The sequence below is a fragment of the Panthera tigris genome, chromosome A2, assembly GCF_018350195.1.
Source record: "Panthera tigris isolate Pti1 chromosome A2, P.tigris_Pti1_mat1.1, whole genome shotgun sequence".
In the NCBI taxonomy this organism is placed as follows: Eukaryota; Metazoa; Chordata; class Mammalia; order Carnivora; family Felidae; genus Panthera; species Panthera tigris.
In genome coordinates, this window is record NC_056661.1 from 16,156,185 (window position 1) to 16,224,771 (window position 68,587).

General features: G+C 52.6%; 3 protein-coding genes across 6 annotated transcripts in view; 2 read left to right on the forward strand and 1 right to left on the reverse strand.

Annotated features, from left to right (window-relative positions):
• The first annotated feature begins 271 nt into the window (after positions 1 to 271).
• Positions 272 to 4,392, forward strand: TDGF1 (teratocarcinoma-derived growth factor 1). Its single transcript, XM_007088681.2, has 7 exons — positions 272 to 324; positions 885 to 984; positions 1,750 to 1,808; positions 1,890 to 2,027; positions 2,659 to 2,773; positions 2,873 to 2,982; positions 4,132 to 4,392. The coding sequence occupies exons 2-7, from the start codon at positions 950 to 952 to the stop codon at positions 4,245 to 4,247; spliced, it is 573 nt and encodes a 190-aa protein (XP_007088743.1). The 5' UTR covers positions 272 to 324; positions 885 to 949; the 3' UTR covers positions 4,248 to 4,392.
• A 27,798-nt stretch (positions 4,393 to 32,190) lies between these two features.
• On the forward strand, positions 32,191 to 36,801 carry FAM240A (family with sequence similarity 240 member A). Its single transcript, XM_015540468.2, has 2 exons — positions 32,191 to 32,333; positions 36,552 to 36,801. Exons 1-2 carry the CDS (start codon positions 32,191 to 32,193, stop codon positions 36,682 to 36,684), a joined length of 276 nt encoding a protein of 91 aa, XP_015395954.1. The 3' UTR covers positions 36,685 to 36,801.
• Positions 36,802 to 50,221: 13,420 nt separating this feature from the next.
• Positions 50,222 to 68,587, reverse strand: part of ALS2CL (ALS2 C-terminal like) — a 26,877-nt gene continuing 8,511 nt past the window's right edge. Inside the window, exons 9-27 of one of the 4 annotated variants that reach the window (XR_006214764.1) lie at positions 68,468 to 68,534; positions 67,843 to 68,039; positions 66,734 to 66,799; positions 66,201 to 66,299; positions 65,938 to 66,099; positions 65,087 to 65,198; positions 63,912 to 63,989; positions 62,927 to 63,057; positions 61,530 to 61,703; positions 61,261 to 61,357; positions 60,916 to 61,073; positions 60,328 to 60,396; positions 59,302 to 59,475; positions 58,055 to 58,097; positions 57,555 to 57,616; positions 57,297 to 57,446; positions 56,892 to 56,988; positions 53,465 to 56,493; positions 50,223 to 51,843 (exon numbers count right to left, since the gene is read on the reverse strand). Coding sequence is in view for 2 of the 4 variants with exons in the window: in XM_042978771.1 (XP_042834705.1) it covers positions 56,413 to 56,493; positions 56,892 to 56,988; positions 57,297 to 57,446; positions 57,555 to 57,616; positions 58,055 to 58,097; positions 59,302 to 59,475; positions 60,328 to 60,396; positions 60,916 to 61,073; positions 61,261 to 61,357; positions 61,530 to 61,703; positions 62,927 to 63,057; positions 63,912 to 63,989; positions 65,087 to 65,198; positions 65,938 to 66,099; positions 66,201 to 66,299; positions 66,734 to 66,799; positions 67,843 to 68,039; positions 68,468 to 68,534 (2,017 nt within the window). In the remaining 2 variants the exon portion in view is untranslated. Of the gene's footprint in view, positions 56,494 to 56,891; positions 56,989 to 57,296; positions 57,447 to 57,554; positions 57,617 to 58,046; positions 58,098 to 59,301; positions 59,476 to 60,327; positions 60,397 to 60,915; positions 61,074 to 61,260; positions 61,358 to 61,529; positions 61,704 to 62,926; positions 63,058 to 63,911; positions 63,990 to 65,086; positions 65,199 to 65,937; positions 66,100 to 66,200; positions 66,300 to 66,733; positions 66,800 to 67,842; positions 68,040 to 68,457; positions 68,535 to 68,587 lie in introns of all 4 variants that reach the window. The other 3 variants (XM_042978771.1, XM_042978770.1, XR_006214765.1) reach the window with 3 other exon arrangements.

Genomic DNA, 68,587 nt, shown 5'->3' on the forward strand with positions numbered 1-68,587 from the left:
CGCCTCTCCGGCCGCAGGGTCTGGGGCTCTGAGGAGCCACCAAATTACGGCTGGGGGGGTAGGGGGTTAATTGCAGTGTCATGGGGAACCCGGAGGAGACTCCACCCCCGACTTGAACCGCCTGGAATTTACGCTTCCCCGCAGGAGGTTGGGAGCCCCCAGGGACCCCTGGCGACCCTGAACTTCCCCTTTTGAGAGTTTCCCCGCCTTTCTCCTCCCGCTGGCGGAGACACGCCCAACCGGGCCGCCTAAGTACACCCAAGGCCAAGCACTGGGCTCAACGCACCTTTTCGGGGGGAAAACAAAGATGAAAGCAAGTTTCAGGTAAAACCTAACAAATGTCAAGCTCCTTGAGGGACCCATCCGAGGTGTTGAGGGTTGCCTGATTAAAGCAGTCCCTTTCCACCGCTCCTCCAATCTGGAATCCCCAACTGGACAGAATCATTGATTTGTTTTTTGTTTTTTTTTTTAAGAGTAAATCTGTTGTTTTTAAATGGCAACTAATTATAGAGACCTAAGGGCTAGTTAACCAGCTTTATAAGACCCCAACTTTTCTCTCTTTGTCCCAGGGCTTCACCGCCTCCTACCTCAGCCCCCGGGAGGTTTCCATGGTAATGGGCTTGGGTCTCCGCCTCCGAACCCACCTGAGGGCCCTCCCTGGCGCCCTGCGTGGTTGTTGAGGAAGGAGAGCCCCCAGCAAGGCTGATCCCCGGCTTAGGTCAAAGCATTCCTCAGGACCGAGCTCGGCGATGAGCCCCCAGTCTCCCCGGACATCCTGGTTCCTGCTTCTCCCAAGAACTTCTGGGCAAAGTGTAATTCTCATCTGGGATACCCTTCTTTCTAGATTCCCATTTTCGCTTCAGGAAATCCATGTTTTCCTTTAGGTGTTCTAGCAACGGCTGTGAGTTAAAGCCATGCTGACATCGTCCCCCCTAGCGTGTTAGGAGCTATGGACCGCAGAAGCATGGAGCGCCTCTCTTGCAGGTATGAACCCATCTTGAATGTGAACTTTTGACCACTAGAGCTTACCAGCTTCAGGGATAATGGTCTGCGCCTCTCTGTCATTTGACTTCATCCCGCGCGAACCTTAAAAGGGCTGCCAGCGGCGATGCTGTTTTTCCCGAGAGACCTGGAACTTCGCACTTAAGAGTTCCATCCAGCGTTGCCTGTTGGCTTTGAACTTTTTCAATGGGGGTAATGGCGCCATCTATGAAATGACTAGGGCTTTCCTCTCTTGTGTAAGAAAAGCTCGGCGTCACAACCAAATGAAAAATCTGCTTCTAAAAAGTTGAAAGGCACAGACAGATTCGATACTTGCAAAACCCTGAAGAACGATGGGGGTGGGGAAGGGATTGTCCGAACCTTAAAGTCTTCTAAGTGACTGGTTTAAATGAAATAGTTTGTGAGATGTGATTCATCAATTGGGCAGAATGTTATGGCGTCATTTGTGAAATCGAAGCCAAGAGATTTTCGCCTACTTGAAATTATGTGGACATGAGGACAGAGCCTATGAAGTCATAATACATATTGGAAAGAACTGGCTTTTAGGCGGCTTTTATTCTCATCATTCTTTCTGCTGTTTGATGAATTAGCCATTTAAAAAGAAAGGAGAGAAAAACAAAGGTGGAGTTCTACATTTTCTCCCTAGTGGTCTGTGGTCTTGTCCTCGTGTTGAGAAAGCCCAGGTGTTAACTCGAAGAGCTTGATTTGCTTTGTTTTGCTAACGGATGTTTGATTTCCTCCTCCCAGTGTGATTTTGATCGTGGCCATTTCCAAAGCGTTTGAACCGGAATTAGCCGCCGCAGCCGGTGAGGGACTTTTATTTTGATCGGTAGCAATTCTCACGTGGCCTGAAATACTGACCCCACCAAGCTAATTTTGTCCTTCAGGGTTGGGCCACCCCCGTGAACTTGCACGTCCCCCTCAGGGAGACCCCGCCTGGAGAGATAACGGCCTTCGGTCCCTGGAGGAGACTGCAATTCGCCATCGATCTTTGCAGTTGGTGCCGTCCCTAGGAATCCAGGACAGTAAGACCTACCTGCCTTAGATCTGCAGCGCGCTCTCCCCGTCCTGGTCCCCCGGGCTTCCTGTCTTTCTGATGCTCTTTCTCCTGAGTGGCCACCTGATGCTGGAGCCAGGTGGATGGTTGGACTGAACTTGGCTCTGGAGGCCAGACCAACAGTGTGCATTTCACCTCCCTGGGACGCGGTTTCCCCCTTGCTTCTCTGGGAACCACCCCTGGCCTGAGCATGAAAAAAAGCAGAGGCGCGATAGCAAAGCAACATCAAAAAAGCAGAGTCCTGGGGCGCCCGGGTGGCTCAGTCGGTTAAGCCTCTGACTTCAGCTCAGGTCATGATCTCACGGTTTGTGGGTTCGAGCCCCGCGTCGGGCTCTGTGCGGACAGCTCAGCGCCTGGAGCCTGCTTCCGGCTCTGTGTCTCCCTCTCTCTCTGCCCCTCCCCCACTTGTGCTCTGTCTCTCTGAAAAATAAATTTAAAAAAAAGAAAACAGCGGAGCCCTATTTTGTAAGCTTCACAATATTTAGACCTCTCCAAGCACTGGGAAGACCAAGCCTTCAGCACTGTATTAACCTTTGCTTTTCCAGGACCTCAGCTTTTCAGTTCCCCCACCCTCCCAGCTGCCTCTTCTTCCATTTCAGGTAAGGAGCTGAACAGAACCTGCTGTCTGAACGGGGGAACCTGCATGCTGGGGTCCTTCTGTGCCTGCCCCCCCTCCTTCTATGGCCGGAACTGTGAGCACGATTCACGCAAAGAGTAAGCAAGCCATTAAGGCAGGGGCTGGGGGGGGTGGATGGAGGGGGAAAGAGGTGAGGGTGAAAACCCATAGGCGTCACCTTATCTGTTCCTTTTCAGGAACTGTGAGTCTGTACCCCATGGCGCCTGGCTGCCCAGGCGATGTTCCATGTGTAAGTGCTGGCACGGCCGGCTTCACTGCTTTCCTCAGACATTTCTACCCGGGTGTGGTAAGCGGATAGCCCCCTCTTTCGTGCTTTCAAGTTAGGTGCCTGTGACCACTGGGTTAACGGGGTCTCTCCTCTTAGCTCATGGCTTGCCAGACCCTGGCAGCCAGATTGTGCTTGTGAAAGCACCGAGGACCCCAGGTGGGGTGGGCACGTGCGCATCCTTTCTATTTATTTTATATTCACTGCCTCAGAAATGTCGCCTTCGAGGTGGAGACAGTTATTTCAAGCCTGTTTGACATTTTATCGTATGTGGACTTCTGCGAAAAGTAAACAAGCAAACGCTTGGCCTCTTAAACACCAAGAGATGCTCTCCATTTGGGCAGGGAGATCCAGGCAAGCCCCAAGCAGACAATTCAGTGCCCACCCAACTCCACCTCACGCCCTTGAATTCCACCAGATGCTTGACCTCCCTCTCGCTCCTTGAGAAGCTCATGGATCCTCCAAGGCCCCCGCGTGGATCCCCGGGTGAATGGTCTCAACCTTGTCACCTTGCTGATTTGTATTGATTTGAGGAAAACAATAACAAGAAGGGCAGGGACCCGGGGAAGAACAAGAGTCGAGAGGGTCTCTCCTCACCCTGACCTGAGCCAGATTTCTAGGCGCACCCAAGTTCAGAGGCCTCCCATATTCTGACCGTGTAGATGTTAGAAACTGCAAATGGTCAAGTCCAGAAATGAAATGAAGGCAAATGCTTCACTTGAGTACAAGATGGGACCCCTGAGCCAGGCGGGGATTGTGGCTTTTCCATTTACATCCTGGCTGTCAGGCCCAGGATAGGTGTTTGGTAAGCATGGATAGGTGGAGACCATATTTTCTTCCTGGAACTCGGGACCCAAAACGTGCTGTCTCCTTAGCATCAGCGCCTAACCAAGTTCGGCTGCATCCCTGCCATTGTCACCGGCTGGGGTGCTTTTCCAGGTGTGAGGGCATGTGTCCAGGGAAAACCAAGTTAACGGGAGACCCATGTCAACCTGTGTTGAAAGATGGTTTTTCAGGGGAGTCTGAATTCCACGTAATCGGTACTGTTTGGTCCCACGAGCACCCTGTACTCACCGAATGTGGGGTCCCAACTGATTTTTGGCGGGTGTAGATGTGCCATGTGCCATGTGGAGGGATTTCCTTTAATGACCAAGTGTCCTTACCTTTCAGATGGCCACGTGATGGATGAGCACTTCCTGGTTTCCAGGACTCCAGAATCAGCACCGTCTTCGGGCATCACTTTCTCTCTAGCTGGCATCTGCCTTGCTATACAAAGTTACCGTTAACAGACACCGGCATATGGGGTATTTCCATGCAAACCCCATAACCTGTAAAGGCCGTCACCTTAATGTCCTAACTGGAAGATGATCATTTGTTAGTTGCCTTGAAACAGCGGATGGATTTTCATCACGGTCTGTAACACTTTCTTAAAGTCCCAACTACTTTCCTCTGCCTTCTCCTCCAAAAAACTTTTGTAAAAAAAAAAAAAAAAAAAGTCAGCCATATCTACACTGTGACCAAGTTCTGTTTCTTGATACATGTTTCTTTACCAAGGGCTTCCTGTTTCCTTTAAACAATTGAATTCTATCTTCAGATTACTAAAAGCTACTCCTAATGTGGAACTGGGGCTAAACTGAGGAGTAGAGTTGACCAAAATCAACCAAGATCTCACCTTTAGGGGCTCCTGGGTGGTTCAGTCAGTTAAGCGTCTGACTTTGGCTCAGGTCATGATCTCACAATTCATGGGCTCAAGCCCCGCATCGGGCTCTGTCCTGACATCTCAGAGCCTGGAGCCTGCTTCCGATTCTGTGTCTCCTTCTCTCTCTGCCCCTCCCCTGCTTGCGCTCTGTCTCTCTCTCAAAAGTAGATAAACATTAGAAGAAGAAGAAGAAATTATGTTTTCTCCATACCTTGCAAGTATTTTAACTGTTGTAAAAAGAAAATGTCCACAATACATGTATTTCGTTGTAAACCAGGTGGTAAAACTTTGTGTTGTAAAATCCATTTTTAAAATAGATTGTGTGTGTGAGTATGCCCAGTAAAAATGGGAAATCTATGGACCAGAAGGTGACGTGTGCTTATTTCTAGGCAGTGCTGACAGGTTCTTTGTGGTGGTGGGTTTTTTCCCCTCTCACCTTTGTGTTTTCCACAGCAAGGGTGTGTGCCGTCTGTTTTCGTGGGGGGGGGGGGGGCCAAGACTAACTACATCACACTCAAGGGCTCAGACCCAGTGTTGTCTCTGGCTTTGGTGTGTGTGCTGTGTTGTGAAGGACAGCATTTGCTTCCACTATTCAGGTACCACTTGGTCCCCAACTCCTTCTCCACCTTAGTGCCCTTGCAGATACAAAATCCTAAAGGGGTGGGATTTTTTTTTTTTTTTGCAGTGTCCAATGGCTAGAAGATGATGTGGGGTCAGCAGGAAGCAGTGAGGGGCACCCCAGAGACCTCAGCATGGGGGTGGGCTGCCCGGTGTGGAAGGGTATTCTAGCCCCGCACTGGCTAAGGGACCCAGTGTCCCAGTCTGTGCACCTGGGCTAGTCCCTACACCAGTGTTAGAATTAAGTAAGCTAAAGCAGAGCACTAGTACAGAAATTCTCAACAAACGTCACAATTCTTCGCTTTGTGCCTGTTTGTTTACTAGAGCGTTTTTGCCCAGAAATGGAAATTAAAAAAAAAAAAAAAAGGCAACTTCAGAATATTGAAAAAGCCTTCCCATTTGCATGCAAATAACCTGTAACCACACGCCCGGTGAGGCTGGGACAGTGTTTTCCAAACTTGGGTATCCCATGCCACCTCGATTTGAGCCACATCATCTGTTTATAATTTTTTTATGATTTTTGATAATTTTTTTATACATATATTTTTTAAATATACATAATATAAAAGTTAGCATCTCAACCGTTATTAACTACAAAGTTCAGTGGTACTTTTCAGTACTTTCACATTGCTAGGCAACCGTTCCCACTGATGGGGTTTGGGGTGATGGTGGGGTCCGGAGCCGATGGCCGAAAAGAATTTTTGAAGACGTCTTTGGTGCAAAAAGGTGGTTTTATTAAAGCACGGGGACAGGACCCGTGGGCAGGAAGAGCTGCATTGGGGTTGTGAGGGAGAAATGATCATATACCCTAAGTTGGGAGGGGGGTTAGGGGTAGAGTCAGTCTCTAAGGTATTTGGGAAGCAAGGTTTCCAGAACCTTGAGGCTAGGTGTTGTTAGGAATATGCCATTTATTACCATTTAGTAAAACCTCAGTCATGAGACCCTTCAGATGTATATCAGGAACCATATGTTTGGGGTATGATTGCCAGCATATGTCTTGGGGGAGTTGAGATAAAGGAAGTTTCCAAAGAAATTTTTATATGTTAAAGTAGACTTACAAGATCTTGGCGGCTGGGGGGGGGGGGGCGGTCAGGATAACGTGAAGCCAAGATTCCCTTTTGCCCCTAGCAAAGTGTCACCATCGAGGCAGGTGAGCTCCTAGAGGGAGGTCACTTTCATTGGGAGGGAATTTCATTTTTCGTTTGCCTTAGTTTCCCACATCACCATGGCAAGCCCTTAAACCCCTTTCCTTTGTTCTTGGGTAGCCAGGAGTGTCCGAGGAAAATCACACACATTCCCCCTGGAGGGAATTGTGAGGTCCTAAATGATTTACACAAGTCTTGAAATTCAAAAGCAGTAATAATGAATCATAACATTCACCTGTACGCCATCTAAAATCATGAACCAGATGTACATTTTTGGGGAATGGTGCCCCAGGGGATACAAATGACTAGATTCTACCTTCAAAAAGCTTATAGGGTTTTCAAAGCAAAGTGCCCACGTGATGAGGGCAGTTCCAGACCAGGCGCCCAGACTCTGGGGGAATCAGTGTCATTCATGGTCCTGAGGAGGGAATCCAGGCTTTTGTGGCCATCAGCCCCTTGTGCTGTTGATTCCACTTCCTCCAGGATTCGGATTGGTCCTGGGAGAACTTTAAGAAAAGGATTAGCGGACCAGACTGCTATCTCCAAGCTCGGGTGCACAGCTGGCTAAGGCAGCCCTCTGCTTCCTCCATGTGCTTGCCCTGGGCCAGCACAGCTGCTGCTTTATGTGGCTCACCTGGTGGAGGGGCTTGGCCCTCGTCCCTGAAGTCTGTGTCCCTGACCTCCATGCCCTTCTCACCTGTGGCTGCAGTATTTGCCACTGACCATCTGGTTGGGCAAGGAAGACCAAGATATGCCCCCGTGAGTCACCTGGGCTTTGGATCCCCCACAGCAACCAATTGTTAGGTGTTCTGTCCTGGGGAGGAAGCATCTCCTTGTTCTAGGTGGTTCCCTTTGAAAACAATTCCCAGCAAGACACAGCTATGAGCCGGCACTCCTTTCTCATTCATCCCCCAGGGAATCCTGCCTCCCCACTCCCCACCGCCTTCTCCAGAAGCACCCACTCAACACTGAGTGGGTCTAGCTGCTTCAGTAACTGTAAATAATTGACGCTTCCCTACTTAATTTTTAAAAGTATTTATTTATTTTTTGAGAGAGAGAGAGACAGACAGAGTGTGAGCAGAGGAAGCGCAGAGACAAAGACACAGAATCTGAAGCAGGCTCCAGCCTCTATGCTGTCAGCACGGAGCCCGACGCGGGGCTCAAACCCACGAACCATGAGATCATGACTTGAGCCGAAGTCGGACGCTTAACCGACGGAGCCACCCAGGTGCCCCAACTCTCCCCTATTTATAACTCCAGTGGTCCATAATTATTTATCTTTCTGACTCATTGTTTTATGGAACCAGGTACATATCATTTCACCTCAGGACTTCGCTGGGGATGTTCAGCAAACAATCATTCAACAATAGATGGTTAATTTCCTTACCCTTTTTCACAGCTTAGACATTCATCGGGGAGCATGAGCTACTCCCAATTATTAGCCAGTATCCTCCTCTAGGGATCCCTCTCTCCCCGCAACAAAGTCCTAAAACAACCAAAAACAAAACAAGAAAAAAGGGGGACAGGAAATTCAGGGAGTCTGATCACTCCACACTTTTCCTGCAAGAAGAACCCCCCATCCTGAATGCCCCCACGGCAAGGGTGCCTGTTCTCCTTCCTCTCCTCACTAAGCTATAAAAGGGACAGCAGGAACACAGCCTCTCGGGGCCAGAGGTGGGGGGAAGGGGGGGGCCTCCAGCTGTCTTCAAACAGTTAGAACGAAAGTACATGAGACCTCATGTGGGCTTGGAGGTGCTTGTTTGTTTGTTTGTTTGTTTATTTTGAGAGACAGAGAGTGTAAGTCGGGGAGGGGCAGAGACAGAATGGGACAGAGGATCCAAAGCAGGCTCTGGTCTCAAACTCAGAAACTGGGAGATCATGACCTGAGCCGGGGTCAGACGCTTAAGGGACTGAGCCACCCAGGTGTTGCTTTTTTTTTTTTTTTTTTTTTAAGGCTTCGCTTAAAAAAATTTCCAAAACTAACAGAATCCTTTGGCCCTACGTTGTTGTCTGCACCCGCACTGGAAGAGTATTCAGCTGTACCGATTTTGTAAACTGGACACATGATTCCTTTGATTTAAAAAAACAAAAAACAAAAAAAGCATGAAAGAACACTAACCCTGTTTATCAAAGAAGCCAACAGGAGAGAAAGGGAAGGCCCTGGGGAGGGCAATGCTAGAGCCAAGGACCCTGCAGAGCAGTTCAAGGACAAGGCTAGGCATGGCCACCAACTCTTTGCTAAGGAAAGGGCCACGGGCAGGGCCAAGGGCAGCCCTGATGAGCATCCAAGACCGGGTGGAGGAAGGAGAAACCCTGAGAAGACTGCAAGGTGGAGGAAGCTTCCAGAAGGGTGCCAGCCATACTAAGCGTGACAGAGAAGTCAGGAGGGAATGGATTTGAACCCCGATTTAATCAGGAGAGGCAGCCCATGGTGCACAATAGGAAAGCGTCCCGGCCCCCCCCCCCCCCCCCCCCCCCCCCCCCCCCGGACATCCCAGGACTGACAGCCTCATGGGCTGGCCAAGGAGCCCAGCAAGAATAAATTCTACATTCTAAAAGCTGGCATGGATTTTGATAAGCCTTCGGAAGTGGTCATGAACTTTAAAAATGTAACGCCATCCCCCCCCGCCCCACCCCGTTCTCTCCCCTTCCCAGCAGAGGGGCTGGCCCTGTGTAATCCCAGCATCTTGCATCTGGGAGGTGAGACACGATCTGGAGCTCCCCAACCCCCTCCCAATTTTCCTCTCTCTCCCACCCCCACCCCCACCCCCACAGGACCGACCACATATGAGCCGAACCCCTGCCACGACAGGCCTCTCAGACATTCCAGAACGCTCCATCACGCTGATTTGTTTTCACATCTACTGCCCACCCCCCCCCCACTGGTCCCTGAGCACCCTCAGCACCTGCGTGCCAACCGCTGGGGAACTAGAGCTGCTGCGGACCGAGTAAGGAAGGACAGAGAAGAAAAGGGAGGGACAGAGGGAGGAAGAGAAGAGGGAATGGAAGGCAGGCAGGGAGGCCTTCCTCATTCTCTTCTTTCTCATTAGCAGGTATTCTGTATAAGACCATTAGCACCTGACACCACCTCCTCCATCCCGCCATGGAGGGAAGATGATAAGAAGGGAAGAACAAGGCAGAGTGCCATTTGGCCAAGGGCGTCCTCAGCATGGCCTGGCACTTCTTCCAGTTCCGGTCGCCTCCCGGAGTCTCTGAGCTTCCTAGCAGACTTGGCCAGCTTCATCCGCCAGGTCAACCCCCATCTGAAAAAAGAAAAAACTACATGGAGAAGTGGACGCAGAAGAGGGAGCTCACATTCTTCTCTTAAGTGATACAGCACCTCTACGCGATGCGGTTTTTCTGCTGAGTGCATGATGTAAATGAACTGTGCACGGATCGCCCTCTGCTCCTCACAGGAACCCTCTCCATAGCGGAGACCAACACTAGCAATTGAAAGTGAGAAATTACCTAATCCCAACATTCAGGTTTCTTGTTTAGTTGGAGAGAAAGAAAGAAAGAAAGAAAGAAAGAAAGAAAGAAAAGAAGGAAAGAAAGAAAGAAGAGAAAGAAGGAAGAAAGAAAGAAAAAGAAAGAAGGAAAGAAAGAAAGAAAGAAGATAAAGAAGGAAGGAAAGAAAGAAACAAAGAAAAGAAAGAAAGAAAGAAAGAAAAGAAAGAAGGGAAGAAAGAAAGAAGAGAAAGAAAAAGAAAGAAGGAAAGAAAGAGAGAAAGAAAATAAAGAAGGAAGGAAAGAAAGAAACAAAGAAACAAAGAAAAAAGAAAGAAAGAAAGAGAAGAAAGAGAGAAAGAAAAGAAAGAAGGAAAGAAAGAAAGGAAAGAAAGAAAGAAAAAAGAAAAGAAAGAAGGAAGGAAAGAAAAAGAAAGAAACAAAGAAAGAAAAGAAAGAAGGAAAGAAAGAAAGAAAGAAAATAAAGAAGGAAAGAAAGAAAGAAAGAAAAGGAAAGAAAGAAAGAAAGAAAGAAAGGAAAGAAAGAAAAAAGAAAAGAAAGAAGGAAGGAAAGAAAAAGAAAGAAACAAAGGAAAGAAAGAAAGAAAGAAAAGGAAAGAAAGAAAGAAAGAAAGAAAGGAAAGAAAGAAAAAAGAAAAGAAAGAAGGAAGGAAAGAAAAAGAAAGAAACAAAGGAAAGAAAGAAAGAAAGAAAAGGAAAGAAAGAAAGAAAGAAAGAAAGGAAAGAAAGAAAGAAGAGAAAGAAGGAAGAAAGAAAGAAAAAGAAAGAAGGAAAGAAAGAAAGAAGATAAGGAAGGAAAGAAAGAAACAAAGAAAAGAAAGAAAGAAAGAAAAGAAAGAAGGGAAGAAAGAAAGAGAAAGAAAAAGAAAGAAGGAAAGAAAGAAAGAAAGAAAGAAAATAAAGAAGGAAGGAAAGAAAGAAACAAAGAAACAAAGAAAAAAGAAAGAAAGAAAGGAAGGAAGGAAGGAAAGAAAGAAAAAAGAAAAGAAAGAAGGAAGGAAAGAAAAAGAAAGAAACAAAGGAAAGAAAGAAAGAAAGAAAGAAAGAAAAGAAGGAAGGAAGGAAAAGAAGGAAAGAAAAAAAGGAGGGAGGAAGGAAGGAAGGGAGGGAGAAAAGGACTACAAACTAGATAAATCGGCATGTCAGTCAGAAAATTTGACAATCATTAATACAGGATTTTTATCTTCAAAAAAGTCAAATTGACTTCTTGGATTTACCAGTCTAGCCCGTCAAAATAAAACTGGTGCCATGAAAAGAAACCCAAATCTCATTTGGTTTCGTGAAACGCAAGACTGGCTTCTCCCTAGTACTTGGAGGTGTTTGGGTAAAAGGTATTTCCCTCTCCGAATGGGGCCCAGGGACCACAGGTTGTACAGAGACATCTACCCCACAGGACACAAGATGGCCTCAGTTAGGTCCCTTCCACAAGAACCTTCCCTTCTCTCCCCAAAGTTGCTGACAGTGAACGCCACCTAGCCCATCTCAGTCTGCCCAGGTGCAATCTCCCCAAGGGCTTCGATCGCCCAAAGTCTAGGACATCTCTCTCTCTGGGCAGGGGAAGGAGGAGGGAGGTCCACAAAGCGGAATAATGACCAATAGATCTGCAACTCCGTGAGCTCCTAAAAGCCCCATCAGGAAGCATCCCACAGATGAGAAGAGCAGCTCTGCTGTGCCCTCCTCCTTCCTGCCTGACCCCCGCCCTTCCCTCCAGCCCAGGAAATGTGGGGAAGCTCATCCTCTTCTGGGCCAAAGTCACCCTGAGCAGCTCTTGGGAGCTAGTTCTGAATCGAACTGTGCGTTACATGGCTTCTTAGGAGGGGAACTATTGCTGCCTCGTGTGCCCTCTGCAGAGCCCAGAACCACACCTACTGGGCAGATTTGGACCTGATTTGACCCTCCTCCCACCGATGGCCTTGTTCCCGGTTGCCAGCCTCCTTCCTAGAAACTGCCTGGTGGGCGGAGTTGATTGATGTTCTTTGAAATGGATGTGGCTCTTCCCCTGGCTTCTGCCCCTCACTGGGGCGGGCACTCTCACCGGGAAGTGAGTTGTCCTAACCACCCACTTAGAAATGGCCCAAAGTAGGGGCGCCTGGGTGGCTCAGTCGGTTAAGCGTCCGACTTCGGCTCAGGTCATGATCTCGCAGTTTGTGAGTTCGGGCCCCGCATCGGGGCTCTGTGCTGACGGCTCAGAGCCTGCAGCCTGCTTCAGATTCTGAGTCTCCCTCTCTCTCTTGTACTCCTCTGCTTGTATTCTCTCTCTCTGAAAAATAAATAAACATTAAAAAAAGAAGAAGAAGAAGAAATGGCCAAAAGAAGTCTCAGAACCGTAAACAGGTCAATATATACACACATGCACACACATACATGCACTCATTCGTACGTGCCCCCGGAAGCCATGCACCAGCTCAGGCAATTTTTTACGGAAAGAGCGAGCCCTCTCCTGGCCCTCGGGGAGAGAACCCTCCTTCTTGGGTTGGGCCTCTGCTGGGAGAAGGAGTAGAAAGAAAGAAGGGTCTTTAAAGAGACAGAGGGGAGCAGGGAACCGCAGACACACCTCCAGCTGCCAAGAGCTGGCCCGCCCGACGTTGGTCCTTTGCCCAGCGCAGTGGGTTTGGACTCTGCCGGCCTAAAAACAATCTCAGCCCCACCTAGTTCTAGCAAGCCTCCGAATGGCCTGCGCTCCTGGCCCGAAGGTGGAATGAGGGCGTGAGCGAGCTGTTCAGCTCAGTCTCCCAGCCGTGCGGGTATAGAAGTGATGCCCAGTAACTGTTTTGAACGGGAGCCCAGGGAAGGTCCAAGCACCGCGTTTCCCAGTAATCCCAGCCTCTTCCCCATAAGCCTCTTCCAGCCACTTTCCCACAGCCTTTCTCCTACGTCTGGGCTAAACGCCCCCCTCCCCACCCCAGGCAAATCACCAGGCGGCATTGAACCCGTGCCCTGGTTCCAAAGCAATGGCTTTAGAAAATAGGCAGATATGGAGAACCTGGGTGGCTCAGTCGGTTAAGCGTCCGACTGCAGCTCAGGTCATGATCTCAGGGTTCACGAGTTCGAGCCCCGCGTCGGGCTCCGGGCTGACAGCTCAGAGCCTGGCGCCCGCTTCGGATTCTGTGTCTCCCTCTCTCTGACGTTCCCCTACTCCTGCTCTGTCTCCCTCTCTCTCAAGAATAAACAAACATTAAAAAAATAATAATAATGAATTTTTTTTAATTATAAAAGCAGGCCCTCTTAGAAGTTTGTGGTGAGAACGTAAGATCTTGAGCCAGGACAAGCGGGCAGGACCTGCCCTTGTTGCCGTGCACCTGTTATGAGGAGAGCATCAATCTGTACGCACAGACGTGGAAAGAACTTGAAGCTGAAGCGTGCACGTGTCACATTTCATTCGTATCTAAAAAACCACGTGTCTTATGCCTACATTTATTCGTACGTATGCCTAGAATGGTCACAAGGATACACACCAGGGGTTTTGTCGGATCCCCTTGGGAAGGGTCATTCCCTACCCACATGCAGCATAAAGGTCAAGAGCTTGGCCTTTAGAGCCCTGATGCCCACCGTGTGGCCTAGGGCAAATCGCTTACCCTCTTTGTGTGCCTGAGAGCTGACGTGAGGCCTGATAGAGAGCAAGAACAGTACTTGGCCTAGAAAGCACGCTCTGCAGGTATCATTGTCACTGGGCCCTTTGCCGCTTTAAGGAAGCTATGGCCTCTATTCGGAAAGAAGTGAACGTAGGAATGTCCATACCAGGGCTTTCCAGACCCCATGAAGCCTGTTCTTAACCCAAGGTTAAGGACACTGAAACCACCGTGTATTCAAGCTGGAGATGACCTTGAAAGCCCCCCATTTCGCCAGAGAACGAAAGGAGTTTCCAAGGCAGTGAGACCAGCCAGACCTTAACTCTGGACTCTCCCACCTGCCCGGTCCTCACCCCCAGACGCCCCCAGCACAGACGTGGATCATCAGGAGAGGGTCAAGCCCCGGGGTACACTGCCAGTAGGCTACTGGCCCGGGGAGGAGCTTCGAGAACACAGGGTCCTGTCCAAACAGCGGTGGCCCTTTAGTCCTACCGCTGGCATCCCCCGCTGCCCGTGTCACCCATAGAACAACAGCTGTCCTCCAGACACAGGGTGTCAGGGCCCCGCGTCCTGCAGCCGTGTTCTCACTCACTCACCTGCGTTCCCGGAGGAGGAGTGGGAAGGAGTCCCCTCACGCTGTCACTTCAGCCCAAACCCTCTTCCACGAGGCCTGCCTTGGGACTGGCCAGAGAGCCGTTCGCTCTGTGGCCCCCACTGCCCTTCCCGGGCTGTATCCTTGAAACAGTGAGGACGTGCTTGGCCAGGCATTACTGGGCTCAGCCGCCTCATTCTTAGCGTCTGTAAAGACCCCAGAAAGTCCTTGCTCAAAATAATCTTCCCCCTGGCGCTGCTGGAGAATCTTCTCTGTTCTCACTTGTCTTCAGAGAATGCCCGGGAAGGCTGGTGAGAATGTGAGGGTAATCCAGGGAAGCTTGCTCTCTGGCACCATCCCCATCAAGCAGGAACAGCTTATCCGAAGGTAATGGGACACAGATCACATTCATAAGGAGTGGGAAAGGTCAGGCCAGAGAGTCACAAGCCCAGGCCCGGACAATTTCGCAACTCTTTATCTTTTGCAAAGCATGGTCTTATATCGTTTTAAGTTTATCTAAAAAGAGGGTGGGGGAGGGAGAGAGAGACTCCTAAGCAGGCTCTGCACAGTGCAGAGCCCCATGCTGGGCTCGAACCCACGAACCGTGAGATCATGACCTGAGCTTAAATCGAGAGTCGGACGCTTAACTGACTGAGCCACCCGGACGCCCCAGCAAAGCACGATTTTAAATGACGTCCTTGAAGATAAGCCCCTAGGGGGACAGACTTCAAATTCCCTACAGAGTAGTGCATCCCAAAGTGGTCCAGCATGCCTGGCCACACGAAGGCCCTCGGAGGGAGGCTTCTGTCAGTTTACAGAGGACATCCCTCAGAGAAGTCTCAATTCCTGGCTCCGGGTCGATGGCGCGTGCGGTGGGCAGGGGTCCTGGCAACCAGAGGCTGTGGGCCAACACCTCTGTCTGTCACATGCTGTCCTGCCTCCGCCCAGGCTGTGCTGACCTCAGGGACCTGCCCATCCGCACACCTACCTCCTCCTTCACTCCTCAGGGACTTCCCATGCTTGCCTTATGTCTCTTATCATTTTTATTGTACTTCTTATCACCTTCCCTTGGTAACTCACTGAAGTAGACAATGGAGTTGAAAGCGCTTTGTAAACTAAAAAGGGTCCCACAAAGTCAGAAATAACTGTTTAGCTTTGTAAGGTCACAGTCGGGACTCAGACTCGTGACACCTCCATCAGCTCAAGAGGAGCCTGGAAGTAAGGGGTCAGGAGACAGAACTGTTGAGAGAAGATGGAGGAGACGAAGGGTACTCCACGGCTTCCCATGTCACCACCATGGGTCCCAGTGAGGGGCCAGAGAGAGCAGAGCAGGGGATGATACAACCCTGTGTATACTCTTCACACAGCTTCCAGACTTCCCTAGATTCAGCCGGGCCATGCAGAGACCTCTTTGCTTATGGTGACCAAGTTTTGCAAATGGAAGGAAGGAAGGAAGAAGAGGGGGGGAGGGAGAGAAGGAAGGAAGGAGGAAGGAAGGGAGGAAAGAAGGAAGGAAGGAAGGAAGGAAGGAAGGAAGGAAGGAAGAAGGAGGAAGGAAGGAAGGAAGAAGGGAGGAAGGAAGGAAGGAGGAAGGAAGGAAGGAGGAAGGAAGGAAGGAGGAAGGAAGGGAGGAAAGAAGGAAGAAAGGAAGGAAGGAAGGAAGGAAGGAGGGAGGAAGGAAGGAAGGAAGGAAGGAAAGAAGGAGGAAGGAGGAAGGAAGGAAGGAAGGAAGGAAGGAAGAAGGGAGGAAGGAAGGAAGGAGGAAGGAAGGAAGGTGGAAAGAAAGAAGGAGGAAAGAAGGAAGGAAGGGAGGAAGGAAAGTCTTTAAGTAGCAGCATCCTTTAGGGGTAACAGGTTGGAATATTTGCCGTCAGGCCTGTCTTCAAACTATCACACGGGAAGGTCATCATACCTCTGTTGTGCACTTTTTAGCCATCTCTGCTTGGTGGTGTGGTCTTTGGGCTATACGCTCATGAGGGTTTCTTGGTTTCCTGTTCAGTCCTGGCCACGTCATAACTGAGATAAAGCACTGTTTTGCGTTGCACAGCTAATGCAGTTGAGCTGTAGGAATCATATGGAATAAACTGGCCTCCAGAACCCACAGTCTTAGATGCCAAGCCCTCACTTTCTATTGATCAAGCCCCAAGAGCACCATGCTATTTGGTCATTTACTTGGTCATCTGTTTTTTGTTTTGTTTTGTTTTCCTTTTTAACATTTATTTTTGAGAGACAGAGACAGAGCATGAGCAGGGGAGGGACAGAGAGAGAGGGAGACACAGAATTCGAAGCAGGCCCCAGGCTCTAAGCTGTCAGCACAGAGCCCGTCGCGGGGCTCGAACCCACGAACCGTGAGATCATGACCTGAGCCAAAGTCGGACACCTAACCGACTGAGCCACCCAGGCGCCCTGGTCATCTGTTTTTTAACTGACCATATTGGCCGTATGTATTTTGTATTTAAGTATCAAAGGTTTACCTTTGAATCCCCTATCTCCTCCCTGTTAAAATGATAACCAGGCATGTTGACATGTCTTGGTCCCATGTGGCTCGAATTACACAATGTTAATCAAGTTTTATGTGGATATCTACAATTTATATCTTATGTGCCCATTATATGGGCCAATCTCGAGCAGATACAGACACACCAGCTTCAAGAGCGTTTGCCCTGCTCTGAGGTCAGAACCACCCAGGTTTGAGCGTCAGCAGTGGGACCGGGGCCTCACCACCCAGTCCCTTAGCCTTGCTTTTCATGTCCGTAAAACAGGATGGCAGCCGCGTGTGAGGCTGTCAGTGGAAGACCAGAACCGAAGGTAAAATGCTCCACAGTGTAGCATGCAGAAGTATCAGTTTCACGTTCCCCTTCCCCTCTAGCCGAAAATCAGGTTTCTCTGCCCACATTGAAGCCTTCTCTCTTTTTACCAATTTGACACGCCTTCTGGCCACGAAGTGTTATCACACTTCTCATAAGTAATGTGCTATGTATAAAGCACTGGGAGCGAGCTCGTGGAGGGAAGGGGGCTCACTCTAGAGAGCCATGAAACAAAACCAAATAGCAAGTGAGGCGTTGTACAAAAAAACCAGGCCTATCGTCAAAAAACGTCAGTGTTGCAAAAGACCAAAACCAGAACCAAACACACAAAAAAGTTGAGGAAATGTTCTAGATGAACCGAGATTCAAGAGACAAGACAAGTGAATGCAGCGTGCGCGATCGGAGACGAGATCCCGTGGGGAGGAAATTGTTATAAATCGCATGGAAAAAATTTGAAAAACATTTGTATCTTAGATAATAATTGTCAAATTTCCTAAATTTCGACCACTAGATGATGGTGACATAAGCATCCTTATTCTTAGGGAAGACTCACCGAAATATGAAGTGTTCAGAAATAGAAGGGCATTATGTTTGCAATGTCCTTTCTTTTTTTTTTTTTTATTTGTTTTTCATGTGTATATATTTGTGTGTCTGAGAGAGAGATACAGAGCACGAGTGGGGGAGGGGTAGAGAGAGAGGGAGACACAGAATCTGAAGCAGCCTCCAGGCTCTGAGCTGTCAGCACAGAGCCCGACGCGGGGCTCGAACCCGCAGACCACGAGATCATGACCTGAGCTGAAGTCAGATGCTTAACTGACTGAGCCATCCAGGTGCCCCTGTTTGCTGTGTACTTTCAAACAGTTCAGAAAGGAGATGATAATAAGTAGAGAGGTGATTATGGGGAATCCTCTGTGCTGTTCTTACAATGTTTCTATTAAGCATGAGATTATTTCAAAACAAAAAAAGTTTTAGAAAGAAAGTAAAACATAACAAGTGAAAAAGAAGATAGTGAGTAAAATACATGCCCGGGGTGGGGGGAATATTAAATGGCACAGCCACTCTGGAAAACCATTTGGCTGTTTCCTGCCAACTTAAACTTAATATGACCCAGCGATCAAACTCTTGGGTGTTTGGGTGTTTAGCCCAGAGAAATGAAAGCTTCTGTTTGCACAAAAAAGCCCGGACACAGGTGCTCAGCGAAGCTTTATTTGTAATAGCCAAAAACTGGAAACAACCAAACATCCTTCAGTAGGTAGTCAGCAGTCCGCTACCCGGGAGGGAGCCCCCACCCAACCACGCGAGCGCCCTGATCTCGGACTTCAGCCCCCTGAACTGTGAGACTTAAATTTCTGTTGTGTATAAGCGCCAACCCCACCCCCCACCCCCGGCCCCCGTTCACGGTACTTTGTTTGAGCAGCCCCCAAGTGACTGGAGACAATTACCCACACAAAACCAAGGTTTGGCCACAGGGAAGAAGTGGACAGGGGCTCTCGGGTCAGTAATCAACAGCTGTGCCGTGATGGCAAGAAGGCCTCCTCTCACCATGCAAAGCACCTTCTCCTTCTCAACAGGCAAGCTAACAGTTTGAGGACTGAGCCACAGTGCAAACCGCACACGGGTTCAGCCAGGGCGGCCGGTCTTTGACAATCACACGGGACATCTGCACGTTTGGGTCAGGACAGGCCAGGCTGTGATGCCACAACGAGGCAGTACCAAAATCTCTGAAACAAACAAGAACAGCCGGTTAATCTCTTGTTCCAAAACCCCACCACAGGTACAGGCAACTTTGCAGGGCCACCCAAGGTCAAACACAACACCCCTGGCTTATGCAATCTTCTGGCATCTCCCTCTCAGCCTGAGGCTTCAGGCTTCGCAGCCTGGGAGGAGCAAGCTTGGAGAATCTCAGCCCAGCCCGCAAGTGCTCTGGCCTGGAAGCGGCCACGTGAGACCTCCTTGTCCGAGCCTTTGGCTCGTGCTGGCTCCGTGGCTCTGCCCAGCTGCAGGCAAGTCCAGAAAAGGGAGGGGAGCCAGAAATACCGATTCGTTCTGGAAAAGTCAACCACGTGCCCTGCCCAGGAAGCCACAAGGGGGTTCCACTCCAGCTGAGTGCAGGCGGCAGAGAAGGAACGGGGAGCCAAGAGGCTGGCCCCTTCTTTCCTTGTAACCCTCACTTCCAGTAGGTTCCCTGTAAGTTAGTAGGAGCCCAGGGTGGGTGGGGGGCGGGGAGGAGACTAACTCTAATTAACCAGAACAATTTGAAATTAAGCCTCAAAGAAACAAATGCAAAACTTTGCAAACACACACACACACACACACACACACACACACACACACACACAGATAGATAGAAGCATGGTAAATTGGGAAAATAGTGGTGCCCTGTTGTCTCCAGGCTCCTTTTATGTTGTGAGCCTTGTTAAATACAACTTCAAATGTTTCTTAGCCTATAATATGAATAATACCGGTATTAGAGCAGAAAGGACCTGGCCGTAAGTATCTCTTTCTCCCACATGACCATAAACCCTAAAACATGAGAAAATATGTCAGTGACAGGTCCAACTGAGTGACCCTGGCTCCAGACGAACACATGGCCAGAATCAGTGCCCCCCTCCCCGCCAAAGATAAGCTTCATCCTATCTCTGAAGTCTTCTTAAACTTCCCAGAGAAAGTCTGTATATGGCCTGGGTCCTGGGCACACCCTCATTCTAAATAAGATGCTGGGTTTCACTAGAATGAAGAATCTGATTGAATAGGAGGAGGTCTGTCCATTAAACAAATTACAAACGACAGAATGAAAATTTGGAAATTCAGAAGGCTGTCCATTCAAAATTCAGTTGGGTCGGGAAAATCACAAATGTCTGTCCTTTGACATAAACAAATTATGGATGCTTTGAAGTTCCATGCTGGGGGAATGAATAGGTTTTCAGATTGTTGTGAGCCCGGGGAGGGGGCACAACACTCAGACGTTTAACTTAGTAAGTTTTTTCTTAAAGGACGTGTGAATGACTTCAATAAAGTTTGAGGAACCCCATGTAACCAGAAAGGCTTTGCCAGCACTCAGCAGTGGAAAAAAAAAAATCCTTCAAGATAATCTTTCACCTATGAAATATTCAGTTTCTGGGAATGCAAGCTCGTGCAGCCACTCTGGAAAACAGTATGGAGGTTCCTCAAAAAACTAAAAATAGAACTACCCTACGACCCAGCAATGGCACGACTAGGCATTTATCCACGGGATACAGGTGTGCTGTTTCAAAGGGACACATGCACCCCCATGTTTACAGCAGCACTAGCAACAATAGCCAAAGTATGGAAAGAGCCCAAATGTCCATCGATGGATGAATGGATAAAGAAGATGTGGTATATATATACAATGGAGTATTACTCGGCAATCAAAAGGAATGAAATCTTGCCATTTGCAACTGCGTGGATGGAACTGGAGGGTTTATGCTGAGTGAAATTAGTCAGAGAAAGACAAAAAATCGTATGACTTCACTCATAGGAGGACTTTAAGAGTCAAAACAGATGAACATAAGCGAAGGGAAACAAAAATAATATAAAAACACGGAGGGAGACGAAACAGACGAGACTCATAAATATGGAGAACAAACTGAGGGTTACAGGAGGGGTTGTGGGAGGGGGGATGGGCTAAATGGGTCAGGGGCACTAAGGAATCTACTCCTGAAATCATTGTTGTACTAGATGCTAACTAATTTGGATGTAAATTTTAAAAAATAAAAAACAACACAAGTTAAAAAATATTCAGTTCCACTGTGGATTTTTTTAAAGAGGAAAGGAGTATTTTTATTTTTATTATTATTTCTTAAATGTTTATTTTTGAGAGAGAGACAGACAGATAGAGCATGAGCTGGGAAAGGGAGACACAGAATCTGAAGCAGGCTCCACACTCTGAGCTGTCAGCACAGAGCCTGACATGGGGCTCGAACTCCCCAACCATGAGATCATGACCAGAGCCAAGTCGGATGATTAACCAACCAAGCCACCCAGCTGCCCAGGGGTACTTTTTATAAGTGCAGTAGAAATGATTTTTTCCCCTTCCCTTCCCCCATGGTCTTCTGTTAAGTTCCCCAATTTCCACATATGAGTGAAAACATATGATATCTGTCTTTCTCTGACTGGCTTATTTCACTCAGCATAATGCCATCCACAGAGAGGGAGGCAAACCATAAGAGACTCTTAAATACAGAGAACAAACCGAGGGGGTGCGGGAGGGCAGGGTAGAGGGGGAAATGGGTGATGGGCATCGAGGAGGGCGCTTGTTGAGATGAGCACTGGGTGTTGTATGGAAGCAATGAATCATGGGAATCTCCCCCCCAAAACCAAGAACACACCATATACACTGCATGTTAGCCAACTTGACCATCAAGTATATATAAAAAATAGCATATTACACTTACCGGCAGGAACGCCGGTAAGAGAGAGAGAGAGAGAGAGAGAGTGGAGGAGGAACAGAGAGAGAGAGAGAAAGAGGGAGAGAGAGAATCCCAGGCAGGCTCTGTGCTGCCAGCGCAGAACCCAACGCGGGGCTCAAACTCACGAAACGGTGAGATCATGACCTGAGCGGAAACCAAGAGTCGGACACTTAACCAGCTGAGCAGGCGGCCTGGAAAATGGGTACTTTTATCTTGAAGTGTGCTTTGGGGATTTCAGTGTTCTCATTGTGAAGAAGGGGTGCTTCGAAGAGTGGCTTCCAGGCCTACCTCCCTCCCTCCCCAGGATAAGCCCCACCTGCTGCTCCATTGGGCATCCACGTGGGTACAGAGAGCCTTCCTGAAACAGCTCCATAGAGTCAACGTCGGTGACGCCACCCGGCTTCTCTTTCTTTCTTTCTTTCTTTCTTTCTTTCTTTCGTGGGGGGAGGAGCGGGGCTTCACTTTCTGAAGATTCACAGCAAAGGATTGAGCTTTGACACTGTGACTCTGGTAAGTAAGTCACACGCACCCATGCATGCTTAATAGTGACCTAGTCGGGTTGAAGGATGAGCTGACACTGTTCTCAGGCGGGGACGATTCCAGATGTTTCACCCAAGGACACAACTCAAAATGGCGTGAAGGTCCCTTTCAGCTGGGCAGCCCTTCCCGGTTTGGTGCCCTTTTCTGGAAGATACTCGCTGGTGGCCAGTTCCTGCTCTCCCAGGTTGCAGGGGGGGGGGGGGGATGGGGAACCAAGCAGACCTTAAAAGGCTGTCACCAAGTGCCACGTGTGGATTAGCAGCTCCAAAGGACAACACGCCTCTCTAAGTCGTCCTGTAAAGTGACCTCGAAGTGTGACTTGTCACGCCGTCCCGGGCTCTCTCACCCTCCGAGGGGTGGAGGGCGGTTTTGCCTGCTGATGCACAGCAGGTTTGAGCTCGTGGATAATCCAGAACATGTTCTGGACAATAACTCCGCTTCCAGCCAAGTCATGGTCCCTGCAGGGCCTGCCAGAGCAGAAGCTTGCTCGCCCTGGGGTGGGTAGGGGGAGCAGGCGATCGGGGCTATTTTTCGCCAGGAAGGAGGCCACCGTGTCCCTGGAATGAGACCTCGGTGATTCTGCTACTGATTGGGTGCACACAACCTTGAAAGGTTGAGGCCTTTCTGTAACTCCTCCTCTCGGCATATAAAGGGTAGGGACCCTGAGGCTTCGGGACCGGGCTGCGACCTCTGTAACCCTCAGAGCTGCAATATTTGCGCTCCTTTCCACCGGATCAAGACAGGCGCAGATTCATCTCAAAGGTAAACGATGTTGAACTTGATTGTGCCGGAGGCTGGATGTTCATCTTGCACCTCTCTGGGGCAAGCGAAACGGATATACCCCTTGTGAAAACCTCTTTTTCAGCCCCTGCGATGTATCTTTCCCTCCCATCCTCCTACCTTACCTCTGCTGGGGAATGACTTAGACATCCTAATGGGGCTTTTCCATATCTAAGATATAGATTTAAATGATGCATTCAAAATGAGCTCAACCCAGGGCTCCTGGGTGGCTCAGTCGGTTAAGCGTCTGACTTCGGCTCAGGTCATGATCTCACACTCTGTGAGTTCGGGCCCCGCGTCGGGCTCTGTGCTGACAGCTCGGAGCCTGGAGCCTGCTCCAGATTCTGTGTCTCCCCCTCTCTCTGCCCCTCCCCTGCTCATGCTCTGTCTCTCTCTGTCTCAAAAATAAATAAAAACATTAAAAAAAATGAGCTAAACTCTATGAGAAAGCCAGAAATCAGTACCAGTGTTGTGTTCACTTAACATGGCTCTGACAAGACACAATACTAGAAAGAAAACAGTGCCTGTTGAGGAAGAGATGTGGAAACCTCCAGAACCAATATCTTCGAGGAATATTTAAACAGAGATGCTCAGCCACAGTGGGATTCTCAGAAGGCTGATGCTTAAGAGCATGGACTAAATCTGGGGCTTTGTAATTCTGAGGCAGAGCTTCCGAAACTTGAACATGCACGTGAATCATCTGGGGATTAGGTTAAAATGCAGTTTTTGATTCAAACCTTGGCCTTGATGAATTCTGCATTTGCAGCAACTTCTAGGTGATGCCCGTGCTGCTGACTCATGGGACAATTGAGTTATCAGGGTTCGGTGGTGTTTCAGGGACAGTAAATAATCTTAAACAATCAATGGCTGAATCTTATCAAATCAGCAAAAAGTCGGGATACATTAAAAAAATTTTTTTTTACTGTTTATTTTTGAGAGAGAGAGAGAGAGCATGAGCAGGGGAGGGGCAGAGAGAGAGGGAGACCCAGAATCCAAAGCAGGCTCCAGGTTCCGAGCTGTCATCACAGAGCCCGATGCGGGACTTGAACTCGTGGAACCATGAGATCATGACCTGAGCCGATATGGAAGAGTCGGCTGACTGAGCCCACCAGGGGGGCTGGATGTTTGCCAGTTTTTACCCGTTCGCTCACTGAAGGACTGTTAAGTTGTTTCCACTTTGTGGCAGTTATGAAGGGAACTGTGCACAGGCGTATAGGCTGTTGCTAGAACATAAGCTTGCATTTCTCTAGGCTCAATACCCGGGAGTGGTGTTGCTGTCTTCGTTTTGCTTTGTAAGAAATAATTCTTGTAAGAATGATTCTTGTACCACGTGGCAGGCCCTCAGCAGCGGTGTCTGAGCCTTCCAATCGCTTCACACCCATCCTGTCTTGCACTCCATGTTGTCAATGAATCTTATTTGGGCCAGTTTTGGGGGGCGGGGGGCAGTGGTATCTCTGCCTGGTTTGAACTGGCATTTCCCCAGTGGCTAATGATGTTCAACGTCTTCCACTGGACTTACTTGATATGTTTGCATCCTCTTTGATGAAGCATCTGTTAAAGTGCACTGCCCATCTGTTAACGGGTCGTTTGCTTTCACCGTGTTGAATTTTGAGAGTTCTTTATATATTCTGGATACAAACCCTTTGTCGTCTCTGTGATTTGTGCATATATATATATATTTTTTTCAATTTGTACCTTGTGCTTCATTCCCTTAACTGTCTTTTGCTGGACAAAATTTTTAAATTTTGATGAACCCCAGTGTGGCGATTTTTCCTTTCTGGATTAGGCTCCTTTTGGTGTCACACTTAAAAACTCTGCCTCACCCCCGGGGCTCCTGGGTGGCTCAGTCAGTTAAGCCTCTGACTTTGGCTCGGGTCATGATCTCTTGGTATACGGGTTCCAGCCCCGTATCGGGCTCTGTGCTGACATCTCAGAGCCTGGAGCCTGTTTAGGATTCTGTGTCTCCCTCTCTCTCTGCCCCTCCCCCTTCACGCTCTGTCTCTCTCTCCTTCAAAAATAAATAAACATCAAAAAAAATTATTTTAAACTCTGCCTAACCCCAAGCCCCAAAAACTTCTCTTATGTTTTCTGCTAAAAGTTTTAGAGTTTTATATTTTATATCAGACCTATGATCCATTAAAAAAAATTTTTTAAATGTTTATTTAGTTTTGAGACACACACACACACACACACACACACAGAATGCAAGCAGGGGAGAGGCGGGGCAGGGGTGGGGGGGGACACAGAATCCAAAGAAGGCTCTGAGCTGTCAACATTTCGTTCATCAGCACTTTGCAGTTGTTAGCAAACGTACTTTGTACGTGTTTTGTTAGATGTGCCCCTAAGTATTTCATTTCGGGCAGTTACTGTGAATGGTGTTGTGTCTTGAGTTCCCGTGTCCAGCAGTCCGTTGCTGACGTGTATTAATTTTTGTGCCGCCATCTCCTGTCTTGCACCCTTGCTAGGAATTAGTTCTAGGAATTTGTTTTTTTCCATGGTTTGTTTCATGTGCACCAGAAAAGAATCTGTGTTCTGCCACCCTTGGGTGGAGAGATCTATAAATTACACTTAGACCTAGCTGGCTGGTGATGCTGTTCGATTTTTCCAGATCTGTGCATGAATTTCTCTCCGCTCGTTCCCTGTTTCGGTCAGATTCCTGCGCGGGCAGCCCAGAGGCCAGCTTAGGCGTCTGTAAGTAACTTTGAAGTAACTTGTGAGTCCACCGACTTCCATGGTATCCCCGGTAATTTCCAGTTCCCTGGACTCCTCTTTTCAGTCCTTTGGCCCGAAACCTAGGCTTTAGTTACCTGGTCTGCTGAGTGCGTCTGGTGCTGCACTTCTATCTGGGGTCAAGTGCAGAGGGGGCCAAGAGAAGAGCTGCAGGGGTGCCTCCACCAAGAGGACCACAGCCCCTCCTGGCGGACCAAGTTGTGCTGCCCTCCGGGTTTTGTCTTGATATTGCCAGTGGTCCATTTCACTGCCACACCTCCCACGCCTCGGAACCTCCTGGAGACCAAGAGCCTAGAGAAAGGAAGAGCACGTAATTTCCCTCCTTCCCTGAGCATTACGAGTGTCCTTTCTCCCTAAAATCAGGGGATGGGGAGCTCTCTCTGGCTGTGTTCCTGCCTGGATCCCACAGGAAAAACTTGGTGCCATTCAACGGTAATAGGAATTCTGGTTTTCTCCGACCCACCTGCTACCGTTTCCTCTCCAGCGTCTTCCATCAGCTGCCCTGTGTCTTCGTCTACTGTCTCTGGAGCTGCATTCTCTGGATAGACGGGGGTAGAGCGCTTCCTCCATTTATCTGGGGCCGGAACCCTCCGTTCCACTTCAAGCCATGACCTCCACAAAACTTGTTGAAACGTGGTGGAAAATTGTCACAAAATGGCCGCTCTTATCAGGCGTCGGCAGAGTAAGAAGTAGCTTGGTGGCACGTATGGTCTGCCATATGCAATGAGCTGCTCTCGCCAGGAGTCCTGAGAATGACCAGCATAAGCCAAAATTCTTAATAAAAAAAAAAAAAAAAAAGAAGACTCACATTCCTCAATCTAGGTTTAATCCTCCCAGGAACCTGAGGCCTGGGATAGTAAACGGTTTGCACGGTGTCAGGGCTCACAGGGGACAAGCGCGCCTTTGTTTTGGGTGACTCTCTAACACCAGCTGGCCTTCCGTGCAGCACAGAAGCCTCACCGACGTAGAAGTTCCGTACAATCCGTGGAACCGAGTTGCTGTGAAGGGGTTACGTGCCGTCATTCTCCTCGAGCACGAATTGATTTTGTGACGTAAAGTTCGCCATTGGCCCTGAAGTTATGGCTTTTCCGAGCTGGTGACGATCGGCTGGAAATAATGTGACCAATTCTCTCAGTGGGAGTGCACCGGTGATGGTATTCTTGGTGGAGGAGATGGAGAGAACAGAGCCATTTCTTTCTTTTTTTTTTTTTAAGGTTATTCATGTCTGAGAGAGGGTAAGCGGGGGAGGCACAGAGAGAGAGAGGGAGAGAGAGAATCCCAAGCAGGCTCCGTACTGTCAACGCCGAGCCCGACACGGGGCTCGATCCCACAAACCGAGAGATCATGACCTGAGCCGAAAGCAAGAGTCAGAGGCTTAACCCACTGAGCCCCTCAGGCATCCTGAGCCGTTTCTATATCAAGGACAATGCCCTCTGTTTCCAAAGGGTTTTCCAGCTACTCATAGTTTCCTTGCCTCGTTTCCTCAAGGTACAGGAGCTGTCTCCATTTTGGAAGCCGGGAAACAAAAACACACACACGCTCACAGGAACACGTGTTTCCCGTGGAGCAAGGGGCTAACCCCCCAACACTGACGTGCTGCCAGAGTCTCCCGAGAGGTTAGAACCAGGGAACTTGGATGAATCTCGAGTCCAAAGGCAGAAGACATTTCTTCTCGGCTTCTACCGAGGCATCACCTATGTGAATAAAACACACCCGGTTCAAGTGTACGATTTGATAAGTTTTGGCAAACCCTCTCTAGAAATAAGATACAGAACATTTCCAGAACCCTAGAAAGTCCCTCATGCCCCTTTGCAGTAATTCCCCTCCCCTGCCCCCCCAGGCCATGCCCCTCTGTCTCAGTCACTCTGCTTCAGGGGGCTCTCACCACCGGCCTCCGCAGGGCCTCCTCCCTGCACCCTGGGTGCTCCCACCCACTCATCCTGCAGGCCCCTGAACCCCTCAGACCGGGTCAGGTGACTCTTCCCGTGCCCCACCCCACCCCCATTTCAGCTCCTGTCACAGCTCACCCCCTGTTACACCTGAAGTCCCCTGAGGGGACCCTGAATCATCCTAGTATCACCAGTCCCTGGGGTTGGGGGGTTAGGAGTCCCAGATGTCTTTAACTCCCTCTCTCCTCTCGTACTTGTGTATTTTCCTAAAAGTTGTCATTAATTTTGCTTCCTTGATGTTACACAACTGGTTAACGGCAGGCGCCACCGTGCTGGTCATACCGGGGACGATGGCTGAAAGTTAGGAAGAGGGTGAGGTAGCTCGTCCAACAGCAAGATGCATTTTTTCTTAGAGAGCCTGCTCCTTTGCACCATAGTGGCATCGGCGTTTTCCAGCAAAACAGCTGGTTAGGTTGTAAAATAACACAGTGGAGACGAAAGTGGAGACAGACGCCAGCGTTCACCCCAGAAGGGACTCGGTTCTCCCTCGGGAACACACGATCAGATCTTCCTTCTTACACACGTGGGCACCCCCCGATGAGTGGGCGTGGTGAGGCTCATCTCCGGTGTATCAGAGGTGAAAGGACATAAGAACGACACCAGTCACAAACTTTTACCAAATGCTCCTCTGAGCGTGACCCTAGATGGGACGTTGTCTAATCTAAAAACCTGAGAAGCTTCTGCCTTGTCATCTAAGTGTCCCTAAATAGGAGCCCAACAGACCAGGAACAAAGCCAAATGAATCCTAGCCACGTACGTAGTCCAGAGGCCAAACATTCGATATTATGTACATATAAGGAAAAGTGACACTTAACTTAGGGTTTTCGATTATGCTCTATTCGCCATGGCTAATGACGTCCCTGTGCCCGGCAACAGCCTGAGAAAATCAGAGGGCCACCTAGAAGGATGCTGGACACACGTCTGTGTGCGGCATTTTCAGGGGCGTGATCTGATTGAACCTTCACAAAAATCCCATTTCACAGATGACAACACGGAGGTGCAGGATGCATAAAGGAAACCCCAAAGCTCGGAGGGGACTGCTGCAGGGTGCCCGTCCTCCTCTCTCTTACCCTCCCGCCTGCTGGGTCGGGAGTCCGTGCCCCGGGAGTGAGCAGGGAACACCGTGCGTTAAGCGGGCAGAGCAGGTACACCCGCACACCCGCTACAGGTGAGAGGAGATTTCACGAATATCCGACGCCGGGAGCTGCGGGGACAGGATGACAGAAGAGCAGCAGACCAGGACAGCCCTTTGCAGCCCAGGCGCAGGGTGTGGCTCGGGGAAGGGAGAGGCCGGGGTGGGGGGGGGCACCCTGAGTCCCTCTGTAACAAAAGAAGAGAGCTAGAGCTCGCAGGGCGCGCTGAGGAGGGCTGGGGAGCGGAGGTGGGCGTTTGCAGACGGTTTGGGAGGCCAGCCCTGGAGCACAGCGCCGGAATACATCTGAAAGCGGGCTGTAGGGTATTACGTTTATGGCTGCAAACAGGCCCAGTGGGGCCCAGACCCTCTTTTTCCTGCGGCCAGCAGGGTCCAGGAAGAAGTGTTTTGATAAAAAATTCAAAAAAATTTTCAAAAGGGGGCGCCTGGGTGGCTCAGTGGGTTAAGCGTCCGATTCTGGGTTTCCGCCCAGGTCATGATCTCGTGGGTTGTGAGTTCGAGCCCTGCATCGGGCTCAGCGCTGACAGTGGGGAGCCTGGTGGGAATTCTCCCTCTCGCTCTCTTTCTGCCCCTCTCCCACTGGCTTTCTCTGTCTCTCTCAAAATAGGTAAATAAACTTTTAAAAAACACGTTTTGAGGGGCGCCTGGGTGGCTCAGTCGGTTAAGCGTCCGACTTTGGCTCGGGTCACGATCTCACAGTGCGTGGGTTTGAGCCCCGTGTCGGGCTCTGTGCTGACAGCTCAGAACCTGGAGCCTGCTTCCGATTCTGTGCCTCCCTCTCTCTCTCTCTGCCCCTCCCCTGCTTACGCTCCGTCTGTCTCTCTCAAAAATAAATAAACACTGAAGAAAAAAAAAAGAGAGAAAGAAATGGAAGCCTGAGGCTGGACGCAGACTGTTCACACAGTAGGGACACTTCATAACTGCTCGCCAGGCCGCACTCGCTGTGTTTGGGTCTGGAGGCTGCCCAAACGCAGAGAGGCAGAGAGAGAGGGAAACCCAGAATGGAAGCAGCCTCCAGGCTCTGAGCTGTCGGCACAGAGCCCGACGCGGGGCTCAAACTCATGAACCTTGAGATCAGGACCTGAGCGGAAGTCAGACACTTAACTGCTAATCGACTGAACCACCAGGCACCCCGAGAGCCTTCCCATTTTCTTAAACATTAAAAAAACAAAAAAAAAAACCAAAAAAAAAAAACAACTTCGGAGTAAAAATGAACCCTCCAAATTCTGTGGGAAAAAACTCTAATGAGCATTTACTCCCCCAAACTGACTCTCCCCTGCACGCCAGAAACTTCACATGAACTCACAATTCTCAGGATCAGCGGGTTCTTTCCTTTGCCCTCCCTGAGAAACATGTTCTGCAGCCACATTCGCTGGCCAGGTCCACCAGGGCCAGTGGGCAGGCAAGGTGACGTGACAGTGTCCCTCTTACTGTCCCTGCAGACTTCCCTCGATGCCCAAAGCACTGCAGAGGAATCACTAAAGATAACTGGGTGGGAGGTGGGGGATTTCGTCAATTCAACAAGTATTTGTTGAGCACGGCTATGCGCTCAAGACATTGAGATAAAACAGGAAAGAGCCGTTTCTGAAAAATTCTGCTCTGAGGCAGGGGGGCTCACTGCAGTCAGTGAGCCCTCTGCTATATTTCCAGGAAAGTACGAGATCACTGAGCACTTCCGGGGGTAAGAGAGTCACATTCCTCCTCCGTGGCCAACAGCTAGGGGCAGTGGATGGAGCCTGGGCCCTGAGTAGGACACCTGCCCCACTGACCATCAGAATAACTTTGATGAAGTCAGATGGCTACCTCTGAACCTCAGTTTTCTTACCTGCAAGATGGGAAAATAGTGCCTACTTTGCAAGATGGCTATGACTGTTACACTCCTTAGGCCTCTATGCCCAGCCCTCGTCACCGCGGCTTCCTTGGACCCAGCGCCGGACAGAGATGTGACCACGGCACGAGAGGACAGGATTCAAGATGGCAGTTCTCACCTTGGCTGCACCCTGGAATCACAGGGCGGGAGCTTGACAAATCCCTGATGCCCAGGCCACACCACGGGCCGCTGAAATCGGACGCCCTGGGGATAGAGCCCTGGCGTCAGGTCTTTGCAAAGCTCCCCAAGAGATTCCAACGGGCAGCCAAGGTCAATAGCCACTGATCCAGAAGGAAAGAGAAGTGGAATTCTTTCTTTTCTATAGAGAGTTGGAGGAGTTATTATTGCTCTCTGTTAATTATAGTATCATGCCCTGTGCAATCTAAGGCTGATGAACTATAAACGTTGTCTTTATTCAGAAATTTATATAGTGCTAAATAGTTTCACATCCACAATTACATTGTGATCTTCAGAGAAATATTATTTTATTTTTCAATGTTTTTTAATGTTTATTTTTGAGAGAGAGAGCACGCGAGCGGGAGAGGGGGAGAGAGAGAGAGAGACAATGAATTAGAGGCAGGCTCCATCCTGTCAGCGCAAAGCCCGATGTGGGGCTCGAACCCACAAACTGCGAGATCACGACCTGAGCCGAAGTCGGATGCTCAACCGACTGAGCCGCTCAGGCGCCCACTGATCTTCAGAGAAATTTTAAAGGTGAAGAGACTGAGGCCCAGAGAAATTTATTGATAAGCAGAAGGTGTGAACACAGGTCCACGGTCGATGTCTGGGTTCAGACCCTCTCTCCTTCCACCCTGCCCCACCACCCCAGTCCGTCTCTGCGAGAGAGCTGTGGTCCAGACCAGCAGGCTGAGCTCCAGACCCTAGGTCCAGATACCCGTCTCTCTCTTCCCCTGGGTGGTAGCACCCAGGCATCTCAGATTCTGCCCGGCATGGCTCAAGGCCCCTCCCCGTGAGCACCCCTCCTCTGCTGCTTCCCATCTTTGCACAGGCGTCAGAGTCTCCACCGACAGCCCCTCACCCGCATTTGGCAGGTGGAGTTGGCCACCCCCCCAAGATGCCTTGTGAACCCGTCCACTTTCCATTAACCTGGCCTCCACCGCACGGTCATTGCGTCTCTCCGGGCGTTTCCAGTAGCCCGCTGCTCCTCACCCTGCACCCCTCTCCCCTCCGGTCCCTGCTTCTGACCTGTCCCCCGGACCCAGTGAGGTCTGGGAGTGGGTCAGAGTTTCTTTGTGTAAAACAACGATCGTTCTTGAGTGTCTGACCTGGAGCGTTCCACACCCAAGTGTGTGCACCCACACACACACACACACACACACACACACCTCAAAGCTGCCGGCTCCACGTGTATCAGACCCTGGGACCGTCACGTGTGACAAACCCTTTTAGTAAAGGGCTTGAAGACACGCAGAAGTATGCAGCCTGCCTTCTGTTAGTTACAGTCATGGGGCCACAGGCAAGTTCTGTAACTGGTCACACGTCTCCCCCATAAAATGAGGAGGGTAACGCCCACTCACGGGGGTGCTGCGGGCATCGATAACGAACTAGACCGTGCATCCAAGCCTGGCACGCGTCACCTGCTAATGCAGAGTTGAGAAGGCCCACTCTTCCGGAAGGAGGACGGAAGGGCAGAGGTCTCTGCCAGGCCTCGCTGCGCGGGGGGACTTCCGCATTCACACCACTGTATCCCGACGACAAGCCGTGTGGCCAACCCCACCCCCCACCCCCGTGAGGTTCTGCCGCTGGCCAGGACCCCCTCAGATAAGTGGCAGGGGCCGGATTCAAATAGTCTGTACCCCCCAGAGTCTGAGGGAGCGTGTTCCACGGGGGTTCGACTGATACTTTCTTTTTCAAGGGGATGAACAATCAGTACGTCCGCCGGGAAGTCTTCTGCGGAAACACCTGCCACGAGCTCAAGCGTTTCTGGGAACAGGAGATCGGCAAACAGACCTACTACCGACAGTCGGAGGAATATCGCCTGGGAAAAAGCGCCCTGAGAAAGTACGTGGCTCGTTTCTCGTTTGTCTATTTTTTTTTTTTTTTTTTTTTTTTACTGTTCATTCGATTTTAAGAATAGACATTTATTTATTTACTTTTGAGAGAGAAAAGAGCATGAGCACGGCAGGGGCAGAGAGAGGGGAAGACAGAGGAGTATCTGAAGCGGGCTCTGCGCCGTCAGCCCAGAGCCCGTCGCGGGGCTCAAACTCACGGACCGTGAGATCATGACCCGAGCCAAAGGCAGATGCTTAACCGTCTGAGCCACCCAGACGCCACTAAAAACAAAATAGACTTTACTCTTTAGGGCAGTTTTAGGTTCACAGCAAAACTGAGCGGAAGATAGAATTCCCATATCCCCGGCCTCCCAGGCACAACCTCCCCGCTGTCAGCATCCCCGCCATGAACACACATGGGCGAAGCATTACTGCCCTTGTTTGTCTGTTTTTTTTAAAGCAAAATTTATTTCCCCAGAAGAATGCCAGATGGGCATCTTAGAGAACATCATTATTTTAATTTTCCCGGCGTATGCTCCTGCCATCACCTATACTGACGGGCAGCAATTTTTTATGTTTGCTTTTCTTTTTTTTTTTTTAATGTTTATTTGTTTTCGAGAGAGAGAGAGAGAGAGAGCGCGAGAGTTGGGGAGGGGCAGAGAGAGGGAGACAGAGGATCCGAAGCAGGTTCTGCGCTGACAGCAGAGAGCCTGATGCGGGGCTCGAACCCACGAACCATGAGATCATGACCTGAGCCAAAGTCGGACGCCCAATCTACTGAGCCATCCAGGCGCCCTTGGGCAGTAATTTTTAAAATTCTTCTACATTAACAAATGTACCCTTTGATCCGTATCTTTAGAAATGGAAAAATCTCCCCTCTGGCACCATTTCTAGTGCATGGGGGTCACCCTAAATTTGGGGAGCAGGTCAGCAGATGAGCCCGTGAGAAGCAATCAAGCAAAGGAGACTGTGACCGATTCCCAGGGCTCGTCTGGGTGAAGACATGGGACACCCTGCGAGGTTCTCTGAGGGGGGCTGATGGGCGGTCACCCCTCTGCCGGGCATCCCTGTGGCAGCCAAACCAGTCCACCCAGGGCAGAGCGGCGACTCCCTTGAGCAGACCGGGGCCGCCATGGCTGTGGGGACTGCGGCGGGTCACCACCCGCACGCGCCACCTCCACTTCGGAGCCAGTGAGGGGACAGGCCCATCTGGGTCCTCCGTCCCCATGGAACAGCTCAGCCGCCATCTGTTTGCAGAGGGCACAGCTTGTGTATGGCCGGGGGGATCGGCCCGACGGCGGGGCTTGTGACTCCACGCTGCCAGTGCGTGCTTGCTGGGCCAACGACACGCACCAGTCTGTGCGACTTAGACTCCCTGTTGCCTTCCAAGCGCCCTCCTGAGTCCCAAGGGGAACCCAGCCTCTTGCACGTACGGAGAGCTGCTGGGCCGCATTCCTGGCCACGGGCAAGGGGAAGCGGGCTGTCCTCACTGTTGGAGCACCGTGTTAGGGTGTCTCCTCCGGGGATTGTCTGAGAAGCCGAGGTGGGCGGTCAGTCATTTCTGTGGTCCCTGCCACCTTCCTTCCCCAGGCCAGGCCACTCAGCACGCCGTGCACGCATGTGCCCCCCGCTCCCGCCCTAGGGAGCGTGCAGAAGGCGTCAGGTGCAATGGAACTGCCTAAGGAAGATGCAGAAACTGAGGTGCACGCCGAGGGATGAGCAAACCGGCTCCAGTCTGTTAAAGCGTGACAGGGGCGCCTGGGTGGCTCAGTCGGTGAAGCGGCCGACTTCGGCTCAGGTCATGATCTCGCGGTCCGTGGGTTCGAGCCCCGCGTCGGGCTCTGTGCCGACAGCTCGGCGCCTGGAGCCTGCTTCGGATTCTGTGTCTCCCCCTCTCTCGGCCCCTCTCCCTGCTCACGCTGTTTCTCAAAAGAGGAATAAGTGTCAAAAAATTAAAACATGACAATGTATATGCACAGTGTCCGTCTATGCAACTTGACGGAAGACCGCAGGGGGACGCTTTCTGGCTGGTGGGACGGCGAGACTCGAATTTGTTCATCCTTCTCCTCCTCTTCCCATTTGAACCCGGTGGCCTCCTCCAGAGGGTCTCTGCTCTTACCCGCTAATCCGTCTTGTCCCGGCACAAAATGGAGGAGATGGCCCAGTTCATTAGGCTGTTCCGAGCCTGGAACAGGATAATGTCAGTTCCTTCTCCCCCGCCCAACCCCCAACCCCCCCCCCCCGCCCCCGCACGTGGCCACTTAGTCCAGGATTAAATACAGCAGAGACCAGACGCCAGAGGAACGGCCCCAGCCCCTGTGGTCTCTGGGTGAGCCCGCAGATCTCCCCGTGCCTTCATTTTCTCCTTACGACTTTTCCCACGGACACTAGGAGGAGAGGGCTGTTGGAGAGTCCCCGCCTTTCACCAGCGGGGAGCGGTCGGTTGGTAGTGTTGTTCAGAGTTCCACAGCCCTACTGATGTCTTGCCTCTGGTTCTGAAATGTGGGTATTGAAATCCAGCTGTCGTTGCAGATCTGTCTCTATCTCCTAACAGCTCTGTCGCATTTCGTTTCGTGTATTTTGAAGCTCTGTTTTCATACAAATGTTTAAGATCGTTACGTCCTCTTGATAAATTGACCCCCTTGTTGCCAAACGACCCTCTTTCTCTTTGGTAATGTTCTTGGCTGTGAAATCTACCTCGTCTGATATTACACTCCAGCTTTCTTTGATTAGGGTTAAGAGAGAATATTTTCCCATCCTTTTGATTTTAACCTATTGCCACCTTCATATTAAAGGTGACTTTCCTGAGCGCCTGGGTGGCTCAGTCAGTTCTTGATTTTGGCTCAGGTCATGAGCCCAGGGTTGTGGGATCGACCCCCAAGTAAGGCTCTGCACGGAACATGGAGCCTGCTTGGGATTCTCTCTCTCCCCCTCTCTCTGCCCCTCTCCCACTTGCTCTCACTCTCTCTCTCTCTCTCTCTCAAAATAAAATAAAATAATAAAATAAAACAAAAAGCGATTTTCCCGTAGGCGGCCTCTATTTCAATATCATTTTTTATTCAACTCAACATCTTTTCATTTTAATCAGCGGTTTACATCTTTAATGTTAATGCGCATGATTGGGTTTAAATCTGCCGGCTTGCGATTTGTCTCCTGTTCGCTCATCTGTGCTGTTTTTCCTTTATCTCTTTTCTGCCTTCTTTTGGGTTAACTAAATGGTATTTTATGATTTCATTTTATCTCCTCTGTCGGCTTTTTAACGCCATCTGTTTGTGTTCTTTTCAGGGTCGCTTTAGGGCCTCCATCACCGTGTGCCTTTGGGGGCCACCTGGTCTCCCGTAGGGAGGGTGTGGGAGCCTTACGGTGGCCCGGCCCCCCGCTCCCCCTCCAACGGTGCAAAGTAAAGTTTCTCTTCCACACACGTCATAAACCCCACGTGACGTCATTGACAGGTTTGCTTTCAGACACTATCTTCTTTTTTTTTTTCAATTTTTTTCTTTAAAGTTTATTTTTGAGAGAGAGACAGAGACAAGAGCGCGAGCAGGGGAGGGCCAGAGAGAGAGCGAGACACAGAATCCGAAGCAGCTCTAGGCTCTGAGCTGTCAGCACAGAGCCCGATGTGGGGCTCGAACTCACGAACCGTGAGATCTTGACCTGAGCCAAAGTCGGACGCTCAACCGACTGAGTCACCCAGGCGCCCTAAGGAGATTTAAGTAGTGAGACAAAATTAGTAATATGCACCCACGCGATCGCCCTTCACTGAATTGCGCAGATCCCGACTTCCATTTCGGGCCATTCTCCCTCTGCTTGACGGGTTTCCTTTAACATGTCATGTGGGGACAGGCTGCTGGTGCGAGTTCCTCCCGCTCTTGCATGGCTGAAGACACCTTTACTTCACCTCTGTGTTTGAAAGATAGCTCTGCCGAGTGAACAATTCTAGACTGACAGGTTCCCCCCTCCACAACTCTAAAGACGTTGCAGCCCCAAAGGGAAAGTTTGAAGGGTTAAGATTAGAAGAGACTGAACAGAAGTGAGAGCTAAAGATATACCTACAAAATATAAAATATGCATATATTTAAATTTGCAAGTGCTCCGCATACCTTTTAAAACCTGAATGCACACACAGACACCTTCAGGGGGGCAACAAAAGGGGGGGGGAAGGAAGCATCCCTGAGCCAACAGCCGTGGAAATGGCTGCTCTGTTTGCGTGTTTGGTGTCTATTTTCAGGCTCAGAGAAGGATGGAGGCAGAGACTGGAAGCAAAGCTGAGACTTCAGAACAGCCCAGATGAGACCAAAAAGCGGGCAAACGTTGGCCGGGAGCATCTCGCTTCGCTGACCCAAGAGGATTCAAAGCACTGAGGTCACTGCGCCAGGAGAAGTCCATGCAAATGCCCGAGTCCCTGAGCTATGCCACACAGATGTCACACTGCCCCCGACCCGTGACAGATCTACCCGAGCGTCCTCCCGGGTGCCAACTGGGAATTATCAGCCAAGTCGGTCCCCTCCACGTGGGGGCCGGCATATTATCCCAAGTGTCCCTAAAGATGAGGTTATTTAATACCAGAGTTCCATGCAGCATGCTTCATTTCCGTATCGTTACCTTCCGATTTTGACATCTACGTATTTTAAATTCTAAGCCCACGCGGGGTGCTGATCTTCCTGGTCACACTTTATAAACATCGCCCAGCAGTGCTGTTCCACATCTCTCCCAGAAACAGTTTCATGTGATCCTTTCCCTTGTTTTCTCTTTATGAGACACGTACCCATCTGCAAGAATAGCAATATTGTGAATAGTCGTAAAGATAAGGTTTGCCCAGAGATTGATCTGAGGCTATTTCTCCTGCATGTGAATTTAATTGGCCTCCTGAACCATTCGATCAGATCAGGATAACTGGAATAAAACTTGGTTGCCCGGCCACCACGGATGTGCACGCCCTGTGTTTCATTGCTTTATTTTATTTATTATCATCTTTTGATATTTCGTTGTTAAGTGATCTCTACACCCAACGTGGGCCACAAACTCACAACCCCAAGATCAAGAGTCACACACTCTTCCAAATGAGCCAGCCGGACGCCCCTCATGGCTTTGTTTTACGTCCCACACACTGGCACTGGTTACCTCTCTGGCTGAGGTATATCTGGCCACCCAACAAAGTGTTTGCTGTATACATTCTGGACTTTGAAATGGCACAGTCACTCCCCGGCAGAATCTCAGGTCTCCGGTATAGCGTTGCTGCTTCCAGAAGTGCAGACTGAAACTGGGCCTTGGCAACAGTTTCCGGCCAGCACAAGGGCTCCGAGAGACCATGTTGTAAAGTATCTGAAAGCTGGAGGCACAGTGTTACCGTGCCACACCGAGGGCAAGGTAGGGACAATTCTGAACAGAGCAGATATGGTGCTTCTGTCCTCTAAGGGCCCTCATGTGCCAGAGAGTGCTTCCATCCACATCCCCAGGGAGCCCAGAAGGCTCATCCTGGCAATGGGAGCCACCTGAAGTTAAGAAGTGCTGGGAGAGGGGCGCCTCGGTTAAGCTTCCGACTTCAACTCAGGTCATGATCTCATGTTCCGTGAGCTCGAGCCCCGCGTCGGGCTCTGGGCTGACGGCTCGGAGCCTGGAGCCTGCTTCGGGCTCTGTGTCTCCCTCTCTCTCTACCCCTCCCCCGTTCATGCTCTGTCTCTCTCTGTCTCAAAAATAAATAAACTTAAAAAAAAATTTTTTTTTTTAAAAAGAAGTGCTGGGGGAACATTTGCCCAGGTCCCTTACCCACATGATCCAGAAAACAGGGCTCAGAGCCCTTCCTCCCTCTACGGTGTCTCATTCAACATGGGATTCAATTCAACGAATAAACTACGAATTCCAGCTGGGTTTATGTGAGAACACGGTGATGAAAGAGGAATTTTCACTGGGTAGGAGGAAAACAGGAACTACACAGAGGGAAAAAGAGAAGTCAGGGCTCGCAGGCGAGAGGCTCTGGGAGCAAAGCCCTGTTTTCATGAACTGCGGTGGGGCTAAATGCAGGGGAGTGAGGCAGGAAATACAGGTGAAGGTTCTTTCCATGACTCCTCTCCCACGCGTCAGGCACTGTGCTGGACAACCAGAACACCGCAGAGAAACCCAGAAGCGCTGGCCCGGAGGCTACAGGCTGAGCAAGATGGCAGAAAAGTCAAGGTCATGGAGTGCAGGGGACTTTCGCACTGAGAGCCACAGCAGGCAAAGGTGCCCAGTCCCTAGGCGACCCGTTCTTCTGGTGTAGGGAGGACCTTTTTTCTTTTTTTAAAGTTTATATATTTATTTTGAAAGAGAGAGAGAGCAAGTGGGGGAGAGGCAGAATCTCAAGCAGGCTCCACACTGTCAGTGCAGAGCCGGACACAGGGCTTGAACTCACGAACTGCAAGATTGAGCCCTGAGCCAAAATCGAGAGTTGGCCACTTAACGGACTAAGCCACGCAAGTGCCCCAAGGGGAGGCTTCTTAAGAACAGGCTAGTTAAGGGGCGTCTGGGTGGCTCAGTCCGTTAAGTGTCCGACTTCGACTCAGGTCATGATCTCGCGGTTCGTGAGTTCGAGCCCCGCGTCAGGCTCTGGGCTGACAGCTCGGAGCCTGGAGCCCGTTTCGAATTCTGTGTCTCCCTCCGCCCCTCTCCTGCTCAAACTCTATGTCTCTCTCAAAAAAATAAACATTAAAAAAAATGTAAAAAAAAAAAAAACTAGTTAAGTAAACACGACCCGGGTGAAGGTGAGGTTCGGGCTGGTGGGTCCTGACAGCAGAGCTAGGCTAGGAGCGAGGAGAAAGGGTAGCGGGAGCTGAGTTCACAGAAGTCAGCACCCGGCCTTGCTGGCTGGGAAACCTGGAGCTTTTCCCGAGGGTGTCGGCAGGCGAGTGCCACAACACCTCGGTTTTGGAGGGTGTCCCCGCACCGGAAGGTGGGGAGACAGGGAGGGGAAGCCACCAGGAACTTCTGCAGATACTTCTGCAGATACCTTCTGAGAAGCGAGAAGGTCTACACCAAGGGAGAGAAGCAGGAATGCCATCTTGTCACGGTGCCGGAGGCGAGCCCATCATCTCAGGGCCAGCGTTGTTTCTTGCCTTGCGGACTGCCACCTTGTCACTGTGTCCTCACATGGGCAGGGGATGAAGGGGAACGTTCTCTGGGGCCTTTTTAATGAGGACAGCAATCCCATCACCGGGGCCTCACCCTCCTGACCTCACCCAAATCTCATCACCTCCCAAAGGCCCCATCTCCCAATATCAGCACATGAGGGGTTAGGGCTTCAACACATGAATTTGGGGGTGGGGGTGGGGAGAGGAGAGGCCACAAATCCATGGCAGAACGGGATGCTTTAAATCAGAGCATCAAGTCCTGGACACATCCCATTTATAAAACTGACCGGGATCAACACAGCAAAAGCTTTGAGAGCTCAGCTTTGGTGTGGAATCCTGCCCGGGTTTCAGACGGGCCTGTGGGTAACACACAAGCAGCCGCCCACAAGAGCATAGCAAAGGCTTTGAAAAGTAATTGACATTTAAAACATAGCCCACAAAAGGGGGCCAGGACATGCGTTCCTAATATAAACAGACAGACTGCCTGCTAAAATAGATACGTAAAAAGGAGGGAGACTCATAACCTTGTCCTCCAAATGCCCAGGATACCATCCAAAATCACTCATAACAAGAGCCAAGGAAATCTCATACTCAAATGAGAAAGGATAATCCGCAAATACCAGTACGGGGACAACACAGATGTTGGAATTATCTGACGAGGATTTTGAAGCAGTTATATAAATGCTCCAACAAGCAATTACAAGCTCTCTTTAAGCAAATGGGAAAAGTAAAAACATCTCAGCAAAGACATGAAAAAGACAAAGAAGAACCAACTGGAAATTTTAGAAGTCAAAGATACAATAACTAAAGTCAGCAAACGACAAAAATAACACTGGCTGAGCGTAAAAGCAGAGTGGAAAATACAGAGGAAAGGATCAGCGAGCGTGCAGATAGCTAATAAAGTTATCTAATTTGAACAAGAAGAAAATCATTTTCTTTTTTTTTTCTTTTTAAGTGATCTCTATGCCCAACATGGGGCTCGAACTCACCACTCTGACATCAAGAGTTGCATGCCCTACCAACTGACTGAGCCAGCGAGGTGCCCCAATAATTTTCATTCTTTTTTTAAATTTATTTAATGTTTATTTATTTTTGAGACAAGGAGAGAGAGTGAATGGGGGAGGGGCAGAGAGAGAGAGAGAGGGATAGAGGATCCAAAGCAGGCTCATGGTGACAGCAGAAAGCCCAATGCAGTGCTCGAACTCACGAACCGTGAGATCATGACCTGAGCCAAAGTCAGACACTAACCGACTGAGCCACTCAGGTGCCCCCCCTCCAATAATTGTCTTTTTAAAAAAAGGAACGTAGTCTTAGGACCTGTGGGACAATAACAAAAGATCTAAACTTTGTGTCACTGGAGTTCCAAAAGGAGAGGATGTCTGCCTTCACCACTTCTATTCAACATAGTGCCACATCTAGCCAGAGCAATTAGGCAAGAAAAAGAAATAAAAGACTTAATCTCTGTTCACAGATGACATGACCTCATATATAGATAACCTTAAAGATTCCACAAACACTTAAAGATTCCACAAACACACAAAAGAAACTGTTAGAACTACTAATAAAGGAAATCAGAAAAGTTGCAGGATACAAAATCAACATGCAGGGGCGCCTGGGTGGCTCAGTCAGTTAAGCATTCGACTCTTGATTTTGGCTCAGGTCATGATCTCACGGTTCTGCCAGCAGAGAGCCTGCTTGGGATTCTCTCTCTCTCTTTCTCTCTCTCTCTCTCAAAATAAATAAATAAACATTAACAAAATCAACAAGCAAAAATCAGTTACGTTTCTAGTACACCAACAATGAGCTGTCTAAAAAAGATTATGAAAACAATTCCATTTGCAATGGCATCAAAAAGAATAAAATAATTAAAAACTAGCTTAACCACAGAGGCAAAAGACTGAAAACTACAAAATACTGCTGGAAGAAAGTAAAGAAGACACAAATTAATGGAGAGACATTCTGTGTTCATGGGCTGGAAGACTTGGTATTGTTAAGATGTTAGTACCACCCAAACCAAACTACAGATTCCGTGCAATCCTATAAAAAATCCCAATGGTATTTTTTTATAGAAATAGAAAAATCCATCCTAAAATTCATATGGCATCTCAAAGAATTTCAAATAACCAAAACAATCTTGAAAAAGAAGAATAAAGTTGGAAGACTCATGCTTCCTGATTTCAAAACTTTTTACAAAGCAAAAATAATCAAAAAAGTGTGATGCTGGCATAAAGACAGACATATAGGCCAAAGGAATAGGATAGAGAGCCCAGAAATAAGCTCCCACAGATGTAGTCAAATGATTTTTGACAAGAGCGCCAAGACCATTCAATGGGGAAAAGGACAGTTTTTTCAACAAATGATGCCGGGAGACCTGGATCTCCTCACACAAAAGAATGAAGTTGGACCCTTACCTCACACCACATACAAAAATTAACTTGAGGTGCCTGGGTGGCTCAGTTGGCTAAGCATCCAACTCTTGGTTTCAGCTCAGGTCACGATCTCACGGTTTGAAAGTTTGCGCCCCACATCGGGCTCTGCACTGACAGTGCAGAGCCTGCTTGGGATTCTCTCTCCCCCCACCTCTGTCCTGTGCTCACTCTCTCTCTCTCTCTCAAAGTAAATAAACTTAAAAAAATTAACTCAAAATGGATCAAAGACCTAAATGTAAGGGCTGAACCTATAAAACTCTTAGAGGAAACATAGGGGGGAAGCTTTATGACATTGGATTTGGCAATGATTTCTTAGATATTACTGTAAAAGCACAGACAACAGAACACAACAAATTTGCCCTACAACAAATTTTAAAACTTTTTTTACATCCAAGGACACAATCAACAGAGTGAAAGGCAACCCATGAATATGGGAGAAAACATTTGCAAATCATACATGTGATAAAGGGTTAGTATCCAGAATATACAAACAACTCCTATAATTCAACAACAAAAAATAAACAACGCAGTTCAAAACTGGGCAATGGATGAGAATAGGCGTATTCAAGTGGAAATTCAATAGCAGTCTCCAAAGAAGATACACAAATGGTCAATAAGTACATGTAAAAATGCTCAACGTCACCAATCATTAGGGAAGTGCAAAATAAAACCGCAAATGAGATACCACTTCACACTCATAGGATGGCCACTATACCCCAAAAAGAAAAAAGAAAACAAAACAAAACAGGAAATAAAATGTGTCCGTGCCGATGTGGCAATTGAAACACTTGTGCACTGTCAGAGGGGATGTAAAAGGGGGTATGATGTTGCTATGGAAAACAGTATGGTGGTTCTTCAAAAGAATTAAATATAGAATTGTTATAGGATCCAGCAATCCCACCTCTGCCTATATGCCCAAAAGAATCGAAAACAGGATCTCGAAGAGATCTCTGTATACCCACATTCCTAGCAGCGTTATTCCCAAGAGCCGAAAGGTGGAGTCAACTCAAATGTCCATCAACGAATGAATGAATTAAGCAAAACGTGGCGCATCCATACAATGGAATATTGTCCAGCCTTAAAAAGGAAGGAGTATCAGACACCTGCTACAGCATGAATAAGCCTATAGGACGTTATGCTGAGTAAAATAAGCGAATCACAAAGGGACAAGTACTGGATGATTTCTATCAGGCCCGCATGCAATGGAGAAGGAGCAGTTTCTGAAATAAAAAGTGGGAAGTGTACTGAGTATAAAATAATGACAATCCCCACAGATCCGAGGGGACTGCGACCAAATGGCCAGCACCCACAGGACCTCAGCAGACCTCCCTACTGGGGCCCGGTCTCACTCCCACCCTCATCGTCCTGAGCAGACTCTGCCCAGGACTAAACTCATGGGCTGCGTGGCCCCCACAGCAGCCATGTTTGAACCACCCAGCTCGGACCTGACTTGGGTTCAGAACAGAGCATAGGACACACTCAGCAGACATTTCCCCAGACGGTGGAATGCGACCAAGAAAGAATCTATTCTCTTCCGGGCACCTGACCCTGTTGGTTCATGGAAATCTAACAGCTCTAGGGACCACCGCTGTGAGTGGAAAAGTGGAAAGCAGAGAAGTCTAATTGCTAGGAAACAGGAGGGAAGGAGATGCCTGGAGAAAAGGCACAGGGAGGGGAAACAGTACCTTCCAGGCTTCTGGGCAGCTTTCCCCTCCGGTGCTTTCCAGGAGTCCGGCTGCTTTCTGGCCTCGGGTTCCATGAGGTACTGCTGAGTTCATGGGATGAATTCCTTTCTTGTAAGCTACCTGAAGTTGATTTCTCTTACAAAATCACAAATAATATAGATTAATGGGGATTTCAGGGTGTTGATCAGGAAGGAAGGCTGTTCTTTGTTGTTGTTGTTTTTTAATGTTTATTTACTTTTGAGAGAGAGAGAGAGAGAGAGAGAGAGCAAGTGGGGAGGAATGGGGAGGCGGGGGACACAGAATCCAAAACAGGCTCCAGGCTTTGAGCTGTCAGCACAGAGCCTGACGATGCAGGGCTTGAACTCACAAGTGGTGAGATCATGACCTGAGCTGAAGTTGACACTCAACCAACTGAGCCACCCAGGCGCCCCTGCAATGGTCAAGGCTTTAGGTTCTTTAGAAGCAGGGCCTCCCACATCCCCTGTGACATCAGCCGGAACACGAGGCCCCAGGCTTGGGACAATGGTCTAGAACACCAAGTTACAGCTTAAGGGGAAAACATCGGTCTGAGACATCTGGTACGAGGGGATATTCCTGGGAGGAGACCACCCAGAGTCTGCTCTTCTTGAGGACTAAATTCCGTAGACATACTCCTCCTAGTTCCATCTCAAGGGAACCAAATAAGCTGGGCTCTCCAGAGCAATCCCAACTTCAAATGTGTTACCGATATCCGACCCTGTGTCAACATTTTTGGTGAAGAAATATGGTCACCATAAATCTATCCCAAGAGGCTTCCAAAGGTTTTTCAAAGACATCTCTCTCAGGGCGCCTGGGTGGCTCAGTCGGTTAAGCATCCAATTTCAGTTCAGGTCACAATCTCGAGGTTTGTGAGTTTGAGCCCTGTGTTGGGCTCTGTGCTGACAGCTCAGAGCCTGGAGCCTGTTTCAAATTCTGTGTCTCCCTCTCTCTGCCCCTCCCCCTCTCTCAAAAATAAATATTAAAAAAAAATTTTTTTTTAAAAGACATCTCTCTCAAGTACATAGTACTGCTTACCCCCCAGAGAAAGGACCTGGTGATCAGAAGATTCTGGATGGCAGGTATTTCACAAGGACCAGGGAGCTAGTGCTGCTGTTAGTTTTGAAGCCAGAAAGCACCTTCTGTATTGGGCTAACTTTTTATATAATATAAGTACACAGGAAAAGAATGTACCCTGCATATTGCTAGCTGGGTGACCTTAGTCATCTAAGGTCTGAGCGTCAGTTTCCTTATCTTCAGATACAGTTCCTCGTGAGTCAAGTACAGTACCTGACACGTGCTACGTTAAGCTAGGCAATGACAGTGAGAGGGTAAACAACTGAACAGATCACGAAGCTTCCATGGATGATAATGTTCAGAGTTACCAAAGGCCTTCCAGTGAGCGCACTTGAAGGTTGCCCCTACATTAGGCTTTTAAAATCAAAGCATTTTTTTCTTCTAAGAAGGTTTTTCCAGAAAGCTTCTCCACCCCCCGCCCCCAACTTCCACCAACCCCCAATCTCATTCTCTCTGTAACAGGTGCCCCACCTGCCCAGATACTCACGCCAAAACCCAATCACCCCCACTCCCTCCCTTCTCTTAGCCCTCCCCTCTCTCGACTACTCACAAATCCGCAGAAGTACCTTCCAAATGTCAATTCTCCCTCCTAAAGTTTACAAGGTTTAGAATCGAGCCACTACACCCTTGAACAAGGGTGACAGTAATTTTAAAGCAGTTGAAATGTATCATTTTTATGCCGCTTAATTTATCGAAGAAGCTCAGAGTCCCCTGTCCTCACGTTCTCCGGGCAGTTGCCGCCTCATTTCCGTGAGCCCCTCAGGAGAGATGCAAAGGACTGGCCTGATGGGTCATAGACAGTCACTCAACAAACTTTGTGGAAATAGTGTTTTCAAAATGGAGTGTTTGCTGTTTGTGGGTTCAAGCCCCATGTCAGGCTCTGTGCTGACAGCTCGGAGCCTGGAGCCTGCTTCGGATTCTGTGTCTCCCTCTCTCTCTGCCCCTCTCCCACTCATGCTCTCTCTCTCTCTATCTCTCAAAAATAAACATTACAAAAATAAAATGAAATGAAGTGAAATGAAATGAAATGAAATAAAATAAAATAAAATAAAATAAAATAAAATAAAATGGAGAGGAATATGGAGGAAGAATCCTATTCCCAAGTCACTGCTCAGTCTAGAACATTACCTCCTCAGGACACTGTTTAGAAACTATAAAAATGGATATCTCAGAGCCTGTCTGTTTGGATGTCTGTCTGGTCTTCTAAATGGGGGATGGAGACTTGGCACAAGTCTTGGCCGCTTCCATGCTGGTCTCCAGTGCAACGTGTGTGACCCATCAGAGAGAACGATGAACTCATGGCCAAGGGTATGATGAGTGTGGAAATAGGAGTTTTGGATTTGGAGACCCCATTCCCATGGGGAGGGTTTTATTTGAGGTGTGCTGACGAGTGAACCTGTTTGTAAAAGTCCTGTTTCTGAGTATCAAAAAGAGATGTCTAGAGGCGCCTGGGTGGCTCAGTCAGTTAAACGTTCGACTTCGGCTCGGGTCATGATCTGACAGTTCATGAGTTCGAGCCCCGCGTCGGGCTCTGTGCTGACAGCTCAGAGCCTGGAGCCTGCTTCAGTTTCTGTGTCTTCCTCTCTCTCTGCCTCTCCCCTGCTCGTGTTCTGTCTGTCTCTCTCTCTCTCTCTCTCTCTCAAAAATAAATAAACATTTAAAAATATTTTAAAAAAAGGAGATATCTATCTTTTGAAATACCCAAGAATTGCTGATCTTGGGGGCTGTCTCCTCTTCTCAGGCTGAATCTGTACTGAAGAGATTTTTATTGATTGGTATGTTTTGCTTACAAACGTTTTAGATGCTTTTTTTGTAAGGCGCATAAATCCAAGCAGCATGAAATTGCTCTCATAGGACTGATACATAAAGTAAAATGTTCACGTCCACTTGTACGGATGTAACCTGTCATTTTTAAGGCTCTGCTGGAATTCTCTTCCAGAAAAAAAAACACATTTTTTTTTATGTTTATTTATGTACTTGAGAGAGAGAGAGAGCAAGCATGAGCAAGGAAGGGGCAGAGAGAAAGAGAAAGAAAGAATCCCAAGCAGGGCCCACACTGTGAATGCAGAGCCTAACTCGGGGCTTGAACCCATGAACTGTGAGGTCATGACCTGAGCTGAAATCAAGAGTCGGACGCTTAACTGACTGAGCCACCCAGGCGCCCCTAAAAAAACATGCTTCTTTGGAACCTGGTTTAGTTCCTGGAAAATAACTGATGTATAACACAGGATTCCTTTGTTCAAGGTCAAAAAAGAGCCTTAGAAGATGTCTCACCCCTTGAAGCCCATCGGCTTCGTTCTGTCCCATTGGCGTGGTGTCTTCTCTGAGGTCTGAACAGTCCTAATTGTCGCTCTTTGGGAAACTTGACTCCCTGGAGGTGAGCAGACACGGTCTCCTCTCTCTGATGTAGGAAAGGGCCACCAGGTTAAAGCACCTGCTGGGCTGGAGGCCAGCTCTGGGAGAACTTGAGAAATGCAGTGGGAGAAGACCTTGAAGGGAGGGTCCAGCTACATGGTCTGGCTATGGGGAAGGGCAGATAAAGTTAGCGTGGGGCCGGGAGGGGCCGGGACCCACCTCAGCGGGGCTCAGAGCCTGAAAAGGGAAGGCAGAAACTTGGGCTGCCTTGGCATCCGGTACAGCCCTAGGGTCTGGAACAACACTCACAATATGTTATGAGACACAAAACTTATCCGGCGGATGAATGAATGGAGCGTTTGCCTATAGCACAAGCACCCTGCTTTCGGAGAAACTCCTAAATATAATACCCCATTCAAAGCGGGGCTGATGTCACTCGAGGCTTACTTCCTCCTGCTCTGAGCAGACTGCTAGCTCAGTTTGTCTGAGGTAGTCAGCATCAAACGGGCTAACGTTAGTTGCTAAGCCTCAGAGGCTTCCCCCTTTTACAAGACCACTTCCTGACCAGGAAGCTTTCAGTGTTTCATAATTGTCCAAATGTTTCCACTTGGAAACGCCTCTAAAGTAAAGGGCGTTACAAGGGTGTGATGTTTCTGGAAACTTCCCACAACCTTCCCACCTCCAGGTGTTCAGCAGCTCCTCTGCCTGTAGTTAACAAATAAACGTGACGGGACATTTATACCTTGAGAGGCTTCAGTGATGGGTCGTCCATGCCCCATCTTCATGACAGCGACCTCATTCAGATCCTACCATCCCCAGAGTCTGTACAGAACTCGAGACAAGAAGAAGGAAAGATAGTGAAGGCGGCAGAGGAGAGAACGAAACTGAGGAAGGTAAAACCCACAGAGGAGAAAGCTGGCTTCGTTTTCTGGAAAGACTCTCACACAGGAGTTAGAAGAATCCATTCTTGACCCGATTCATCTGACGGACCGGGGCTAGCCAGATTCATTTAGTTTGATTAGTACAACATGCAACTCTGCCAGCTGTGAACAGGACTTCAAGCCTCAGGATGAAGCCATGTCATCCAGGGTCCTGGACGCAACCAGCGGAACGAATCCCATCAACCGTCAGGGATTTCTACCTAAGAAAGCAGGCGGCTCTCTCCTGAAGTTTCTGTATTGACTGTTCTTGGCCTGAGGGTATTAATCCGGGCTTGGCAGAATCCCGTAGCAACTGCAGACGCCGTCTTAGCCTGCAAGGAAGAAGGCCAGGGAGATTCCACCATCCAGACCAACCCGGCCAGTGAGCTGAGGCTGCCCTGAATGTCTTCGAGAGGAAGTATCACTGATCACTAGTTGATCAGCTTGTCCCTGATCAACTAAAATCAGGGACAAATGTCATATCGTCCCATCAGGACTCAAACCCAGATCAAGACCACCATCTCCCAAAGAAAGCGGCTTTCCTGGTTTATCAAGACCCCACGGGGATGGCTCTGGCCCCCACAGATCTATGCTTCTCTGTCCCCCTGGCTGCGGTCCTTGTGGTCTCTGTAAAGGACCAAGACTTTCCCTTGATCAAGGCCAACGACCAACTCTCAGCTACATCCTGCTCACCTCCCTTTTCCTGTGTTTCCCCTGTTCCTTATTCTTCACTGCCCTCCCAACAAAAGCACCTGCACACTTCATCTGCCCTGGATGCAGCAAGGGCTCTCTCTGTCACTGTCTTCTACAGTGTCCAGGGATATCTAGGCTCTGTGGCCCCGGGGAGCACCTCTGGGGCTCTCCTGGCCAGGAGTCTGCCTGACCCCGTCAATGAAGCCAAGTTCAAGCATGCCGGTGCCCCGCAATGTCTGGGTCACCTCCCTCCTCGTCCATCACAGCACCAAGGGGAAGGTCAACGGGGCCATGGAGATCCTTTCTGTCTTGGCCTCCAGCGCAGAGCTACTAGGCTGCCTCTTTGCCCCCGAGGGCTTCCTTATTATTTTCTTCCCAGCTCTGGTAAGAACACCCTGCAAGAGGTCCCAGGGAGGATGATCACCTGTTACACGAACAGAGAATTTCGCATAGAAGTGGTAACCAGGGTGTGTGTTTTCTATTGCTGCTATAGCAAGTTTAGTGGCTAAAAACAACACACATTCATCATCTTTCAGTTCCGAAGGTTAGAAATCTGACACAGAGGTCATTGGGCTGTGCTCCTTTCTGGAAGCTCTATAGGGCTGAACCCATTTCTTTGCCTCTTGTAGCCTCTACAGGTTTTCGGTCCCGCCCCCTATCTCTCAGGCCACTCCCCCTCGCCACATCTCCCTCTAATTTTCTTCTGTTTCCCACTGCCGCTTTTAAGGACCCTTGTGATGAAGATGGGGCCCACCCAGATAACCCAGGATAGTCTCCCCATCGCAAGTCCTTAACGTAATCACGTCTACAGAGTCCCTTGTGCCATGTAAGGCGACTTATTCAAGGCCCTGGGGATTAGGTCATGGATATCTTTAGGGGACAATTATTCTGCCCACCACACCCAGCAACTGAAGCACTGAAAAGGCAAAACAAGAGTTCTCCAACAATTACAGAAAGCCGCCCCTCTCCCTAGGGCTGGAGGAGGAAAGGAAAGAGGCTAAAAATATTCAAACTTGGAAGCCTGGGAGAGGGGCAGCAACCCAGAACTCTGACAAAGGGGTGCATCTCAGCTGGCGGCGGAGTTCGTAAGGGGGCTCGGCAAACTGGTTCTGTAAGTGCTGGGAAACCCCCAGCTGCACACACCGCCCCCTCCCCGGGCAAAGGCAACGGTACCAACCTAGAGGCCAAACACCCAGTTCTGCTTCCTGCGTTGCTCTATACAATTGCCTCCCTTTTATCCTCATTGATGATCGACTTCCATGTACGTAGGGATATGAAGCTTCCCTTCTTAATAAATTCCAGTGTTTAAAAAGAAGCATATAGGGAGGCTCCTGGGGGCTCCGTCGGTTGAGCGTCCGACCCTTGATTTCGGCTCAGATCATGATCCCAGGGTGATAGGATCGAGCCCTGCATCAGGCTCCAAGCCCAGCTTGGAGCCTGCTTAAGATTCTCTCTCTCTCTCTCTCTCTCTCTCTCTCTCTCTCTCTCTCTCTTTCTCTCTGCTTCTGCCCCTCTCCCTTGCTCACATTCTCTAAAATAAAAAAATTTTTTTAAAAGTCAGATGCTACTCATGCAATGAGAAAAAACTTTTTTTTTAAATGAAGCATATAAAAGTGTTTTTAATTAAATGATGAATAGTGGATAATGGCGAAAGGACTGTTCCGTTCATCTGTTGTCACATTAAAAAGACACCCCCAAACCGTGGCTTGAAACACCAGCGCTGTTTGGTTCGCTCATGAATCTGGGGCCCACTGGCTAGGCCAGGCAGCTGTTGTTTGTAGGGGGGTCTCCTAAGGTTCCAGTCAGAGGGCGGCCAAGGCTGCAGTCACCCCAGAAGTGTTCTCATTCACGTGCTCAGGGTCTGGGCTGGGAGACCCAAACAACCAGATCCCCGATGAGCTGGCTCCACTGGGCGTCCACCTCTCTCTCGGTCTGCTGTCCCCACACGGTCTCCCCACATGGCCGCTCAGGGTGGCAGTCTTATCTCTCTGTGGTGAAATGCTCCCAGCACGGATGTCCAGGGGAACCGGCAGAGGCCACGTGAGCTTCTGGATCCCAGCCTCACAAGGCTGGTGGCCTCTGTCCCACTGCATCGTCAAAGGCCAAGGTTTAAGGGCAGGGGTTTTTGCCTCCGCATCTCGATGGGAAGAGGGAGAAAGAATTGGTGGGTGTTTGACAACCATCATGGGGACAGAGGACAACATCATAGGAGGGTGAAAATCGGGAAATGTGGGAAAAGGCCCCCACGGGTTTTGCAAGGCTTTCTCACCTTGGGTTTGCCTGACTTCTTGTTGATTCGGTTCCCAGTTCTCCACATTCTGGGAAAGCCGAGCCCTTCCCCACTTCCCGGCCTCTGTCCCTGCCTTTCCTTCTGCCAGGCGTGCCAACCCCCCGCCTGGCAAATTCATCCCTCGAGTTCCAGTTCCACGGTGCCATCTGCCAGGAGGCAGCCCTCCCTTCCTGCCCTGACCACGAAGACTGTGAGTGCCTCCTGGGCTCCTTCTCCTGCAGCGAGCAGGACCCCACGCAGGACGGGACACCAAGAGCCGCCCAATCACCGATGCCCCCCTTCCTCGGAGGCAACGGCAAGGTTCAGTGTGCAAGCACAGGGTTGGTCTCAGCTCAGAGGCTGGCACCGCGTTTATCCCTGAGGATGCCTGGGGCCTGGGACTGACCCTTGGCCACACCCGAATGAAATGCATGAACTCGTGATTAAGAGGGTCCTACACTGGTGTCAGAGACAGACCAGAGGCTGCCGGTAAACAGCCTGTCTGCACCATTTACAGAGCGGGCACCAACTGATGGGATTTTTTGGGTTTTGAGAGAGAGAGCATGTGCGAGTGGGGGAGAGGGGCAGAGGGAGGGAGACAGAATCTTAAGCAGGCTCCACACCCAGTGCGGACCCGACGCAGGGCTCGGGTCCTATGACCCTGGGGTCACGACCCGAACTCGTATCAAGAGTCAGATGCTCAAGCGACTGAGCCACCCAGGCGCCCCCACCAACTAACAGTTTGCACCCGGCTCCTCTTATGTTCTTTTGGTTCCTGAAACTGAGCCTGGTGCGGCCGTATGACCAGCAGGGTGTAGAAGGTCCCTTTGGATGAAGCAGTGGCCCCGAGACCTGGGTCTCAGGGAGGTCCCACGTGCACTGCTGGTCCCCTGCTCTCTCTTCTCCCACCACTCGTCTCCCGAGGACTGCAGATGTGGGGGGTGGCAGAGGAGCGCTTGCCTCCGAAGGCAGGCCTGGAAGTGACAGTTGGAGGACTGGGTAAGACGAGCAGGACTGCTAGCCCTTCCCCACACACAGACCCAGGCCCCTCCCCGCCCTGGGCACAGCCGCCCCAGCTCGGGACACACAGAGGAAGAGCCTCGATGCTGCCCTGGGCAGACCAGCCTCTGCAGGTCCTTTCCAGCCAGCAGAGCAAGGGAAGGGGTCACTGTCCCCAGGGAAAATCCAGGGCAGGACTCATCTGTCCCCAGCCACCAGCAGCCTTCACCCAAGGGTGCTCCAAGCGCTCTGGCTAAGTCTGTGTCCCCCCCACCCCTGCACTGCCCAGCAAGCGTCACAGGACTGCTTGGCCCGGGGGTGAGGGGGGCAGCTGAATACTCCCTTAGACCCCCCTTCCCCTCCACAGCCTCTCCCTGTTCTCTGCCCCCGGGTTCTGATTTGCTGATGAGCCAGGGCTGAGAGATCTCCTGTTTGGCAAACCTCAGACGCGAATTTCGGATAGATGCCGAGGCTTCAAACCCTCCTTACCACCCCCTGCCCCTGGCGCCGGGGGAGAGAGCCCAGACACCGGACGCTCCCCAACACAGGGGATCAGCGGGTCTTACTTACTTCCACCGGTTTGGAGTCCCGGCCACGCTCAATGAATGTTTCTGTTTAAAACAGCAACAGGACACTGCAGGGGCCGGGCCGTAGCCCCCAGCCTCAGGTGGGTCATGAATACTGTACTTAGTGACTCCAGCCCCATTCTGCAAACTGAGCCCTTCTCTCTAGCGGCACCAGCACCACATCTGGAAGGGGTCGCTGCCCAGGCACCTTCACGGCGCCAGACCCCCAGCCTCACCTCTTGCCCACTCTTCCCTTCCTTCCCCGGATGGCGGAACAGTGGTCTTGCACAGTGAGGGTTCTTAGAGACAGCAAACAAGACCCAGTCTGGGGAGGGACTGGGCCACAGTCACAGGGACACCAAGGCCTTGGCAGCTTGGCCCCCACCCCTGGTTCTGGCCACAGCAAGAGTCAAAGCCAGAGCAACCCTGGTGAGGCCAACCAGTAAAGTCCTGACCTGGACCAGGACCCTGAACTGACCTGAACCTGACATTTCCTCTCACTCTAACCTTAACTTGAACTCCAACCTTGACCCTTATTCTAATCTGACACTGACCTTGCTTCTGACCTTAACCCTAACCCCAACACTGACCTTGACTCTAACCCTGAACTTACCCCTTCCCCAGTGGCCACAGGAGGGCAGTCCCTGCCCCTCACTGGCCCCACGGTGGGCGGCCATCCCTCTAGGAGAGACGACAGCTGAGGCCACGAGGCTCACTTAGGTCCCCGCTCAGGGAGGGCTGGCCTCCCTTCAGCATTGCTAAGGCTTCTCCAGCAGCCCCGCGCTCCTCTGGCTGCCCCCCACATTCTCCCTCCAGCCTTGTCCAAGGCTGCATTGGGCAAGGGGTTTGTCTGGGCTGTGCCCTGGCTCCCAGCACCCTTGGGGGCGATCAGAATAGAAGCCTAGTCAGAACTGGCATCCCTCTAGATGCCTGGCAGCTCCCATTCTCAGTAGCTGTGGACTCGGCTTCTCCCGCTTCCTCTACTCCCTGCCATTGGTCCCTTTCTGGGAGGACAGCTGGCCCTTTTCACCTGGGGCCTTGTTGGCCACGTCCCAGACTGTAGCCTGTGCAGGGAACGGGGCTGGCATCCAAGAGGCCCCTGGTGAGGCTTGCTGACTGAGGGAGGGAGGCGGGGGGCTTCGTGGGGCCCCTCTGTGCCCTGACCGATCACCAGCCACAACTGGTCAACAGGTGTAACCTGGCCGCCTCGTGACATTTCCTGCTGTGGGAGCGCAACACCCTCGACAGATTAGCGCCCGGAGACAACCTGCTGGACTGGCCACATTGCTGCCCGGTGTGGTGCCCCGGGGACAGGAACCTGAGCTGGGACAGAGAGGGCGTTGTCTTTTCCCCCCTTTCTCTGAGGGTTTGGCAACAACTTCCCGGCTGCTCCTGGCCTGAGCGTGGCCAGCCCTCCTTTCCACGTGGGTCCCTGCCTGTGCTGGTCACACCCGAGGGGCTTCTGTTTTCACAGATGAATGCGGACCCGGCCCGGGGCTGGGGTCCTTCACAGTCCAACCTTTCCCAAGTCCACCTGTTTCCACCCTCACGCTCATCGCCATCGCTGCTGGCCCAGGAAGAGGCGGAGGGCGTTGCTGCGCCTGGAGATCACCGGCGGAGGAGCAGGCACCCGCCGTTAGGCACCAGTAACACGACTGGGCCAGGGGGCGGGCCCTGGAGCGGGGCCGGGGGGGCTCATTCCTTGGGACATGAGGGCCTCACGTGAGCTGGCCCTGTGAGGACGGAGCAGCCTGGGACCCAGGGGACCGGAGGAGGGCGCGTGTGGGGCACAGAACGACGAGGGGCAGGAGCTGGAGAGCAGGCGGGGCGGAAGGGAAATGCGGGTGCAGGAAGCAGGAGTTGAGGGGCTCCACGGGAGGCCGCATGTAGGCCCAGGGCTGCCGTGGAAGGGAGGGGGTGGTCAGGCTGTGACTCCGACACGTCTGCTCACTGAGAGGTCATTTAATCTCTCGGGTGTCTCTCTCTCAGCCCCAAACCCAGGCCCCCGGGGACAGGGCTGGTGCGGCCCCGTGCAGCCTGTCAGAAAGCTGCCTGCAGGTGTCAAGGAACAGGCCCCTTGGGCTCGCAGCTCTCCGGCGCAGGAGATCATGAGGTCCTGGTGGCCAACCTGACCTCCCGAGACGTAGGACCCTGCAGCCGAAGGGGCTCCCGCAGCAGCTGGGAGAGGTCCTCGCTGGGGTCCCCGCAGGTGACCCGTCTCCATCAGCCTCCCGAGGCGCCCACGGGGCAGGCGGGCTGCCCGGTTCCAAGCGTCTCTTCTGTGAATGCAGCACTGACCTCGGCTGGCAATGTCCTCACGGTCTCGGGTTTTGGCTGCCACAGCGCGGCCGCCCTCGGCCTCTCCCGTCCCTGTCCAGAGGCTCCAGCTCCGCTGGTACCGGGCAAGGCCCGGCCACAGGGCGGGTGGAGGGGTCCTGGTGAATCGGAGCTACAGTGAGAGTTCCCGGATCCTGACGGAGGCCGGGTGGTGTGGGGGGCTGGGGGGAGCTTGGGGGGGCAGCCTCTGGGGTGAGGCTGCAGGCGTCCTGCCACTCAGGGCCGCCTTGAGGCAAGCGTGTTCTACTCGCCAAGGGACAAGAAGGAGCTGGGCACCGTTGAGAGGATTAAAGTAGCAACGGCCCCGTCCTGGGTAAGCTCGAAGGCCCAGGGCATCCGGATATCCTCACTCTTCCTGCCCTCCATCATCTCAGGGTCTGTGGGTGCCCCCAGCCACCACCAGCCCCCCACCCTGAGACTCCTGGGGGGGCTTCCGCCTGGGGCTCAGGAGTGGCTGGGCTTTCCGAGAGCCTCCCTCACGGGCCTCGAGGTCAGTGCTCATTTACGGAGAGCACACCTGGAGCCAAGGACGGTGACCTGAGTTGCTCACGATCCATGGCACGGTGGCAGGGCGGCTGTGGCGGCCGGGCCCAGCTCTCCCTCCAGGGCTGCATCCCTGCATAAATCCACCCTCTCCCCGTGCTTCGCCCCTGGACGTCTTCAGATCAGTCACCCCGCCTATTGTCACACGTCTCCTGTGACCGGGCAGGGGGAGCCCCCGCAGGTCACCAGGTGGAAGCCCCTCGATGTGGGGAGAAGAAACTGAGGCCAGGCAGGGGTGAGGCTGCCCCAAGACCGAGCTCCCGTGTCTCTCGGTCCCACACGGAAACCATTGTGGGAACAAAGTCCTCCCCTCCCCAAGGCCCCTGAGACCCCCTGGCCTCCCCCTGCCCCTGCAGGGTCTTGAGCCTGGACAGAACACAGATGGCCCCATGCCACTGCTGTCCCCCTGCACACGGGCCCGTGGGCTGCAGGCGTGTGGCTCTTAGGACCTTGCCGGAGGCCACCCAGCAGGTCAGGGTGGACTGGGGTTTGTCCAGCCCCGCAGCCCAGAGAGACCAGCTCACTCCTGGGGCAGAGTCGGGAACGAGGCAGGACCCTAGGAGGCCACCCGTGGACAAAAGGCCTCGTGAAAAGCGGCCTCACTAGCAACGTGGAGCCTCTGACCAGGAAACAGGGAACACCACCGGCGATGATGTGAGAATCTCAGCCCGGCAGCCTAAAAAGTCAAACTTCCAGAAGGACTCCGGGATCCAGCAAGACGGGCGGAAGGCCCGTCACAGACCATCTAGTCCGCTGGTAAACAGACGGCGACGCCGAGGCCCCGCGAGGTCCGTGTGGGAGCCAGGCTCGGGCAGGAAAAAGGCCAGTGAGCCGCTGCAGGTCAGGGAGGTCATCCGACACCGACCTAGGGGCAGGGCGAGGGGGAGGGGGAGCCCCCGGCTCCGGGCCCACGTGTGTCACCCTCGCCCTCGGCCCACTGCAGGCAGCAGCAGCGTCTCCCTGGAAGAAACTAACTGCCCCTCGCCTCCGGGAACCGCCTCCAGGGGCCCCTCCTGTCCTCCGCTCCGTGGGCGACGAGGGCCAGGCCGGACCATGGCGGCCCCTCTCAGCTCTGCGGTCGGCCCGGGAGCGGCCGGGCTACCAGGGCCGTCTGGAGTCCCCGCGGCCGGGAAAGCGGTGCAGCCTCATATCTTCCTTCTGGATGTGCTCGTAACAGGACTGGTGGGAAAGAGGCGAGGCTGAGGGGGGGAGCTGGCCTGCCGGCCCCCAGCCCCACACAAACACGGCCCAACACCAGGGAGCACAGCCGCCTCCCGGGCCGGGAGCACCACGTCTCCAGCTCAGCCCCCAGCCACAGTCTGCAAGGAAGTGGGGCCTCCCTCTCCCGGTCCGCTCAGGGATGCAGCCTGGAACATGCCCAGGGTCCCGGGGCCCCGGGGCTGGGGTGAACTGCGGGGCCTCCCCCCCCCCCAACAAGGGCAGGCCCGGAGGCTCGGTGAGGCCCGCCCCGCAGAAGCACACACGAGCAGTGAATTTGGGTTCATCCCCACCATGCGCCCGGGTCTGTCCCACCGACCAGGGTATTTTGGCCCCAGTCCACCACCTCTGTCCCTCACCTCCAGGGCCGTGAGTAAGAAGTCATACAGGCCTCCCGTGTGGATGGGGTCCATCATGTCACGGATCAGGTGGATCTCGGCTCCCAGGTGCTGGATTCTGGAGGACATCCACCCCCGCAGTGAGAGGGAGAAGGGGCCCATCAGGGGCAGGCACCACGCGGCTGGGGAAGGAGCCCCGGCCTGGGTGGCTGGACACCTGGGAGGTGGTCCCCGCTCTGCTCCCCACCCGGGACCCGAGGCGGGCCTCTCTGGGCCTCCGCCTCCCGCTTTGTACCAAGAAAAGCTGTGCTCAGAAACCTTGATGTTGAAGGCTTCAGCCTGTGTCCTGGCTGGGGGCCAGGCAGGGTGGGAAGGGATCATCCTGCAGCCCCCCCCACCCCAGCTCCCGGCCTGGCCGGGGCTCACCGGGCACGTGACACCACGTAGATGAGCAGCGGCAGCAGGTCGTCCATGGGCAGCTTGTGCTCCTGGCCCAGCACCCGCGACACGGTGGCCTCAATTTCCCCGTATGTCCTCTCCAGCACCTCCAGCTTCTCGCGGGGGTCCACCGTGGTGCTGCGGCAGGGTAGCGGGCTCCAGATCGAGGCCCCCGGGTTCAGTCCCCACCAGGGGCCCCAACACTCCCGCCTCTGGCCCCCCACCCTCCCCAGGGCGCAGACTCACATGATCTTCTGCAGACACTCAGTGGCTGACAGGAAGCACTTGTCCCTGACCAGGGAGAGTCTCTGCATGGTGGGGGGGGGCGAGGGGGGGGCAGGGAGCGCAGGTTGGATGAGGCCACGGTCCGCCCCCCAGCTCCGTCCCTCTGGCCCTCCCGGGGCTGGAGCTCTTGCCGCCCACCTTTCCCCATCACTGGCTCCAGCACAGCCCCGCCCAGAAGCTCGAGTGACCCAGGGTAAGTCACAGCTCCACCATGAGCCTCAGTCTACTCAACTGTGAAGTGGGATAAATGGTCTCCAGGAGGTTGGGGGGACCAAAATGGATAGAGAAGATAATGATTCCAATAGCCGATAGTCACTGGGTCCCTATGGATACCTATTTCGGTGGCCCCCGGACCCAAGGGCTTGTTGCAACACAAAGAGGCCTGAGCAAACCGTGGGGGGCCCAGCTCAGGGTTCAGGCCTCCCCCCTACCTGGGGCAGCTAATGGACCCACCTTCTCACCTGATTGGTTGTCAGCGTGAGGTCCTTGAGGGGCCACAGGTGCCTGAAATTAAACAAGTATGACACGGAGCCTCTGCCAGGAGGAGGGGGCAGGGTCTGAGGTCAGAGGGCAACCCCCCATATACCGTGTCCCATAGCAGGACTGAGCGCAGGAAAGGGGTCCGCAATGGCACCCTGGAGCACCCGCATGGAGCCCAAGGCAAGGGAGGCTGGGACAGATCCCTGGAGAAGACGGCCCCCCCAAAACTTGGATAGGGGTGAGGGGCAGTGCTGTGGGCCAAGGGACCCTATGAGCGAAGTCCCAGGGGTTGGGCCAGACAGAGAATGACAGCAGAAGAGACTGTTCTGGAGGCTCGGTGAGCCAGTGCAGGCTGGTGAACAGGGAGGGATGTGGGTGCCATTCAGTGCAGCACCAGGCAGGGACTTGGGGAAACAATGGAGCAGGGAGGCCAGCATGGAGGAAGCAGCACAGAGGCAGCAGCAAGAGTTGGGGAGGAGGGAAGCTTGGGAAGCAGTTGGCAACCAGGTGTCTGGGCTGGTGACCAGTCAGATGCAGGAGACATTCACGATAAAGGGGAAACAGGGTTTTGGAGGGGGTGGGTGGGAAACACCATCGCGGTGTGACAAGGGAGACCAGGTGTGGAAGGAGAGGTCCCATGCCCCCCATTGGGCAGGCGGTCACTCATAGTATCGACGGATGAGAAGGGGCACTGAGGGTAGAAGGGACCTGCTCCCAGAACAGTCCTCAGTTTCCCCTTGAGGATCTCCCTTCCCCCCACTCTCAGTCCAACTGCTGGCAGCAGGACACCTGCCCCAGCCCCAGTGGCAGATATTGAGGCAGGCTGGCCACTGTGGGCCACAGCCAGCATTTAGGGGCAGGCTCCAGACGCCGGCCAAGCCAGTGAGGGACAGCTCCCGGCTGGAGCTGGGAAGGGGACACCAGCTCCCTGGGGCACAGTGCGGGGACTGAGCTGGTAGAGTATAAACCTTGAATGGCTGGTACCCTGTGTTTCACCATAAATGGGAGCCAGAGATACATCCAAAGAGACGGTGTTTCCCTTCACCATGAGGTTAACTAGCTAGATCCAGCCACACCTGAAACCCGCCACACCAGCATAATCCTAGAACTTCATGGGCACCCAAGCCAATTAGCACCACCCCCTTTTATGCTAAAGACAATTTGAACCGCATTTCGTATCCTGTGTACATGGGGACCCTGGCAAACATGGCAAGGAGGGAAGGCTTACTTCTGCACATCCAGGAACTCAAGCAGCTTGGTGTCGGGGAAGAGGCTCAGGTGGGCAATGCCCTGGCTGTAGAGACCGTCCTCCGTCTCATGGAGAAGCAGGTAGAGTGTGAAGAGCTCCGAGTAGAAGCTGGGCAGTATAAGGGGCAGCACCAATCCATGCACCTGCACATCCCTGAGTGAAAGTGGCCAGGACAGGTTGGGGCCAGCAGGGTGGGAGCCTAGGGGGTAGGGACCGCTACTTGGGCTACCCCTCAAAAAGCCCACAGAGCCCCTTGTCCCCCAACAAAGTGTCCCCGCCCCCTCCATTCTCTAGAAAGCCCTTCCTAAGTCTGTTCTTGGTCATTCCCTCATTCTGTTGAAATCTGGGGCCTCCCGATTCTCTCATTTGACTCACAACCAAAATGGCAAGTGGGGTGGGATTTGATCCCCATTTGACTGAAAGCAAAACCCGGGCCCTGGACAGACAAGGGACTTGCGGCAAAGCACTCAGTCGTCATTCCAGGCTAGTTCAGTTCTGCCGCCTGGTTTTCTAGGCTTCCTAGGACTCCAGAGGGGAAGTTCTACCCAACGTCTAGCTCCGTTTCCCACGCATCCTGCAGTGGGATCTCTCGGCCTGAAACCTAAAGGCAGGAACAGGAAGGTGTGGTCTTGGGGGACTACGGAGACAGGCTTAATGATGCAACTCCCATTCTGCACGACCTCGGGCTCAGCCCCTGCCAGGCCTGTCTCCCCATCTGTGTGCAGGGAGGAGGGTGCCCGGGGCAGCTGCTCACCCCCTGCACACCCGAGAGATGAGCCTGGGATGGCACGTCCCGAACAAAGATGCATTTGATGCATTGTGGCGGGGCCTCCTCCCAGGTCGCTCAAGGAGCAGAGGTCGTGGGTCATTCTGATCTTCGTGGTCAATGAACAATGCGTGGTCGATAGCATGAGCCCCGAGATTTCCCCAGAAGCCCCCCCTCCCCCTATCCTCCGAAGGAGGCTCCAGAGGCTTCCCTGGACCTAGCCCCAGGGGAGCAATCACCTTGTCTCTGTATCTTCGTCTTCCTCTGGAGCCTGGCCCTTGCGCTGTAAGGCCACCTGCAGCAGACCCCTGCAAACCAACGAGAGGGAGAGCTGGGCTGCCACCTCCCACGGAACCCGAGTCCCCAAAGGACAGGGCAGCGGGCTCTGCATCCGCCCCCGCCGCCAGAGCCGTGGAGCGTGAGGCCCAGAGCCCCGGCTCCCAAGCCTCTGCGGTTAGGAAGCTGGGAGTACAGGGCGTCAGCCTGACAGCGCTGGAACCCCACAAGAGAAGGAACTACAGCATCTAGGGCCCCCATCTGTGACGTTAGATGGGGTCTGAGTCCAGAGTCAGGCTCAGCCTGCAGGGGGCTGGAGCTCCCCTGGGGTCAGGGGTCAGCTCAGGGCCCGTCGAGGCTCCGACTCTGGCTCCAGGAAGTTCGTGCTATAATCTCCCTGCCTTCTAACCCCATCGCTCGGCCTCCGGTTCTTTCTCAATCCAGAGGCACCGTTCCTGCCCAGGGGGCTAGGCAGAGCACCTGACATCCAGGAAGAGCAGAGCTCTACCTCTACAGGGCTGTGGCTGTCCCCAACAGGCCACCGAGCTCACCTGTAGGCGGCCCAGAGCTCCTGGGCATGCTGCTTCACCTCCTCCTGGGCCAGCGCCTGCAGGTGCTTATTGGCCCCGATGCCGGCATACGTGGCCTGGAAGGTCAGCATCAGCCTCCGGAGCAGCTTTCCCAGGGGGTGCAGCGAGTTGCTCAGAGCCTGGCAGGTGCAAAGGCAACAAAGAGGTGACCGGGGCCGGGGGCTGGAGCCCCGACAAGACTCCCAAGACAGCTCCCGTTTCACAGATGAGAACACTGAGGCCCTCTGAGCAGAAAGTGTCCCCGGGCTGGCCCCTCAGGCCAGCACCAGGGGCAGTGAGGAGGCCCCCCTCCCCGCGGGCCCTCACCTTCCTGAGGCACTGCCGCAGGGCTCTGGGCTCCCGGTGCTGCAGCAGCTCGTCCAGGACGTCTTCCATTCTGCCCGCGCGGTCCTCGGGCTGGGTCCTGGGGCACCGCGCACACACATCTCTCACCCACACCTGGGTCCTGGCCTGCCCCCTCCAGGAAGCCTTCCTCCCCAGCCCACACGGGAGTCCCACAGACCCCCAACCCAGGCCCTCCGGATGCCCCGCTGGGCGCACGCGTGCCTGCACTCACGCACACGCCCGCGCCTCACCTCTCGCAGCACAGGTACTCCTGGGACTTGCGAAGCTCCCTCGAGTTCTGCACGTGGAAGCCCAGCAGGGCCTCCTGCAAGTCCCCAGGGCAGCCGGCGCTAACGAAGTCCCGGAAGGGGCCGTAGACGCCCTGCCAGCGGCTCTCCGCGGGGAAGGCGCCCACACCTAGCTGCCTGTGATGGAGGTGGCGGAGGGTGGGAAGCAGGGATTGGAGCTGCGGTGGGCAGGACCCCGTCCGGGCCCTCGGGGAGAGGGGGATGTCCCACCTGGCCTAGAGTCGGAGCCCAGGAACAGGGGGGCGGACCGGGAGGGCTGACCTCCAAGGCTCCAGGAAAAGAAAGGAGAGGCAGAGAGAGGGACAGAAAGAATCTGCTCCCCGGTGGAGAAGAGAGAAAGGGACACACAGGGCCCTGGAAAGGAGACAGAAAGATCTGAAGAGCTGGAGGCCAAGTCCAGACAGCAAGGTCTGGCCTTAAGAGCTAACGGGCCCAGAGTCCAGGATCCCCCTGCCTTGAGACCCCGCTCTCCCTCCCACCCCACCTGGTTCCTTCCTGAGCTTGGTCTTATCTCGGCCAACGGGCCCGGGGGGTCTGGCTGCATGTGCCCAGCGGAGCGCTGCACTCCCACATCACGCTCACAGATTTTCCTACACCTGCACCCCACCCAGGCTTGGTCAGGCCTCTGGGGTTTGCTGTCTACTCCCAGGTCCTGCTGTCAGGGAGAAGAAGCAAGCAAAGAGGAAGGGTCTAGTAATCAACCCTTCTCCCCCTCCCTCCCCCCCCGCCCCCACATCTGAAATGCTGTCTGTGATCCGTACCTTGACAGACACAGCGAGAGTTGCCACTTGAATGAACTACAGTTCTCCGAGGAAGAACTCTGTCTCCATGGGAAGAAGTCTATCCTCTTCTCAAATACCCCATGAGAGTGACATGAAGTCCACTTAGCAAGTTTCCTTCTTCACCTTGGCCACCAGGGAACTCAGAGCCAGGTTCATGCTCAGCCATAACCACTGTGACGCCTATCTGTATGTTTCTTTCCTTGAAGTCCAACTCGCACTTTTATTTTCCATTTTATTCTTGTCTATGTGTGTTATTTTACAAACTGTCTTGTACCCTTCCCAGAAAAAAAGCAGGGCAGAAGCAAAGCCTGTGCCTAATATTTTTCTCCGGTTTTGTGGTGTACGAAGTTAGGCCATAGCCCTTGATTCCAAGAGTCTCTGACTTGAGGGCTGTGTGACCTGGGCCCTCGGAACTGAATAAAGAATTCATTTCTTTATAAAGAGAACGTACAGAAAAGGCCCTCTGACGAGACCTGAGCCCTTGGGGTGGAAACAGACACACACAGACACACCCCAGTCAGGCTCCAGAATGCACGGGCCGGGCGGCCAGGCTCTTACCTCTTACGGGTGCCACTCGGTTCTGGCGGGAGGGCAGCCGTGTCCAGCACGCCCTGGGTATGCAGCCCTCCTCCTGGCCCGCTGCCAAAAGAGCCCTCCAGGGTGAAGCCATTGGGGAAGGTGACCTTGCCCTGCAACCAGGGAAGGAGACAAGGACGCCTGTCTGTCCGTCCAGCTGCCTTCCCATCCAATCATGACAGGCCTCCTGCTTGTCCATCCTGGGTCACAGAGGCTAGCACCTGGTGGGTGGCCTTCCCACCATCCGCTCACTCTGCCCCACCCTGAAGGGCTCCTAATCCTCTCACCTTAGAATCCCCTGACCTAGAGCCGTGCCAACGGCCCAAAGGGTCACCTCAGGTGGGAGACTGGCAGGGAGAGAGAAAGGGACTCTCAGGTCACAGCAGGAGAGCCACTACTGTGGGACTTGGTGGCGGGGGATGGGGGGAGGAGGTAAGTCCAGAACTAGGAAGAGGCCTAGGCAAGGCCTGAGGGCCTGCTGGCCCTGGGAGGGACAGTCCCTGCCTCATGAGTGTCCCATTCATAGCACTCGGGGCCCACCCATTAGATGCCTTAGTGCCCTCCAGTCACCAGGAGATTGAAACAGCCCCACATTCCCAAAGGCCCAAGCAGGGACCCAACTGCCTTCTGCTGGGTCAGCCCAGGCAGGAACATTCTGAAGGACACTAACTCCAAGGCACCAGTGCTGGTGGAGGGGGTGGATTCCCAACGAGGGGCCTGTAGGGAGACACGGCCAGGCCACCAGCACCCTGTGCACCAAGGCAAACCCACCTGTCCCCTCTTGACTCTGACCAGGGTTCAAAGTCCACTTCCATGGCAGTGCCCACCTTCTGGATGCAGTGGACATGGGAGGGGCACCTCCCTACCTTCACCCACCGCCCACACCCTCAGCCCTGGGTCCAAGTGGGGAGATTACAGGCTCCAGCCAAGGCTTGGCCATGAGGGGATAGGTCTCAATGGCCCTCACCTTCCCCACAAGGGTCAGGTCCCTGGTGAAGGTGCCCTCATACAAGGAGTCGTCTTCAGAGAGGAGGATCCCTGGGCCCTAGGGAAGGAAGCCAGAGAGAGTCAAAGCAGTCAGTTAGGAAGGGCCAGGAGATGGGGCCTAGGGAGGGGCCAGCAGGAGGAGAGGAGGCAGGCAACAACCCGGGTCCTGAGCCCTGTCACACCTCCCAGGACCGTGCCTAGGTGGGATGCCAGCCCTTGGCCTGCTAAGCCCTGAGCAGCCGTTCCACGGACCTCATCCCTGGGTTATCCTGAATGACTCCCTGGGACCTGGCTCCTCCTTTCCAGTGGCCTCTCTCAGGAGGCCTCCTGGGTGACCTCCCTTCCCCACCCACAGCTCAAGAAGTCCTGGGCTTCTCCTCACCCATCCCCACTTCCCCATCACTGACCCAGGGGGCACAGTGGAACCAACCAGGCTTCCTTGTGGCATTGGCCGCCAGGAAGCTCAGAGCCAAACAGGATCCAATTTGTGTCCTATCTGAATCTATTTTGTGTCCATTCTTATCTTATTGTCCCCCTTCGATCCTTCCCACATGAACAAAGGCACAAGCCATAATAACAGTAACAGTCACCAGGCCAGACATGGAGCAGAGCACCTGGCAGGGTGTGAGTGAGGCAGGAGGCAAGGGCTGGTGTTCCCCGGGCTCAGGAGACCTGGTGACACTAGGCTGGTTCTCTGACTTCTCTGAGCCTCACATCTGTCAGTCATACACTGGGGACGATGACATGATCCGCGGGACCACGGGGAGGATCCCACGAGATCGTGCTGGGAGGCTGAACCCAGAGCTGGGTGTCCAGTTAGGAGTCTATCAATGTCAGTTGCACTGACTGCTGGCATCATCCTCACCATGCACCTCATTCTTGCTGATTCCACTGTGCTTACAGTAAGTAGTTAACCTGAGGTGCTGACGGGGAAACCGAGACGGGAGGGGCAGGGACTCGGCCAAGGCCAGGGTAGGTGGCTGGTAGAACTGGAATCCTGCTGAGGTTCTGTCTCCCTCTAGCACCTAGGAACCCAGCTTCCGCCCCATCCAGCACCGCCCAGCCTCTGCTTAGCATCCGGACCCTCAGAGCCGGGGGTTCAGCCCCAGTGCAGGGAAAGGGTGGCTCAGGATACACGCGGGTCACCCCACTCACCACCATCTTGTCCGCCTGGAAGGTGCCCTGGTAGCAGACACCCGCCTGGGTGACCATGACCCCTGGGCCATGGCGCTGGTCAGCCTGCCACATGCCAATATAGCGCTCACCCCTGGGGGAGGAGCCAGAGTTGGATCAGAGTCGTTCCTGGGCACTTTTAAGCCAGCCGGGCTGCGGTCAGGGGGTAAGGGTGGTGAGCGGATAAGGAGCAGTGATATCGCCTGAATCTACTCAACTCAGACATGGGGCAAGTGAGGTCAGGACCTCCAAGAGAAACAGAAAATGGGGGAGGGAGGGAGCCTGCCTGCGGGGCGGCGGGGGGTGGGGGCGGTATCCTGGCAGGCTTCCTGGGGCGAGGTGGCACGAAGGATGATGGAATGCAGAGCCGTGGAGGTAGGAGCCTCCAACAGGTACGACAGGTACAAGGGGACATTCAGTGGTCTAGAAGGCTGGTCTAGGGGGGCATGCAGGCAGCACGGCAGGGGTGAGGTCAGAGAGACAGGCAAGCCTCAAATACAAGGCCAAGGACCCCGGGCTTCCTCTCACAGCCCAGAGAGCCTGGACGGGCTGTGATCCCTACACGGGACTAGACTGGGGGGTCAGAAAGTCCTCCTGGACAGCGCGAGGAGGGGCCAGTCTGGGAGGCTCCTTAATCAAAGAGGTCAGGGCTCCCTCATCCTGAGCCTCAGCGACAACCAAGGCCACGGAAAGGAAGTGAGTGACTTCAGAGAGACTCTGAGGGGGCAAACGGACGGGACGCACTGACCACAGGACCCATGCCCTGCTCAGTCTGGTGTGTGGGGGTCTCCTGAGCCCCCTGACCCTGCGGGGGGCGGCCGTGGAACGCTCACCTGTCACCATCCTCCTCGATGCCGTAGCCGCTCTTCTGGCCCCTCTCCCAGTGGCCCGTGTACTTGCAGGGCTGCGGGGCCTGTGGGGGGCTCTCAAGGACCCCGAATCCGTGCCGCAGGCCCGCCTGGAAGTAGCCTTTGTACACCTCGTCAGTGCTGTACCTGCAGAGGGTCACCAACAGCTGGCCTGCCTCCCAGAGCTCGGCCCAGGGGACGTGCCCGCCCCAAGAGCCCCCCTTGCCATGGCGCCGAGGGTCACTTACTCACAGATGCCGTAGCCACACATGCTGCCTTCCCACCAGTGGCACTTGTAACAGTCAAACTTGTCCTCGGAGGCCTGAGGCACCAGGAGGATGCCGAAACTGTCAGTGTGGGTGCGTGGTGGGGGGGGGGGGAAGCGGTCAGCACCAGGCTACCACCTTGACCAGGATACCCCATGACACCCCTCCCTGCCACCAGAAGCGTCCCCACCTCCAAGGGGCCTTCTCAGACAATGAGGAGAATCGCCCAGGTGCTCAGCCGTCTTTTCTTCCCAAGGGCCACTCTGAGGACGCCTCCCCCTGTCCCGGCCCCCCGTGCATCCAGGGAGCACCTTCCTGTCCTGACCATTCCTTCCATGACCCACCCTTCCTCAGGGCTTTGGTTTCCCAAAGTGTAATAAGGGGAGCTGGACCAAATGGCCTTAAGTTCCTGCTTGAGGTTCGGGGATTTAGGATGGGGCCAGGCTGGTGACGGTGGCGGGGGTGAAAACCACTCCCCCGCCGGCCACATTCTCCCGCATCAGCCCCAGCCTTACCCGTGCTCCAGGCCCTGGCAAAAATTCCCCACGTGATTCCGGCCATCTGGCCACTTCAGGGTGCCCCTGGAAGACAGTGGAAGGGCACACACATCAGGCCCACCCGACCCGTCCTTCAACACGCACACAGCCCCCAGCTGACCTCCACCACAGACACTCTCAGAGCCCTAGCTCCCCCCAGACTGGATTCTCTGCCCCCACCCAGCCCTTCTCTCTGAGCTCCATGACCCGCAGGGGGCTCTCGGTCCTTCCCGACTCCTGGCACAACTAGCCCAGCAGCCTCAGGCACACTCACCACCCCCCACAGGGAAAGCTCTGGAAACATCCAGGTTCCCTTTTTCCCTTAACCAACAGGAAGCTCAGAGCTAAACTTCAAGCTTAAGTCAAACGCTAGCCAGTGGCTTCTAGCATCCTCCTCCCCTCTTCTGACACGGCATTGTTTTTTCTGTTTTTTTTTTGTTGTTGTTGTTCATTTGCTTCCTCAAGTCCTTTCTGGAAGCAGGCAAGGTATCAGAAACTAACGTGCTTATGAGCATAACCTTGGCAAGTCCCTTCTGCTTTCGGGGCCCTGGCTTTTCCAGCTGGAGCATAGGGTGGGGCCACAGGGTCTTGAAAAGCCCACCTCCCTGTGACTGAAGCCAGACTCACCCTATAACCTGCCCTGAGGCCTTGGGCAGGTCATGCCAGCCTCTGGGCCTCCAGAACGGGTGATGACACTCGCCCAGGGGGGTCTTGTAAGGGCTGGGGGAGGCCGGGTATCCGCAAACCATTTCCCCCACCAGACGGTGCTACGTGAATATGAGCACTATTCTCCCCCCGCTTCCCGAGAACAGTCACTGCAGCCCTGCAGGCCAGCCGCCTGAAGACTGTCCCACGCCTTCTGGTGTCATCACCCTCACCAAGACTCTACATGGCACAGACCTACTATGGGCCAGGTCCTGTCCAATAGAGCTTAAGAGAGACCGGGGGACAAACAGGCTTGACCAACTAATTCGGAGTAACAGCCTTTGGTTCGTGCCCTCGGGTGATTAGGTCCATGTGGGTCCCATCTGTCCTCAGACTCCCACAACGACCCCTGCCTCGCTCGGCCCAGAGCTCCGGTCACTCACTTGCCATGGGGCCTGCCCCGGCACCACTCGCCCTCGTAGGTGGCCTGGCAGAGCCGACCCTCGGCGCGGAAGGTGTATGCCAGGCAGCGGCAGGTGGGGGGCTCGGGGGGCTCCAGGCCCGCCCCCAGCATGGGGAAGTCCTTCTTCCCACGCAGGGCCTGGCACACAGCCTGAGTCACCTTCCACTGCCAGACCATCTGGTGGGGACAGGGGAAACACAGGATAGGTCACTGCTCTGGAGGCAGCCCCTCTAGGAAGCTCCAGATAGTACCCCCCCCACGCCCCTCCCCCTCTGTTCTGTCCTCTGGGGGAAAAGCCAACTAACGGCTCCATGCTGCTCCCTAGGCCCTGCATCAGACCTCGTGTGCAGTTTCGGTGCCTGCCAGGGGAGCCAGACAGAGCCACGGAGCAGGCACCCGCAAAGGCCCCAATCCTGGCTTCACGGGGCCAAGTACCCTGTTCTCCACGGCGCTCTGAGGCCCGACCCGGGCTGACCACCGACTCGCTGCGGCCATGGTCCCAGAGCCTCCGGGGGGTACACCTGTGCCCTCCCCCTGCCCTCCTGCTGCCTTCCCTCACTCCTCCGGCCCCACCCCGCCCCGATTCACAACTCACCCACACTCACCCGGCCCTGGGGGTCCTTGGAGCAAAAGGAGAGCTCTTCCTCAGGTGTGAGGAGATCAAACGTGCACCTAGACAGATGGAGGTGACGAGTAGGCCCCAGCTCCGTTCGGAGGGTGTTCTG

Excerpts from the sequence above, each read along its gene's own strand:
- TDGF1 (XM_007088681.2), top strand. The coding sequence starts at position 950 with ATGGACCGCAGAAGCATGGAGCGCCTCTCTTGCAG. Across the intron at positions 985-1,749 it reads ATGGAGCGCCTCTCTTGCAG|TGTGATTTTGATCGTGGCCA; the intron begins GTATGAACCCAT and ends TCCTCCTCCCAG. Across the intron at positions 1,809-1,889 it reads GGAATTAGCCGCCGCAGCCG|GGTTGGGCCACCCCCGTGAA; the intron begins GTGAGGGACTTT and ends TTTGTCCTTCAG.
- FAM240A (XM_015540468.2), top strand. The coding sequence starts at position 32,191 with ATGAACAATCAGTACGTCCGCCGGGAAGTCTTCTGCGGAAACACCTGC. Across the intron at positions 32,334-36,551 it reads GGAAAAAGCGCCCTGAGAAA|GCTCAGAGAAGGATGGAGGC; the intron begins GTACGTGGCTCG and ends GTCTATTTTCAG.